The sequence below is a fragment of the Symphalangus syndactylus genome, chromosome 20 (assembly GCF_028878055.3).
Source record: "Symphalangus syndactylus isolate Jambi chromosome 20, NHGRI_mSymSyn1-v2.1_pri, whole genome shotgun sequence".
NCBI lineage: Eukaryota > Metazoa > Chordata > Mammalia > Primates > Hylobatidae > Symphalangus > Symphalangus syndactylus.
This window is the reverse complement of record NC_072442.2, coordinates 23,208,188-23,272,986: the sequence shown is the minus strand read 5'-3', so window position 1 is coordinate 23,272,986 and position 64,799 is coordinate 23,208,188. Positions and strand designations below refer to the sequence as shown.

The 64,799-nt window shown below is 46.0% G+C and overlaps 2 protein-coding genes and 1 pseudogene across 6 annotated transcripts; all 3 read left to right on the top strand.

The window, feature by feature from the left end:
* Positions 1–32,625: 32,625 nt before the first annotated feature.
* Positions 32,626–41,699, top strand: CCL5 (C-C motif chemokine ligand 5). Its single transcript, XM_055256038.2, has 3 exons — positions 32,626–32,789; positions 34,371–34,482; positions 40,890–41,699. Exons 1-3 carry the CDS (start codon positions 32,714–32,716, stop codon positions 40,975–40,977), a joined length of 276 nt encoding a protein of 91 aa, XP_055112013.1. The 5' UTR covers positions 32,626–32,713; the 3' UTR covers positions 40,978–41,699.
* A 2,905-nt stretch (positions 41,700–44,604) lies between these two features.
* On the top strand, positions 44,605–58,819 carry HEATR9 (HEAT repeat containing 9). 5 transcript variants are annotated; one of them, XM_055256027.2, is made up of 16 exons: positions 44,612–44,670; positions 44,795–44,929; positions 47,026–47,075; positions 48,398–48,579; positions 48,869–49,001; positions 49,206–49,262; positions 49,457–49,513; positions 50,200–50,257; positions 50,634–50,764; positions 54,705–54,887; positions 55,249–55,341; positions 55,455–55,574; positions 56,968–57,041; positions 57,556–57,607; positions 58,026–58,112; positions 58,366–58,806. In XM_055256027.2, the coding sequence occupies exons 3-16, from the start codon at positions 47,040–47,042 to the stop codon at positions 58,711–58,713; spliced, it is 1,611 nt and encodes a 536-aa protein (XP_055112002.2). In that variant the 5' UTR covers positions 44,612–44,670; positions 44,795–44,929; positions 47,026–47,039; the 3' UTR covers positions 58,714–58,806. The 5 variants fall into 5 exon arrangements, 4 of the variants coding, with proteins under 4 accessions (XP_055112004.2, XP_055112001.2, XP_055112002.2 ...); XM_055256029.2 differs by having other exon boundaries at positions 44,605–44,841; positions 48,869–48,881; positions 58,366–58,819; XM_055256026.2 differs by having other exon boundaries at positions 44,605–44,841; positions 58,366–58,819.
* Positions 52,073–52,729, top strand: LOC129470506 (probable ribosome biogenesis protein RLP24; annotated as a pseudogene).
* Positions 58,820–64,799: the final 5,980 nt, after the last annotated feature.

Genomic DNA, 64,799 nt, shown 5'->3' with positions numbered 1-64,799 from the left:
ATTTTTTCTTTTTTTTTATTAATTTTTTTTGCATACAAAAACAATAAACATTTTCTAAAAATACATACAAACAAAAAGATGCGTATCAAACATATTAGGAAGGTTGCACATGGGAAGTTGGGGAATAGAAATGGGGGGTGGGAGTTAAAATAAATGAGAGAGGGACTTTATATGGATCAGTGATAATAACTCAATCCTCTATTTGACAAAGAAGAGGGAGAAGGAAGAGGAAGAAAAAGAAAGTGGGATAAAGGATCAGAAAGGGAGGAAAATAGAAAAAATTAGAGTATGACTCCAGGGTAGACCTGTTTTGTTGTCACTGAGTTGGTTGGTTGGTTTGTCTGTTGTATTCTTCATGTTTCGCCAAGTTGGCCAGACTGGTCTTGAACTCCTAGCCCGAAGTGATCAACCCGCCTCGCCCCCCAGAGTGCCGGGACCACAGGCGTGAGCCACCACGTCCAGCCCCCACATTGCTTCTGGCCTCCGTGGTAGACCTCCCAGACGGAGCGGCCAGGCAGAGGAGCTCCTCACTTCTACCCAGACACGGGGCGGCCGGGCAGAGGAGCTCCTCACTTCCCAGACGGGGCGGCCAGGCAGAGACGCTCCTCATTTCTTCCCAGACGATAGGTGGCCGGGCAGAGGCGCTCCTCACTTCCCAGACGATGGGTGGCCGGGCAGAGGCGCTCCTCACTTCTTCCCGGACGGGGCGGCCGGGCAGAGGCGCTCCTCACTTTCCAGACGATGGGTGGCCGGGCAGAGGCGCTCCTCACCTCCCAGACGATGGGTGGCCGGGCAGAGGCGCTCCTCACCTCCCAGACGGGGCGGCCGGGCAGAGGCGCTCCTCACTTCTTCCCAATGGGGCGGCCGGGCAGAGGCGCTCCTCACTTCTTCCCGGACGGGGCGGCCGGGCAGAGGCGCTCCTCACTTCTTCCCGGACGGGGAGGCCGGGCAGAGGCGCTCCTCACTTCTTCCCGGACGGGGCGGCCAGGCAGAGGCGCTCCTCACTTCTTCCCGGACGGGGCGGCCGGGCAGAGGCGCTGCTCATTTCCCAGACGATGGGTGGCCGGGCAGAGGCGCTCCTCACTTCACTTCTTCCCGGACGGGGCGGCCGGGCAGAGGCGCTGCTCACTTCCCAGACGATGGGTGGCCGGGCAGAGGCGCTCCTCACTTCCCAGACGGGGCGGCCGGGCAGAGGCGCTCCTCACTTCCCAGACGGGGCGGCCGGGCAGAGGCGCTCCTCACCTCCCAGACGATGGGTGGCCGGGCAGAGGCGCTCCTCACCTCCCAGATGGGGCGGCCGGGCAGAGGCGCTCCTCACTTCTTCCCGGCCGGGGCGGCCGGGCAGAGGCGCTCCTCACTTCTTCCCGGACGGGGCGGCCGGGCAGAGGCGCTCCTCACTTCCCAGATGATGGGTGGCCGGGCAGAGGAGCTCCTCACTTCCCAGACGGTGGGTGGCCGGGCAGAGGCGCTCCTCACTTCCCAGACGGTGGGTGGCCGGGTAGAGGCGCTCCTCACTTCCCAGACGGTGGGTGGCCGGGCAGAGGCGCTCCTCACTTCCCAGACGGTGGGTGGCCGGGCAGAGGCGCTCCTCACTTCCCAGACGGGGCGGCCCGGCAGAGGCGCTCCCCACCTCCCAGATGGGGCGGCGGCCGGGCAGGGGCTGCAATCCCAGCACCCTGGCAGGCCAAGGCAGGCGGCTGGGGGGCAGAGGCTGCCGCGAGGCCAGACCACGCCACCACACTCCAGCCCGGGCAACACCGAGCACTGGGTGAGCGAGACTCCGTCTGTAGTCCCAGTACCTCGGGAGGCTGAGGCGGGCAGAGCACTCGGCGTCAGGAGCTGGCGACCAGCGTGGCCAAGATGGCGAACGTGTGCCTGCAGCGAAAGGAGAAAAGGCAGGGAGTGGTCGCGCGCGCCGGCAGTCCCAGGCAGTCCGCGGCGCGGGCAGCAGCAAGCCGAGTAGATTGTAGCCTGGGCGAAAGAGAAAGAAAGAAAGAAAGAAAGAAAGAAAGGAAGGAAGGAAGGAAGGAAGGAAGGAAGGAAGGAAGGAAGGAAGGAAGGAAGGAAGGAAGGAAGGAAGGAAGGAAGGAAGGAAGGAAGGATATTTTTTCTTTACATAAATGGTAACATCTTGCAAGTTGATTCTTTCACTTCATGATATGTCTTAAAATTTCTTTCCTTTCCAGTACTTAGAGGGTTACCCCATTCATTTAAACTCCTGTATAACATTCCATAGTATGGATATATTATAGTTTTTTTAATAATTCCCCCATTGATGGATGTTTAGATTATGTCTAGTTTTCTCGTTACATGCATTACTGCAATGAAAGCCTTATACATGCTTCTTTGTAAACATGGGCAAGTATTTCTGCAGAATAGATATCTAGGGCCCGGCATGGTGGTTCATGCCTATAATCCCAGCATTTTGGGAGGCCAAGGCAGGCAGATCACAAGGTCAAGAGATTGGGACCATCCTGGACAATATGGTGAAACCCCATCTCTACTAAAAATACCAAAAATACAGGTGCACACCTGTAGTCCCAGCTACTCGGGAGGCTGAGGCAGGAGGATCCCTTGAACCCAGGAAGTGGAGGTTGCAATGAGCCAATATTGCACCACTGCACTCCAGCCTGGCAACAGAGCGAGACGCCATCTAAAAGAGAAAAAAGAAAGGATCTGTAGAAATGGAATTGTTGGACTGGAGACTATGAAATTTTAATTGCACTCAAAAATGCTGTGCCATCTTACTCTGTCCTCAACAGAATATGACAGCATTCATTTCCCCACACCTTTTCACTGCTGGGTATTCTCCAACTTTGAGCTGATGTTATGGGTGAATAAAAGGGATCCCATCTAAATTTCCATTTTTCTGATTACTCATGAATTTAATTAAATATCTTTATATATTTATTGAACACTTATGTTTCTTCTCTGAGTTTTATTTCCTTTGTTCATATTCCTGTTGAATTGTTTCATTTTCTTATTGATTTACAATAGGAATTAGTTTAGACACATAAGTGATTTTGGGAAAAATGCTTACATTCAAAATAACTAGCATTTTTCACAACACTTTGTGTGTCCCATCATTAGTTCAACTTATGTAGACAGGCCCTACATGAGTTCTAAATTTAAAATAAAACACATGACAATCATAGTAATCTAAAAAGAGGAATTTTGACCACTTTAAAAGAGTTTTCTCCAATCCCAAATCTGATATCTTATTGATAAGAAAAAAAAAAAGCTAGAACCAGATGGTTCTGTTTTCCAGCTCTAGAGGAGGGGTAGGATTCTGGGGCTTGTGTTCCAGATCCATCTTCTGAGAATAAGGAAGTTGTGGGAGATGGCTAGTAAGGGAGTGTACACCCTTCATCCAGGGTTTCAGGACCCTGCCTCCTTTCTAACACCAATTGTTCCTTCCTGTAAGAAGACACATTTTGCTGTCTGGCCCAAGGAAGAAGGATATCGGATTGATGTGCCTTTGGCTTCTCCTAATGCCCTGTCCCAACCAAGAACTTGTAGGTAGTTCCAGGGCATTTCTGACTGGGGAGCATTTGTAGAGCTGCTTCCACATTTTGAGCTAAGGTTGTGGATTTTTAAATGATTTCTGTTCTATAATTTTTAGCGATTTGGTAGAGATCGGATGGGTAGAGACATGCCATGTTCTCAGTTGGCCAACTTGAAATAGCACAACCTCTTAGGAAAACAATTGTGTACCCTTATATCCTAGAGAAACTCAAGCAAAAGTGTTATCAGGATACAAGTATAAGAATGTTCAAAGCAGCATTGTTTGTAATAATTAAAAACTAGAAAAATCTCAGTGTCCAACCACAGTAGATGAATTAATACATTGCAGAATCATTGTACAATGGAATACTTTAAAGCAGCATTATTCATTAGAAACATAATGCAAGCCACATACATAATCTTAACTTTTCTGGTAGTCACTTAAAAAATAAAACTAAAAAAGAAACAGGTGAAGCATGTTAATATATTTTATTTCACCCATATATCCAACATATTATCATTTCAACATGTAATTATTATATGTGTTATTAATGAGATATTCTTTTTTCATACTAAGTCTTCAAAGTATCCAAGGTGGTATCATTTCTGCATGTAATTAGTATAAAAATTAATTGGGGAGTTTACATTCTTTTTTCCATACTAACTCTTTGAAGTCTAAATGTGGTTGCTAAATTTTTGTCAAAAATACTTAATCTGTTCTGCTAAGCAATCTAGGGAGAAAAATAAAATAAATAATAATAATACTTAATCTGGACTGAGGTAGCTCATGCCTGTAATCCCAGCATTTTGGGAGGCCTAGGCAGGAGGATTGCTTGAGCCCAAGAGTTCAAGACCACCCTGGCAACACAGTGAGACCTAATCTTTACAAAAAATTAAAAATATTAGCTAGACATGATGGTGTGTGCTTGTAGTTCCAGCTAATCAGGAGGCTTAGATGGGAGGATCACTTGAGCCTGGGAGGTCGAGGCTGCAGTGCACTGTGGTCGTGTTTCTGCTCTCCAGCCTGGGCAACAGAGCCAGACCTTGTCTCAAAAAAAAAAACAAAAAAAAAAACCACACAAAAAAGCTTAATCTATATTTACATTTCATAAAATTTGCAGTTGAAAAAGTAGCCATTGCATACCCAAGTTGTTGCAAATATACTTTTTTTTTTTTTTTGAGACCGAGTTTCCCTCTTGTTGCCCAGGCTGGAGTGCAATGGCACAATGTCAACTCACTGCATCCTCTGCCTCCCAGGTTTAAGCAGTTCTCCTGCCTCAGCCTCCCAAGTAGCTGGGATTACAGGTGCCCACCACCATGCCAGGCTAATTTTTGTATTTTTAATAGAGACAGAGTTTCACCATGTTGGCCAGGCTTGTCCACCCACCTCAGCCTCTCAAAGTGCTGGGATTACAGGCGTGAGCCACCGGGCCCTGCCACAAACATACATTTTCTAATAACTGCATCAAGTATCAGCTTTTAAATGTAAAAGTAATTAAAATGCATAAAATGAAAGATTCAGTTCCTCAGTCACATTAGCCATTATCAGTGGCCAAATGTAGATAGTGACTACCTTATTGGAAGCACAACACAGGCCTTGAAATGAACCAACTTCAGCAACATACAACATCTTAAATGTACAAACAGATTATTGAGTGAAAGAAATGATACAGAAAATAATATGTATAATATGATTTCATTTATATAATGTTCAAGGAGGCAAGACTAAACTATGTTGTTTATGACTGACATATAATAGGTAAAACTACATTTTATTTTATTTATTTTTGAGACAGGGTCTGGAGTGGTGCAAACATGGATCACTGCATTCTGGACCTCCCATGCTCAAGCGATCCTCCCATCTCAGCCTCTCCAGTAGCTGGGACTTCAAAGTGCAGGCTAACATGCCCAGTTAATTATTAAATTTTTGTAAAGAGGAGGTCCTGCTGCTTAGACTGGTCTCGAACTCCTGGGCTCAAGCAATCCTCCTGCTTCAGCCTCACAAATTGCTGGGATTACAAGTGTGAGCCACCCTGCTCAGCCAGAACTACAGTTTAAAAGCAAAAAAGTTATTACAAAAGTCAGGATATTGGTTACCTATAAGGGTTAGAGAGACGGTTGCGATTGGAAAGGGGCACACTGGGGGTTTCTGGGATGCTAGCAGTGATTTTTCGTAATGATATTACATGTGTATCTGCTTTATAATTATTAAACTGAATATTTGGCCAGGTGCAGTGGCTCATGCCTGTAATTGCAACACTTTGGGAGGCTGAGGCAAGAGGATCACTTGAGCCCAGGAGTTTGAGACCATTCTGGGCAACAGAGTGAGACCCTGTCTCAGAAAAATTAAATATAAACAACATTTATGTTATGTGTACTTTGTGAACATTGTAGTTCTTGAATTTTTTTTAACGGGGAAAAAAGTCAAATAGCTTCACATGCAGCCCTGACATAGTTCGTTGTGGGGCTTTCATGATGAGGTTTGGGAAAAGAGAGAAAGAAATGGCAGCTCTGCTGATCATGGTGCCACCTAGAGTTGGATTCTGACATGGACTTTGTGATCTAGAGAGGAGGCGTTAAATAGACAATTTGGTGGGATGTGTGGGTAGGGGTGTGTGTGTGTGTGTGTGTGTGTGTGTGTATGGTGGTGGAGAGAGATTGACACAAAAAGGAAAATGTGAGAAAAGGTTTTAATAAAAGCAGAGCAGATATCACCATCTTGAAATTACCATTACCCAGCTTTTGGCTGGGTGCCGTGATTCACAACTGTAATCCCAGCACTTTGGGAGGCCAAGGCGTGTGGACCCCTTGAGGCCAGGAGTTCAAGACTAGCATGGCCAAAATGGTGAAACCCCGGTGGAACATGCCTGTAATCCTAGCTACCTGGGAAGCTGCTGTGGGGAATCTCTTGAACCCGGGAGGCAGAGGTCACAGTGAGCTGACATGGCACAACTTCACTCCAGCCTGGGCGACAGAGCCAGACTCCATCTCAAAAAAAGGGAAGGAGCCTGAGGCAACAGTTATCACTCAAGAGGGAACAAGAAGCCCAGAAAGGAGAAAATCGGCAAGGGGGAGTCCCAAATTCTTTATATAAACTTAGTTCAAGTTTCTGGCTGACTCCTGAACCATACATACTTGAGGAAACATGAAAGCAGCTTGTAGCTAAAACTTCCACAACTGAACTAAGATTTGAGTTGTCATCTACTACAGGCATGAAAGTTTGCAGTTTGAATCTAAGTTAACAGCCTGCTAAAATAAAAATAGCAAAACTCTTCAGACCGGTATAACAGAATCTAGAGTCTCTACAACGTAATACTCACAATGTCTAGAATACAATCCAAAATTATTCAACAGGAAAATGTGACCTAATCTCAAGAGAAGAGACACCCAATAGATGCCAACCTTCAGATGAGCCAGATAACAGCATTACCAGACAAGGACTTTGGAGCAGTGTCATAACTCTATCTAGTGAGGTAATGGAAAATATGTTTATAATGAATGCAAAGATAGAAAATCTCAGCAGAAAAACAATTTTAGGGCTAAAGCTTCTCTTTAAAATGACACTAAAATTAAAAAAATATATTTAAATTTAAAAATTAAAGAAAATTTTTAGAATCTAAAATTTTAAAAAATCACTGCATGAAATTAATAGCAGAATGAAGATGACAGAGGAGTCAGTGAAATTGATATGTTGATAGAAATTTACAATCTGAATAAGAAAAAGAAAAAATGATTAGAAAAGAACGAACAGAGCCTCAGAGGCCTGTGGGATAATTTCAAAAGATCTAGCATAAGTAAGCCGGGCACGGTGTCTCACCCCTGTAATCCCAGCACTTTGGGAGGCCGAGACGGGCAGATCACGAGGTCAGGAGATCGAGACCATCCTGGCTAACATGGTGAAACCCCGTCTCTACTAAAAATACAAAAAAAAATTAGCTGGGCGTGGTGGTGGACGTCTGTAGTCCCAGATACTTGGGAGGCTGGGGCAGGAGAATGGCGTGAACCCAGGAGGCGGATCTTGCAGTGAGCCGAGATCACACCACTGCACTCCAGCCTGGGCAACAGAGGGAGACTCCATCTCAAAAAAAAAAAAAAAAAAAAGATCTAGCATAAGTATGGACTAATTTTTTTTGTCTTGCCTAAATTCCTATCTAAGGGGTCTGAGGAGTCATGCCCTACAAATCGTAAATTCTCATCAGATGGGTCTTATTTAACCCTCTATATCATGATTTACTTTCCAGCCTGACCGTGTCATAACATTACAAGACAAAGAAGAAAATCGAAATATTTTACCCCAAAACATGTTATTTTGCCACATTTTTAAATGGCCCTGCAAAGCTTTTCTTTGTGGGAGAAATTTTGTATCTGTAAAGCATCTCTATTAACATAGCTAGATCTTTTTCTTCTAGAACCTCCCAATCCTAAAGAGATTCACTAAGATCTGAATAGGAAACATTTGTCACCTGTTGTCTCTAAGGGCAGCCACTATAAGACTTCAAAAGAACTTTGGTCTCCACAATCTTTATCTTAACCTGAACATTCCCTTTCTATCTATCCCAGGTCTTTAGACAAACTTAACCTTAATTGTCAACCAGAAAATGTTTAAATTCACCTATAGCCAGAAAGCCCCCGATCCCACTTTGAGTTGTTTCGCCTTTCTGGACCAAACCAATGTATTTCATCAATGTATGTGATTGATGTCTCATGCCTCTCTAAAATGTATAAAACGAAGCTATGTCCTGACTACCCTGGACACATGTTCTCAGGACTTCCTGAGGGCTGTGTCATGGGCCATGGTCACTCATATTTGGCTCAGAATAACTCTCTTCAAATATTTTACAGAGTTCTACTCTTTTTGTCGACATATGGACACTTGAAGTGAAGAAGCAGATGAAAGAGAATGAAGTGGGAAAAATATAAAGAAATAATTACAGAAAACTTCCCAAATTTTCTGAAAGGCTTGAATTTACAAATTCAAGGTCAGCAAACCCCATATAGGACTGATCCAGAGAAACCTATACTTAGGCATATCAAAGTCAAACTGCTGAAAGCAAAAGATAAAGAGAAAATTTTGAAAGCAGGAGAGAAAAGTGACACAATACATAGAGGAAAACAACTATTCGAATAACTAAAGACTTATTTTTTTTTTGATGGCGGGCCAGATAGGTGGATTCAAAGATTTTCTGACTGGCAATTGGCTGAGTTATTACTTAAAAACCTGGAATCATTAGAAAGGAATGTCTAAGTTACCATAAGGGGTTGTGGAGACCAAGTTGTTATCATGCAGATGAAGCCTCCAGGTATCAGGCTTCAGAGAGAGTAGATTTTAAATGTTTCTTATCAGACTTAAAGAGTCTGTTCTATCAGTCTTAAGATCTTTTTGATGTTAATGGTAACAAGGCATGTCTGACTCCCCCCTTCTGATCATGACCTGAACTAGTTTTTCAGGTTAACTTTAGAATGCCCTTGGCCGAGAGGAGGTGCCCATTCAGATGGCTGAAGGGCTTCAAAGTTTAATTTTGGTTTACAGCCCATTCTTCATCAAACCTAAGCATAAAAAACAGCAGTTTTCCCCTGGGTATTTGTGTCATTTCTGAAGGTTCCAGTGTCATGCAAGACTTTGATTCCTAAAATTAAATAAATTTGTTATGCTTTATTCTTGTTAATCTGTCTTTTGTTATAAGGGTGTCATCCATGAAACAATGGGTGAGGAAAAGATAACTACTTCTTCTCCTCTACTATACCACACTGTCTTCAAAGCTCATGCTTTTTTGCTCCCCTCTATCGTTTCACAATGAAGTCACAGGCTGGGATGGCTGGGGTTTGGGTTGGAAAGTAGTCTGGGGCCAAATTGTCAACACTTGAATGCCATACAAAGGAGTCTGCATTTTATTTTTTATGAAATAACGAGTTATTGGCCAGGTGTGGTGGCTCACATTTGTAATCCCAGTACTTTGGGAGTCTGAGGTGGGCAGACGGCTTGAGCCCAGGAGTTTGAGACCAGTCTGGGCAATATGATGAAACCTTGTGTCTATAAAAATTACAAAAATTAGCTGGGTATGGTGTCGCATGCCTGTAGTCCCAATTACTCAGGAAGTTGAGGTGGGAAGACCACTCAGGCCCAGGAGGTTGAGGCTACAGTGAGCTGTGATTGCACCACTGTACTCCAGCCTGGGCTACAAGCGAGGCCCTGCCACAAAAAATAAAAATAATAAATAGATAAATAAATAAATACATAAATAAGGAGCTATTGAAGGAGATCTTTGCAGTCAGAAAAATCTGGGCACAAACTGTAGGGGAGGAAAAGTAATATCTTTTTCTCACCCATCGTGAGTTTCATGGCTGAGGCCCCTATAACAAGACAGATTAACAAGAGAAAGCATACAAATTTATTTATGGTTTTACATAAAACAAGAGACTTCAGAAATGAAAATCTAAATACCAAAGAAAAACTACTTTTATGTACAGTCATGCAGAAGTATGATTAGAAGACAAAAGGGTATATTCTAATGGTAATAAACTGAGGGAGGGGAAGACTTATCAAGGCCTGTTTGCTCAGATTCTTCTTGGCCTCCAGGGTTGGGGAGGACCTCTCTGGAATGAGGATCTTATGACCTATTTTCAGAGGAGGTAGGTCAGAATTCTTTTATGGCCTGCTTCAAGGGAGAAAGGTGGGAGAAGGTCAGAGAGTGACCTCCCTGTTTCTGTAATTTTCTCAGTTTCTTTCAGCTTAAAATACTCAGTAGGCCAAGGTGCCACATTTTGAGGTAGCATGCTCCATACCCCATCAAGATCATGTTCCAGTAATCAACTTCTGTACAGAAAAATCACCCCAGAACTTTAAGCTTAAAACAATAACCATTTCTTATCTCTTATAATTTTTGTGGATAAGGAATTCAGGAAAGGGTTGGCCGGGAGGTTCTGGTGTGGGCTCTCTCAGGTAGTTACAGTCAGACATTAATTCTCTCTCTCTCTGTCTCTCTCCACATGGTCTCTCCAGCATGGCAATCTTAGGGTAGCTACATTTCAAAGGCTTCCTGAGCCAGTATTTCAAAAAGAATAGCAAGCATCTGGGAAACATTTTCTAATCTAGCGTTGGGAGTCATTCTGATCCATCTATTGAGAATGTTGCAAAGATCCAAGAACAGAGGACATACTTTCCACCACGTGATGGCACAAATATCATAAAATTGTGGACATGTTTAAAACCACCACTTAATTCGTCTATAGAATATAAAGAAGAATAACAATATCCTGAGAGGGTTGATCTGAGGCTAAAATAAGGTATACCTCATTTCCCCATTTCCCTTCTGGAGCTTCCTGAGATCACCTCTCAGTAAACTACTCGCACTCAGCCGGGCACAGTGGCTCACGCCTGTAATCCCAGCATTTGGGAGGCTGAGGCGGGTGGATAACCTGAGGCTGGGAGTTCGAGACCAGCCTGACCAACATGGTAAAACCCCGTCTCTACTAAAAATACAAAAATTAGCCGGGCATGGTTGTGCATGCCTATAATCCCAGCTACTCAGAAGGCTGAGGCACAAGAATTGCTTGAACCCAGGAGACAGAGGTTACGGTGAGCTGAGATCACACCACTGCACTCTAGCCTAGGTAACAGTGAGACTCTGTCTCAAAAAAAAAAAAGAAAAGAAAGAAAAAAGAAAAAAAATACTTGCACTCAAATCCTCATCTCAGGTTCGGCTTCTGGAGGAGCCCAACCTAAGAAAGGTGGGAAAGAAAGAAAAGTCAACTCCTAGGTTGTTGGCCTGACCTGTTGAGCTTCATCATTTTAGCTTAAACAGCCACATTTATGGAGTATCTGCAAAGTACCATGTTACATATTTTAGGCCAATTCCTAATCATAGCCACATTGTGTAGTGTATAGCGTCATCCTCATATCTCCAATAAGGAATACAGCCTTGGAAATGTCAACCAGCTGCCCAGAATTAGACAGCTAGTAAGTGGTGAAGCTGATTTGTAAAGAACAGGAGATGAAGGAGGTAGAAAGTCCACACTGCTTTTTGGCGTGGCTGCCCAAAATGTGGGGTTATGACAACTCCTATTTCCATGTGCCTGGCCTCCCAACTGGAAAGTTCCTATTTCCTCACAGGGGGACTTTTTTTTTTTGAGACAAAGTCTCGCTTTGTCTCCCAGGCTGGAGTGCAGTGGCGCGACCTTGGCTCACTGCAACCTCTGCCTCTCAGGTTCAAGTGATTCTCCTGCCTCAGCCTCCCAAGTAGCTGGGATTACAGGTGCCCGCCACCACGCCCAGCTAACTTTTATATTTTTAGTGGAGAAGTGATCTCACCATGTTGGCCAGGCTGGTCTCGAACTCCTGACCTCAGGTGATCCACCCACCTCAGCCTCCCAAAGTGCTGGGATTACAGGCGTGAGCCACCGCACCTGGCCACAGCGGGGATTTTTATTGGTACTATCATTCAACTTATCACTGATGGAGAAAGTGGAAGAGATGGAGAAAGAAAAAGAAAGAGCAAAAGTATAGAGGATGAGAGAGAAAGTTTACAATATGCCAAATACCATTCAATTCTTTAATCTTCCCAACAAGGCTCGAGGGACTCATTAGCTAATATTATCTTTTACCTTTCAGAATGGGAAAAGCGGTGTTCTACGGAACAGTAAAGAGAAAATCCAGCCACCCTGATACCCAGTCTGTCTAGGTCACACCCTGCCTCACTGTGACTCAGACTGTCTGTATGTTTTCCATTTCTTTTCTTTTTTTCTACTTTTTTTTTTTTTTTAACAAAACAATTCCATGTCCTACTTTCTGAGCATATCCTAGCTGGTCCCTGAAGGGAAATTAAGCCTTCTTAAGGGGTTGGAGCAATCAAAAAGCAGCTGCAGGACAGAAAAGTGAGGGTGTGAGCTGTCAGTGTTTCTCTCCTGTTTTCAGAAGCACTGACAGGATTTTGACGAGACAAACGGGTGGTTAGAGCATCTGCAGCTATGGGGCTAGAAAGCAGCCTGTGTGTCTGCAACATGAGAGGGAAGTTGTATGGCTGGAGGACTGTGTGTTTATGTGACCCTGGGAGTAGTTCTTCATCATTAATCATGTAGCAGTGTCAAAAATGTACATGTTACAACTTGGACGTGCAGAAAAGAGTTGCTGTCTATTTTTCAGTAACTGAGCTCACACTGGAGCACCACTCTCACCAATGGTGGAAGAAACATTTAAACAAGGGTAATTAAGGAAAATGGACTCCTCTGAAATGAAGCAGTTTCACTTCAGATAAATATTCATGGCCAGTGTGAAGTTCAAACTCCTTGTCAGGACTGTTTCTTACCTCCCAAGGTGGCTTCAGGATGCAGGACCTCATCATGGTCCTTGTTGGGGGTGGGGCATGGTTCTCATTCTGCTGACTGCAGCTGACTTGTTGACATATGGCTCATCTCATCTTGCCCTGGGACCCTCTTGATGCTCCAGTGCTACAGCTGGCAGACCCTGTGGTCTGTTCTCTTGCTGAGGCCAGAACCCACAGCCACCTGCTGCCTGGGCCCCACCCGGTTCTCACTGATCTGAGCTGCTCAGCATGTCCTCTATCCTTTTTAAACTGCCCATTTGGCAGCCTCTGCTAAATATCAGAACCTCGCCAGAATATCCAAAAAGTCATTTCCATTCTCCATCTCAGATACTGCAAGTAGTCAAGACTCACCCCATCTACATCCCCAAGAACTGAAGGCTCCTGTTATATCATGGCACCTCTTCCTCTGATTCCCAGCTTCCACGGAATTCTCCATTTCTTCACATACTGCTTCACTCCATGAGGGTCAGGGCCCTCATTTCTTCATTCCCCCGAAATAACCATGATGTAAGGCTATTGGATGTAACATGTTTACTGGAGATTTGCACGCAAGATAGGTATTGAATGTAGAACAGAATAATTCAGGTGAGTACTTGAATTTGGATACCAGCCATAAAAATCCCTGCCTTAAAAAACCACTGGCCATTCCCTGACAGAATAAATTAATCTCTCCCTGGCCTGATTTTATTCCCAGGATCTGGCCCACTGTGTTCTAGAGCCCTGCACATCTCCCCTCTTCTCCCTCGCCACCCCATATCCTTACCCCATCTCTCACACTGACCATGAATGACTTCCAATCCTGTTTCTTACACAGAAAGAGTTAGCCCTCTCTAGGCAATATGAGGTAGGGGTGGGATGGAATGGAGGGATTTCCTTTTTTATAATCACACATGCCCATTAAGGTATTTTTCCCCCAATCCTAAGAGTAATTCCCTCCCTAAGAAAAATTTTGCCCTCATTTTAGATCAGCCAACTCAATGTTAGGCAGCTTTACTAAAACGGTTGTGGAATGCCTCCAAACATTTTTGTAATGGGGTATTCTTTGGAATCCTCACATGAAGCAGTAGGTAATATTATTATACCCATTTCACAAAGAAACTGAGTCTTAGCAAAGTTAGGGAGCATGGCCACTGAGTGAATCAACAGCCAAGCAAGAACCCAGACCCAAGTCTGCTTACTCTAAATGCCCATGCTCTCCGCCACTGCCCATCAGGTGAGAAAGAGATACGTGTCTGCAGCTGACAGGCAAACCCCATCTTCAGAACCAATTCTCACGTGGCAGGAAAGGCCAGTGTACTGCAGGGGCCTCTGTGGAAGGGACAAGCCAGGAAACAGGAGCCCTCGATGCTGGGGAAGCTTGTTCCCAAGGTCCCTACTGGTCCAACACACCATCTTCATGAAGCAACCTCCAGGATTCTCACTCCCAACTCAGCCTGTTCCCTGACAAGAGAGTCCCCACTGCAAACACCAATGCTGAGTCTGCCCTGGAAACAGCCTCCTTTGGGCTGACCACACTGTCTCTAGACCTCAGAGCTACAGAGAGGCAGCTGCAAACTTGAGGCTGTCCTGGACTGTTCTGATCAACGTGCATCACTGGCAAGGAGGCACTGTGCCTTTCTACCTCTATTGGGCAAGGGGCCAAGCCCAGAGAGGGCATCAGTGTTTGCTGAACTGAGTCCAATTCCAACCACTACTGTTTCCTCCTTCCTTTGTGATAAAGGGCTCCAGTAGGCTGAGCTGATCTCAGTGACTGTGGGCACAACTACTTCCATTTACTGAGCACCTAGTATGTGCCAGGCATCATATGCAATGACGTTATCTGGTCTTTACCAGTCACGTGGGCTCAGTAGAAAGTCAGCCTATTTGATAGATGAGCAAACAGCCCAGCAAGAACACAGCAGTTTCTTGAGCTTTTACAGCATAAGCAGGAGAGGCTGGAATTTGAACCAAAGTTTGTACAACTCCAAAGACTGCTGTTTCCACTACGAAATACCCTCCGTCAGAGGAGATAATGTCTACCACTCCTTCCCCGGAGATGATGAAATAACACTCTTCTTCTTTTGGGGGAGGGCACGTATGGTTGTTTTTGGTGTCAAAATATGATTCTAAAAGCCCACTTCCCTGATGCGGTAAAGGGTGGGGTGAGGGGTTGGGTGAGGGGGCTGGGGCAGGAATGAGCCACTGGGTGAGTCATGCACCTCAACCTCTGCTGAGAGAGCCTGAATCTCTTACTGGCCTGAGGGGGTAAAAGAAGTTCTAAGATGGGCTGAAGCTCCATGGGAATTCTCCCTCCAATACCTGGGTAACCCCTACCACATGACTTATTAGAAATAGATCAAATATGCACATGATACAAAATTCTAAAGATACAAAGTGGTATACAAGGAAAAGGAGGTCTCCCTGCTACCGCTGTCCTCCAGGCCTGGCTCCCATTAACCTTCCAAACAAGAAGGGAATTGTTGCCAATTTCTTATGCAGCCTCCAAAAGCATTTACAAACATAGATAAGTCTCTCTCTTCTTAAACACACATACATTGTAGCATACTATGTAAGCCATTCTATCCTCCTTGTTTCTTTCACCTAGTGTGTCTTAGGGATTATTCATTTCTGCAAGTATGAAGACTGCCCTTTTTTTTTTTCTTTTTTTTGAGACTGAGTCTCACTCTGTCACCCAGGCTGGAGTGCAGTGGCACGATATCGCCTCACTGCAACCTCCACCTCCTGGGTTCAAGCGATTCTCCTGCCTCAGCCTCCCAAGTAGCTGGGATTACAGGCACGCGCCACCACGCCCAACTAATTTTTGTATTTTCAGTAGAGACAGGGTTTCACCATGTTGGCCAGAATGGATCTCTTGACCTCGTGATCTGCCCACCTTGGCCTCCCAAAGTGCTGGGATTGCAGGCATGAGCCACCGCGCCCGGCCTCCTCATTCTTTTTAGTAGTAGCCTGGCATTCTGTTATATGGAAGTGCCAGAATTATTTCATTAGTCCTTTATTGATGAACTTCAATCTTCACTATTACAAACCATGAATATTTTGTACTGATCAAGTTGTACATAGGTGACTACATCTGTAAGATAAATTCCTAGAAGTAGGAATACTAGTGCTTATTAAATACAGTATGTACTTTTAAATTTTTTCAAATTTTATAGAGGATGTAGCAATGTATAGCCCATCAATAATAAAAGGCACAGCCGGGCACAGTAGCTCATGCCTGTACTCTCAGCACTTTGGGAGGCGGAGGTGGGCGAATCACCTGAGGTCAAGAGTTCAAGACCAGCCTGGCCAACATGGCGAAACCCCATCTCTACTAAAAATAGAAAAAATTAGCTGGGTGTGGTGGCACATGCCTGTAATCCCAGCTAGTTGGGAGGCTGAGGCAGGAGAATCGCTTGAACCCAGGAGGAGGAGGTTGCAGTGAGCCGAGATCGAGCCATTGCACTCCAGACTGGGAAACAAGAGTGAAACTCTGTCTCAAAATAATAATAATAATAATATAAAATAATAGTGATAATAATAAAAGGCAGTCAAGGGAGTGCTTTTTTTTTGAGATGAAGTCTTGCTCTGTCGCCCAAGCTGGAGTGCAGTGGCACCATCTTGGCTCACTGCAACCTCCACTTCCTGGGCTCAAGTGATTCTCCTGCTTCAGCCTCCCAAGTAGTTGGCATTACAGGCACGCACCACGATGCACAGCTAATTTTTTGTATTTTTAGTAGAGACGGGGTTTCACCATGCTGGCCAGGCTGGTCTGGAGCTCCTGGCCTCAAGTGATCCACCCTCCTTGGCCTCCCAAAGTGCTGGGATTACAGGGAGAAATTCATCCTAGGACAAGTGAAGAAGATGAGCCAGCACCACCAACAGCCTGTTCCCTACAGGCAAGCCACCCGTTTCACAGATGAGAAAACTGGGGCTCAGAGAGCCGACTTGCCTCACTCAGGGTTGTGGCCTGGAACGCTGTAGGTTCAGGGCTAATTCCTGTAGACAGTATATGCTTCACCCTCTGACCTCAAGCTGTGGTCTCCTGTGTTGACTTGGCTACAAGTTGGAGCTCCTTCCTATTGTGAGCTGGAAGTAGTTGAGCCTACCACATGGTTCAGAACTTCCCCTGGTTATTTCATTCCCTCATACAAGAAACCAGCCCCAGTCCCACACATACACACTCACACAACTACTATTTCCAGCCTCCTTGGGGCCCACAGGACCTTAAGCGTCCACTTCTCTGAGGCGGGTAGCAGTGATGACCCTGGACATTCATCGACCAGCCTAAGGAACTGAAACACAACAGTCCCCTGCACAGTTACCACCGGATAGTGGGCAGCGAGGGTGTGAAAGAAGTCAAAGCACATTAGCCACAGAGCTACCAGCCACTCAAGAAACAGAAGTCACCGTGGTGAAATAATTATCTTTCTTTGTATCGGAAAATGCCTTCACATCCATTAACTCATTTCACCTCCACAGTTCTCTGAATTAGACAAAACACGGATTCTTATATTCATTCTTCTTGTTAAGCAGATAAGGAAAAGGAAATATGCCTTTTCTAGAGAAGCAGAGACCAGAGGCCGACCCAGGTTTTCTGGTGCTTAATCCTGGTCCCATGTTCTGCCCCATGTTAAGCAATACCCTGGCAGTATGAGATGTTCATAAAAACCAGCTCTTATCTGCCCACATCCAAAATTAGTCACCATGTCCCTAGCAATGTTGTCTTGAACCCTCCAGTACATGGACGTATATGCATTCCTTTCTCTGTATCTTTCAGCTTCATAGCCGCGTCCTTTGTGAGGATACTCTTGGGATGTTTCTGAGTGGTGTCCTTTTACTGTATCTAAGTGCCTGGCATGGCCTCTGGAACATGATGGGTACTCAATAAAGGTGTGTTGCTTGATTGGCTGAGAGAATGGATGATATCTGGATGAGAGGATGAATGAATAGGTGAACAGATGAATGGACTGGGTGGGTGGGTGGGTGACTGGTGAGTTGAGTATTGGTTCACTTGTTTACTTGTTTTGTTTTTATTTTTCTACTAGCATCCATTCCCCCTTCAAAATCACCTTGACATCTTTTTATGCAATTACTTCTTCCTTCCAGGGTATACAGTCTCAGCGGTACGACACATCAGGGATGCTAACTTCTCCCAACCAAGAAGCAAGCACATGACACAAGATTAGCTGGTCATACTCCCTCTCCTAGGACTGCGAATCCTTAGTAGAGTGAGATGAGGATAGGAAAATTAGCTGGAATACATCTATATCAACAGTGGCACCCTGATGGCACTGCCAAGTAGTTCCTGCTGCCCACACACCCAGAGTGTTTCTGGTTTCTCACTTGTCATTTTTCCAAGCCAAGTTCTCCAATATCCTACCCATTCTATGAGCTACTCAACATTACCCCCAATACATTACTTTCCTGATTAAGTTAGTGTGATATAATTATGTGTGTGTGTGTGTGTGTATATATATATATATATACAAAATTACATGTATATAAGTTTTCATCCACAGTTCCTGGCTTATAACTCCCATAGCCCTTTTACAGTCATCTGTTATAATGTTGGGACACTTCAGGCCTTAGAAGCCAGGCCTCAGGAAGCAGAATTTCTCTCTCTCTGACCTCTCCTGCCCTCCTTTCGTCTGCCCAAGGCAAGGTTCTAATCTAATTGTGGGTCATAAGACCCTCATTCCAGAGAGGGCCCTGCCCCATACCCTGGAGGAAGGAATGCTGCACAGAAAGGCCAAAAAGAATCTGAGCAGACAGGCCGTGCTGGATCCCACCCTCGGTCTGTTAGTATTAAATCATACCCTTTTGGCCCACTCAAATTTCGACATGGTTGTCCATGCTTTAGTCATGCTTATCCAATGAGTGTATAAAAGGCCCAAGAAGACAAGGTTCAGAGAGCTTCCGGATAGCTGAACGCATGGAGGTTGACGGGACAGTGAAGGAGAACTCATCCACATGCTGGGGGAGTGGTGCACCCCAACTCTGCAGGAACAGAAGCTCCTCCAGATCTTGCCTTGTGTATCTTTCCATCTGGCTATTTATTTGCATCCTTTTTTTTTTTTTTTGAGACAGAGTCTTGCTCTGTCACCCAGGCTGGAGTGCAGTGGCGCAATCTCGGCTCACTGCAAGCTCCGCCTCCTGGGTTCACGCCATTCTCCTGCCTCAGCCTCTCCGAGGAGCTGGGACTACAGGCGCCCGCCACCACGCCCGGCTAATTTTTTTTTGTATTTTTAGTAGAGACGGGGTTTCACCGTGGTCTCGATCTCCTGACCTCGTGATCCGCCCGCCTCGGCCTCCCAAAGTGCTGGGATTACAAGCGTGAGCCACCGCGCCCGGCCATATTTGCATCCTTTTTAAATGTAAGTAAGTGCTTCCATGAGTTCCGTGAGCTCCTCCAGCAAATTAATCAACCCCGAAGAGGGTGGGTCATGGTAACCCCAACTTGAAGCCAGCTGGTCAGACATTCTGGAAGCCCAGACTCGTGACTGGTGGGAAGGAGGGAGCAGTTCTGTGGAACTGATTCCTCAACCTGTGGTTTCTGAGGCTATTTCCAGGTAGATGGTGTCACAGTTGAATTAACTGGCGGACACCCGGCTGTGTCCACTGCAGAACTAATTGCTTACTTGGTGTGTGGGAAGAAACCCCTACATATTTTGTCACAGAAGTCTTCTGTATTATTATGGTGTAAGAGAACAGGAAAAATGCATGTTGACTGTTTTTTCCACACTCCCAGTCCACAAGTTTTCTCCACTTAAGAACAAATAATGTGTTTTTTGTTTTTTGTTTTTTTTTCCTGAGACAGGGTCTCGCTCTGTCATCCAGGCTGGGGTGCAGTGGTGTGATCATTGCTCACTGCAGCTTCAACCTCCCAGGTCCAAGTAATCCTTCTACCTCAGCCTCCCGAGTAGCTGGGACCACAGGTGTATGCCACCATGCCCAGTTAATTTTTAAATTTTTTGTAGAGACAGGACAGGGTCTCCCTATGTTGCCCAGGCTGGTTTTGAACTTCTGGGCTGAAGCGATCCTCTCACCTCAACCTCCAAAAGTCCTGGGATAACAGGCATGAGCCACTGTGCCTGGCCATGAATACAAAGAATTTTAACAGACACAAGATGCAGATGTGAAGGAATAGATGAATGAATAGACGCGTGCTGGACAGGATGGAGTGAAGGGATGAGTGGAAAGGTAGGAATGAGTGGGTAAGTGGAGGAGGACAGTGCTGCTCACAGAAGTTCATGAGCTAAATGGTAAAGTGAGTCCTAGGCCTTTGATGGATAAGAGGGAAAGAAGGTATGTTACTCCCTCAGACTTACCCATAGGAGAAGTAATGTGAACTGATTTGGGGAGCAAACAGGACACTTGCCCCCAAATCTCACTCTAGTATACTAGAAATCCTTTACTTTTGTATCTTTTAACTAAGAAGGAAATAAATAACATTGTCAGACCCTCATTTCACAGATGAGGAAACTTAGGCCTACAAAGGGCAAGTGGTTTGCCAAATGTAACAAGTGGGTTTGGAGCTGCAATGGGACTAGAGCTTAGGTTTCTTAATTCCCATTCCTTGCTCTTTTCACCACCCAAAGCTAACATTAGAAGGAATGACTATGGTGCAGAATTTCCAAACCCTAATTTGAGGAAATTCCCCAAGGGGACTTTTTCATGCAAGCTGGAGAGCCTCAAAAATGCAATGAATGCCTAGGAAGGTTCTAAGGGCCCTAATATTCTAACCTGAACACTAGAAAGCAGGGGAAGCAGCATAGTGGGGAAGCAGGGGACTGGGACCCCCATCCCTGAGAATGGAAGTAATAGGCAAGAAGCCAAGGGGCTTCCCAGGACAAGCTAAAAAAGAGCAGCATCCAGACTACAACTACAGAATCCTGTAAGATTCTGAAACTTTGTCACTTCTTTTCTAAGGCTTCCTTCCTAAGCCTCTCTGTGAAACTCTTTGAAAAGGGGTATGTGGGCTAGCTTGCAAAGACAGCCAGGAAGGGAGAAGGATCACGTCCCCCTCTGTGGCCAGGCTCTGAGAGACAGAAATCCAGTGAAGGACAGAGCATGGGGCTGAGTGTCTGTAGCCCACTGCATTGAGGGCAGGAGAGCTCAGGGCAAGTCTGAGTCATCACCATTTTCTGTGTGTTTCTTCCTAATAAGTGAAATAATGTGTAGTGTCTAGCATGGTGCCTGACAGCTCACAGAAAATCCCCAACTTCCCCTCCCCCACTGCCATGCCTCCTAACTCTCGGTGAGATGAACATCTCTACTGGGAGTGGAAGCCATTGAGGGAAGAAATGCTGGCACCTTGACATTTGGGGAAAGAAAGGGAAGGAATTGTTTTCCAAGTATCTACTTTGTGCCAGAAATGGTGTTGGGCAGTTTACTGATTGCCTCATTTAATCCTTTGAAGTATCCTAGGAGTTAGGTATTCTCAGCCCCATTTCCAGAAAGCAAACCAAGGTGAAAAATAGATAATAATTTGTTCAAAGACATACGGAAAAGTGCCAGGCGTGGTGGCTCAAGCCTGTAATCCTAGCACTTTGGGAGGCCAAGGCGGGTGGATCACTTGAGGTCAGGAGTTCAAGACCAGCCTGGCCAACAAGGTGAAATGCCATCTCGATTAAAAATACAAAAATTAGCCGGAAATTACTTGAACCTGGGAGGCAGAGGTTGCAGTGAGCCAAGATCGTGCCACTGCACTCCAGCCTGGGCAACAGAGTGAGACTCCATCTCAAAAAAAAAAAAAAAGACATACAGAAAGGGTTGGATGCAGTGGCTCACACCTGTAATCCCGGCACTTTGGGAGGCCAAGGTGAGAGGACCACTTGAGGCTAGGAGTTTGAGACCAGCCTAGGCAACATAGTGAGATCCCCTCTTTAGGGGAAAAAAAAAAAATTATGCCACAAAAGCCACATTCAATAGAAAACATTTTTTAAAAAAAAAAAGCTAGGCATGGTGGCATGCACCTGTAGTCCCAGCTACACAGGAGGCCGAGGCAGGAGGATTGCTTGAGCACAAGAGTTTGAGGTTACAGTAAGCAATGATCAGCTACTGCATTCCCACCTGGGCAACATCTCTAAAGAAAAATCAAACAAAAAACGACATACAGAAAGTATGTGCTGTCTGATTTCAACCCCAAGTTTGTCCTGTTTTACCAGGCTTTCTCTCGGGGCCTGGAGGCAGTGGGGCCGAGGGCAGGGGTGGGGTGTGCAGGGGACAGCAGTGCTCCAGCAATAAGAATTCTTGAAGAGTACTTCATGAGGGGAAGCCACCAGCCACCAACATGCAGAGGAAAACAACAACAACAACAAAAACAGACCCCAAGGTATCAAGAGAAGGACAGTCTGAAGTCATCTGGCACCCAGCCATTTTGGAAGAACTGATGCTTCTCCGGGGGCCTTGTTCCCATGGTCACCCCACCCCCAAGATATCTTGTAACAGGCTCCTCCAGTAACCAGAGGCAGGTGAGCGCTGCTGTGATCAACAAACACTCCGAATGTGGTCTCCAGCTGCAATAAACAAGTGGCTGTGCACAGCCAATGTCTTGTGTGGTGAAGGTGAGAAGAGTGAGGGGGAGCCAAGCTGCAACCCTCAGCCTGAATGTGGTTGGAGTTATGAGAGCAGTTGTCAAAGTTAGTACCCTGACATAGTGCAATGTGCATTAAAGTGCACAGTGTAAGGTGACAGAAGAGGGGAGGGGGAGGGGGTGGGGGAAGGGGTGGGGAGGGGAGGGGGAGGGTGGGGGAAGGGAGAGGAATTGAGGAGCAGAACAGAATAACACAGAAAGAACAAACCAGAGCTGGACGAAAAATCAAGGCCAGGATGTTGTAGAGTCTCAGGTTCAAATTCTGCCTCCTCCTGGGAAGTCCCCTGAGCCTGCTACGAGGTCTTGGCTTGCACCCTATTGCCTCTGGCAGATCCTCCAGCCAGCACCAATGGAGCACCTACCCCATGCAGGGTCCTTCAGAAACAAAGAGTGAGATAGCTTTCAGTCTCAGGTGGGGAATATTTAGACTTGTGAACAGGGGCAAAGAAGGAGAGAAACAACCAGGAAGTAACCTCCAATTTGCAGATGGGGAAAATTAAGGTCCATCAGGAGGAAATGACTTTGCCTCAGGCTTCTCTCGGGGTCCCAGATTTCTAGAGGATGGGGGGAATTTCCCTGCTTTGGGCATGTTTTTAAGAGCAGTGGAACAGCCAGAGCTGCTGCCCACAGTCTGAAGTCAGGAGGGGAACTCCATGTGAGATAAAAGCTTTGGAATCCAGATGGAGTAAGGTTTCATTTTCTCTGCCTGCATTTGGGTTCCTAACATCACAATGTGAGCCTTGGCTAGCAGCCAGCTTAGCTTTGGAAAAGAGTGAATGACGGGGGGAAAAAAAAAAAAGACTGTGCCAGAAAGGGAGGGGAGGAGAGGGGCTACACTAGGCTGAGGGGATATGGGCCTGGCTTTAGAGGAGTATGCTAGGAAAAGGGGTGCCAGAGGCATGAAAGCTGATAGGAACAAGCCCTGTGGATCAAGAGGCCCATCAGTGAGCCTGCAGTGTCTATGAACTCCTTACATGCAAAATTACATGTGTCTGTCTGTGTAGGTCTCTACAGATTGGTGGAAGTGTTCACAGCTTTCATGAGATTATCATTATTATTATTATTATTTTTAAGAAAGGCACATTGCCACATGCGACACCTCATTTGGATGTGTCTGGAGTCTTGGAAGTTTGACTACCCTACATTCTCCTACAAATGGACCTTGAGAGCTTGTTTGGAGGTTCTAGCAGGGGAGCGCAGCTACTCGTATACCCTTAACCAAAGAACAGTCCTCCTCTATTGGGGAAGGTTGTCCTCTTCTGAAACTGCCTTTGCAAAAACTATAGCAGTGAGAAAATTATGACAGTGAAAGAAATCTGACCTAATTGGCTCCATCTTGCTTCTAACCTCCCAGCTGCCCTTGTTCATTCCTGGGCATAGGGAGCACTAACTTTGGGAGGAATTTAGTTTATAGTTTAACTTTGAAACAAAGATGATAACAGTCCCTCCCTGAGACCAACCCACTCCTTGCCTGAGGATCAGAAAGCCTTTGTTTTTTTTTTTTCTTGAGACGGAGTCTCGCTCTGTCGCCCAGGCTGGAGTGCAGTGGCGCAATCTCGGCTCACTGCAAGCTCCGCCTCCCGGGTTCACGCCATTCTCCTTCCTCAGCCTCTCCGAGTAGCTGGGACTACAGGCACCCGCCACCACGCCTGGCTAATTTTTTTGTATTTTTAGTAGAGACGGGGTTTCACCGTGGTCTCGATCTCCTGATCTCGTGATTCGCCCGCCTCGGCCTCCCAAAGTGCTGGGATTACAAGCGTGAGCCACCGTGCCCGGCCGCCTTTGTAAAACTAACACATTGGCCACAAGATTAGAAATGACGGCTCAGGAGTCATGCAGCCAGAGGCCTTGAGATCACGAACCTCCCCAATTGCTCCTGGAGATAATATTATTGTTGTCTAAGATTGGTGTTTGAGGTATTTTTCAGACCCTGCCTTCTGATGGATCAGCTGGCACCACCCAGACCAGTAAACTGGCTCATCTCGTCTTCTGGCTCCCACCCAGGAACCGACTCAGTGCAAGAGGATAGCTTCAACTCCTTATGATTTCATCCCCGACCCAACCAATCAGCATTCGCGCTTCCTTAGCCCCCTGCCCGCCAAACTACCTTTAAAAAACCCTAGCCTCCAAATTTTCAGGGAGGCTGATTTGAGTAATAATAAAACTCCTGTCTCCTGTTTAGCTGGCTCTATTTGTATCAAACTCTTTCTCTATTGCAATTCCTGTGTCTTGATAAACTTGCTCTATCTGGGCAGCGGGCAAGAAGAACCCGCTGGGTGGTTAAACCAAGTGCGCAGCTTTAGGAAGGATGCATATGGAACGGTAAAGAGAAAAGGCGACACGGGCATAGCCAGCTAGATCAGCTAAATTGAGACAGACTGGGAGTGGGACTTGGCTGCAGCTCACCAGCACTGAGCTTTCTTTCATGCATTCCCACTGATCACAAACCCCACACCACCATCTCACTGACACCATGTTCAACCATGTCGTTTACTTAACAAATTCCAGGAACTGGCCTTAGGAAATCCAAGTATCAAACCAAGGTTGTGGAGTATTCCATCTCAGGAAGGAATGCTGAACAACTGATTTACAGACTTGTTGCCCCAGCCAGACCACCAGGTAGCCCATTACTCAAGGTAACCATTACAACCAGATAATGCTAACCTGCATACCCTACCCCTCACATGCTTTGCCCAGCCCAGCCTGCATACCCTACCCCTGATGTCAGTTCTCATGCTCTGCCTAATTAAAAAGCCCTACCGGCTCTTTGCGCAGAGTCAGTCAGGGAATTCTCTCTTGTGCTGCCTCCCTTATGTCCAGGCAAAAGCTCCAATGAAGTGTTGTCTGGGAAAAGTCTTTTGGCCTCATGTCAATTTCTATTGCATTGAGAACCCAAGAAACTATGGTTGGTAACAGAACCAACCCTGGTGATCAATAGGGTGACAGATGTTGCAGCCAGATCACCCTCACATCCTCATCAGGTTTTTTTTTTTTTTTTTGAGACAGAGTGTCACTCTGTGGCCCAGGCTGGAGTGCAATGGCGTGACCTCTGCTCACCACAACCTCCACCTCCCAGGTTCAAGCCATTCACCTGACTCAGCCTCCCAAGTAGCTGGGACTACAGGCATGTGCCACCACACCTGGCTAAATTTTTGTACGTTCAGTAGAGACGGGGTTTCACCATGTTGGCCAGGCTAGTCTCAAACTCCTAACCTCAAGTGATCCTCCTGCCTCGGCCTCCCACAGTGCTGGGATTACAGGTGTGAGCCAAGGCACTGGCCTTTTTTTTTTTTTTTTGAGACAGAGTCTTGCTCTGTCGCTCAGGCTGGAGTGCAGTGGCGTGATCTCGGCTCACTGCAACCTCCATCTCCTGGGTTCAAGCAGTTATCCTACCTCAGCCTCCCGAGTAGCTGGGATTACAGGCGCCCGCCACCAAGCCCAGCTAATTTTTGCATTTTTAGGAGAGACGGGCTTTCACCACATTGGCCAGACTGGTCTCCAACTCCTGATCCGCCCGCCTCGGCTTCCCAAAGTGCTGGGATTACAGGCATGAGCCACCGCACCTGGCCCTTTCTTTTCTTTTCTTTTTTGAGACAGGGTCTCACTCTGTCACCCAGGCTGGAGTGCAGTGGCTCGATCTTGGCTCACTGCAACCTTTGCCTCCTGGGCTCAAGCGATCCTCCTGCCTCCCCACCGAGTAGCTGAGACTACAGGCATGCCACCATGCCCAGCTAATTTTTGTATTTTTAGTAAAGATGGGGTTCACCATGTTGCCCAGGCTGGGCTTGAACTCTTGGACTCAAGCAATCCACCCGCCTCCACCTCCCAAAGTGCTGGGATTACAGGCATAAGCCACAGTGCCCAGCCCTCATCGGATTCTTTAATGGCTCAATTGCCTCCCAAACAGGTTAGGTCCAATATCTTACTTTACAGATGAAGAAATTTAGGCCCAGAGAAAGTAAGCAACTTGTTGAAAGTCATCATTAATAACAGCAAGGCAGACATAGAAAGGAAAATACTACATGATCTCACTTACATGTGGAATCTAAAAAAGTCAAATACATGGAAGCAAAGAGTAGAACTTTGGCTACCAGTGGCGGGGCTGTAAGAGAAATTGGGAGATTCTGGTCAAAGGGCACAAAGTTGCAGTTATGTAGAATCGAAATGTGTAGCATGAGGACTACAACAGTTCCCATTTATCTGTGGTGGATGTTCCAAGACCCCCAGTGGATGCCTGAAACCATGGATAGTACCTGTTATATACTATTTTATTATGTGTTTTTTCCTATACTACCTATGATAAACTTTAGTTTATAAATTAGGCACAGTAAGAGATTAACAACAATAATAACAAAACAGAACAATTATAACAATATACTGTAATAAAAGTTATGTAAATGTTTATGTCTGGAATTTTCCATTTAATATTTTCCGACCATAGTTGACCAAGCGTAACTGAAACCTCAGTAAGCAAACCCAGAATAACCAAAATACAGATAAGGGAGGACTACTGTAGAGTTATTAATATTGTATTGGATACTGGAAATTTTCTTTTTTTTTTTTTGGAGACAGAGTCTTTCTCTGTCGGCCAGGCTGGAGTACAGTGGCACAATCTCGGCTCACTGCAACCTCCGTCTCCCTGGCTCAAGCATTCTGCCTCAGCCTCTCGAGTAGCTGGGATTACAGGCGTGTGCCACCATGCCCGGCTAATTTTTGTATTTTTTGTAGAGACCAGGTTTCACCATGTTGGCCAGGCTGGTCTTGAACTCCTGACCTCAGGTGATCCACCCGCCTCGGCCTCCCAAAGTGCTGGGATTACAGGTGTGAGCCACCGCGCCCAGCCGAATACTGGAAATTTTCTAAAAGAAGAGATTTCAAGTGCTCTCACCACACACAAATAGCGGTAACTGTATGAGGAGACGAATATATTAATTTGTTTAACTGCAATAATCATTTCACTATGTATATGTATATCAAAACGTCATGTTGTAAATATGATGTTTATTAAAAATAGTTTTTATTAAAAATAAATAAATAATAAGTCATGAAGCTGGATTTTGAACCTAGAAGTCTGACTCCAGAGAGCCCATTTAATCAGGATGCTACAAGAAGTTAGTATGACTTAATCAGCATTGATTTAGCAGCATATCTAAGACATTTATCGGAAAGCAGGTGGAGAATACAAATAAACAGAAAACACATAGGACGCTGTCACTGTGTTCATGGAGTTAAGACAAGACCAGTGAAAAGATGATTCACAATAAAAGAGTGTAAATTTACTTGTTTACTGTTTATCTCCCTTCTCCCCGTCCCCCTACCCTATATCCAAACAAGCTCCAGATGGCAGGTCTTTGCCTGTCTTACTAGCCATGGTGTCTGCAGAGTGTAGAAGGATTGCCCAGCTCACAGCAATTCTCAGTAAAATCTGTAGAGTGGGTAAGGAATGGCTGAGTGATATGGACCATGCACACTGAAGGGACAGGGAGAGCAGAGCAGCTCCATGGTGGTGTACCTCACCTTACGTCTCCTAAGCACATCCATGATCATTATTTCCCTTGATCCTCTCCACCACTGCAGTGGGTCAGACAGGAAGCAGTTCCTGGTTTTCAGGAACATAATGTGCTGGGTGAATAACAATGATAGTTGCCATTCACTGAACACCCGCCCTGTACCAGGCACTATACTGTTTACATGGGTTCTCTAATTTGCTTATGGAATCAGTACATTAGCACCAGAGAAAAAATTGAAGATAGCTCATCAAGCCCAAACCTTGATTTTGCACAGGAGAAAATGAATGGTAGAAATGAAATAAAAATTAGATTCTCCTCCCTCCTGTGCTCCTCACAATCCACTGGAATCACTGAAAGGGAACAAAAATACTCCCATGGCTGGGTGTGGTGGTTCATGCCTACAACCCCAGCACTTTGGGAGGCCAAGGTGGGAGGATCACTTGAAGCCAGGAGTTCGAGACCAGCCTGGGCAACATAGCAAGATTCCATCTATACAAAAAATTTAAAAATTAGCCCAGCATGGTGCAGTGGCTCACGCCTGTAATCCCAGCACTTTGGGAGGCTGAGGCAGGCAGATTACGAGGTCAGGAGATCGAGACCATCCTGGCTAACACAGTGAAACCCCATCTCTACTACAAATACAAAAAATTAGCCGGGCATGGTGGCGGGAGCCTGTAGTCCCAGCTACTTGGGAAACTGAGACAGGAGAATGGCATGAACCTGGGAGGCGGAGCTTGCAGTGAGCCGAGATCATGCCACTGCACTCCAGCCTGGGCGACAGAGCCAGACTCCGTCTCAAAAAAAAAAAAAAAAAAAAAATTAGCCCAGCATGGTGGTGCACACCTGTAGTCCTAGCTGCTTAGGAGGTTGAAGTAGGAGGATCGCTTGAACCTTGGAGTTCAAGCCTGCAGGTGATCAGCAACTACATTCCAGCCTGGAGAACAGAGTGAGATCCTGTTTCAAACAACAACAGCAACAAAAATACTCTTGACATTCCCACTGCCTATTCCTACTCAGCAATCCCAACATCCCACCATCCTACCCACCCACTCCCTGTCCCACCACCACTTATACACAGATACACATACACACACACAGTGGAAAGGTTCACTGGGATTCAAAGATGAGGAGCATGTCACTGTTGTCTGCGGGTTTCCTCACCTCTGTCCTTAGCTCCTGTCCCAACTTAGCATATCTGGTATCCAGGAAAACACTTTCCTTTCTTCCTTAAAGAGGGAAACTGAAATCAAGGAAAGGAAACAGAAATTGAGCTCACAGGAGAAAACTGAGCCTTGGCAATCATTTTATGATTTTCTCTAGAAACAGTGAAGTGTGGTAGAAAGCCCATGAACCCAGACATGGGTTTAATGTTGAACTCTACTATTGTAGGCTGTGACTATAAGCTAGTCACTTAACCTCTCTAAGCCTCAACTACCCATCTGTTTTAAAAAAGACTTTTTGTGGCTGGGCGCGGTGGCTCACGCCTGTAATCCCAGCACTTTGGGAGGCCGAGGCGGGCAGATTACGAGGGCAGGAGATTGAGACCATACTGGCTAACACGGTGAAACCCCGTCTCTACTAAAAATAGAAAAATTTAGCTGGCCGTGGTGGTGGGCGCCTGTAGTTCCAGCTACGCAGGAGGCTGAGGCAGGAGAATGGCGTGAACCCAGGAGGCGGAGCTTGCAGTGAGCTGAGATTGTGCCACTGCACTCCAGCATGGGCAAAAGTGAGAGACTCCGTCTTAAAAAAAAAAAAAAAAGAAAGACTTTTTGTAATAAATATTTTTTTGTAACAAATTTCACGAATACATGTTGACTGGGGGTTTAGACTGCTGAAAAGCATAAATTACAGAATATCCTTAAAGGCACTGATATCTTACTCTTAATGATAACATGATAATAACATGCAATGTTATTAAGTACTTAACATGCATCAGACGTTGCACTAAGAGCTTTGCAAGCATGAGAACATTTATAGGGACTTAATTGTCTCCATAGTTGTGTGAGGGACTATTATTATTATCACTGATTTACAGGTAAGGAAACTGAGACCAGAGAGATTAATAATTTACCTGAGGCCACCTGGCCAATAAACAGGAGAAACTGCCAAGTCCCTGCTCTTAACCCACCGCCTTTTCCAGAACCTCTCACATGTTTGGTAACTTACCTTAGACCTAACGGGGCTTTGTGAAGGAAACAATTGGTAGAACATTTTTATGTGGCTGGATGAATGTTTCTAAAGTGCTTGCAATTTGCTTCTTTAAATGAGATAGCCATACTTTCCAAAATTATGTTTCCATTGTTAATTGATTGAGCTGTAAGGAGGGTATGAGACAATTGTTGTAAAGAGCTTGGAACAAGGCCAGGTGTAGTGGCTCACATCTGTAATCCCAGCACTTTGGGAGGCCAAGTTGGGCTGATCACCTGAGGTCAGAAGGTCGAGACCAGCCTGGCCAACATGGCAAAACCCTGTCTCTACTAAAAATACAAAAATTAGCCAGGCATGGTGGCGGACGCCTGTAATCCCAGCTACTCAGGAGGCAGGAGAATTGCTTGAACCTGGGAGGTGGAGGGTGCAGTGAGCCGAGATCACGCCACTGCACTTCAGCCCGATCAAAAAACTGAGACTCTGTCTCAAAAAAAAAAAAAAAAAAAAAAAAAAGTTTGGAATGGCACCTGTAACCTAGAAAGGTCTTGATAACTGTTAACTGCCTTACTGATGTGATTCACTGGACAGAGCTTGAGCATGGTCATCAGAAACACCTGCCTTCAAATCCCACTTATCAGCTGCGTGACCTTGAAGATGTTAATTATCTGTTCTGAGGCTTACTTTCCTCTTTGGTCAAATGAGAAGAACAACCACTCTGCCTCAAAGTCATCGTGAGGAAGAAATGTGACAAAGTCTTCCCATTCTGGGTGATTTAGTCACCCTCAACCACCATGTTACAAGTGTGAGAGTAGCTAACAGAAAATGATCTCAGTAGAGGGTTACATTTTGTTTATTTTGCTTTTGTCACTCTCAATAAACACTTTTCTCTTAAATAATTCAGATGCTGGCCAGGTGCGGCCTGTAATCCCAGCACTTTAGGAGGCCGAGGCGGGCGGATCACGAGGGCAGGAGATAGAGACCATCCTGGCTAACATGGTGAAACTCTGTTTCTACTAAAAATACAAAAAAATTAGCTGGGCATGGTGGCAGGCACCTGTAGTCCCAGCTACTCGGGAGGCTGAGGCAGGAGAATGGCGTGAACCCGGGAGGCAGAGCTTGCAGTGAGCCGAGATTATGCCACTGCACTCTGGCCTGGGTGACACAGCAAGACTGTCTCAAAAATAATAATAATAATAATAAATAATTATTATTACTAATAATTATATAATAATATAATAATTATATATTTTATTATATATTATATATATAATATATATTATTATTCAGATGCCATTTCAGCCTAGCCCATACCAAATTGTTGCTAATTCTGAACTACTAAAATAGGAATTGATGAAGACTTACTGTATCCAGTTCTTTGGAATGCAGTAAGGACCCTAGCTCTAATCCCCAAGTTCCACATGGGTTCAGTTTTGAGGATACTCCTAACCACGAACGCTTTAATGTTGGGCAGTACTTAATGGACCGAGCACTGAAGTGGAAGCGAGGGCAACTGGATTCTGATCCCAACTCTGTCATTCATTTGCTGTGTGTTCTTAGCAAGTCACTCCTGCTCACTGGGCCTTGGTTTCCTCTTGTGCAACTGAAAAACATGGAAAAAATGATCCCTAAAGTCCTTTGAAGCTTTCATATTCTGTAACTTTTGTGCCCAACAAGGCCTTACAGTGAGATGGGATCCCAGTATTTATTGAGTTTCCTCATTCATAAAATGGGGATAATAATAGTAAATGAGATGACACGCGCTAAGACAGTGGAACAGTGGCTGGCACAGATAAGCCCTCAGTAAATGGTAGCCAATAATGGTAGAGTATGCTGTAAGAGATCTTTCTCTCTCTCTGCTTCTCAACAAGCCTCTAATCAATTATTCCACTTTATAAACAAGGAAATAGAACTCAAAGACATTAAGCACTTTTCCCAAAGGTCGCTTAGCAAGTAAATGGAAGAGACCCTATGACCAGGATGAAAGCAAGAAATTCCCACAAGAGGACTCATTCCAACTCATATCTGGTGAAAAGGTTCCCAATGCCCAGCTCAGATCAACTGTCTCAATTTACAGTGTGAGTGTGCTCACCTCCTTTGGCGACTGTATATCCAGAGGACCCTCCTCAATAAAACACCTTATAAATAACATCCTTCTATGAATGAGGGAAAGGAGATAAGATCTATAATGAATAAGCAGGAACTTTGAAGACTCAGTGACTCAGTGAGTAATAAAGACTCAGTGACTTCTGATCCTGTCCTAACTGCCCCTCCCTGTTGTCCCCAAGAAAGCAGCTTCCTGCTCTCTGAGGAGGACCCCTTCCCTGGAAGGTAAAACTAAGGATGTCAGCAGACAAATTTTTCCACCACTGGTGCTTGGTCAAAGGGGAAACTGACGAGCTCACTCTAGATGAGAGAGCAGTGAGGCGGAGACAGAGACTTGGATTTCCGGAGGCTATTTCAGTTTTCTTTTCCGTTTTGTGCAATTTCACTTATGATACAGGCCAATGCTTGGTTGCTATTTTGGAAACTCCCCTTAGGGGGTGCCCCTCAACTAGCCCTATAAAGGGCCAGCCTGAGCTGCAGAGGATTCCTGCAGAGGATCCCTGCAGAGGATCAAGACAGCATGTAGACCTCGCACAGCCTCTCCCACAGGTACCATGAAGGTCTCCGCGGCGGCCCTCGCTGTCATCCTCATTGCTACCGCCCTCTGCGCTCCTGCATCTGCCTCCCCATGTAAGTCCTGGTCTTGACCACCACAGCCCCTGGAGTCGGCCTCTGCCTAGAATGCCTACCCCATCCCAATGACTGTCCCACCCCTTGCCCTCTTTTCAACTGTAGCATGAATACTGTCTGAACCCCATTATTTACATTCTTATGGATTGTCTTACCCAGATGTCCTGTTGTCCTTGAGAGATCTCTATGCTGCTTCATGGCAGGGATCTCCTGATCAGTTTTCCTGTCTTCAAGGTCTATACCCCCAAGGCCTACAGGTGTTCACTGAGTGTGGACTCATGTTGGGGAGATTAGTAGTCATGAGTAGCTCACACTGACTTTGAAACACGTCTGACTCATGCCTGTCAGCAGCAGGGTTTCTAAGAAATTTAACTAAACTAAAACTTCCTGAGACCCTGAGACAGCCATAGTCTCTCTCATTTCATAAATGTAAAAAAATTGGCTTATGAGAGGGTACGTGGCTTTATTAGAGTGAATACATTTAAAAAACAAATTAAAACAAGGAGAGGATAATAAAAGCTAATTAAATGGTTACTATGGATCCGGCATTGTGCTGATTTTTGTACATCTTTTTTTTTTTTTTTGAGATGGAGCCTTCGCTCTGTCGCCCAGGCTGGAGTGCAATGGCATGATCTTGGCTCACTGCAAGCTCTGCCTCCCGGGTTCACGCCATTCTCCTGCCTCAGCCTCCGGAGTAGCGGGAACTACAGGCGCCCGCCACCACGCCCTGCTAATGTTTTGTATTTTTTAGTAGAGACGGGGTTTCACCATGTTAGCCAGGATGGTCTTGATCTCTTGACCTCGTGATCCGCCCGCCTCGGCCTCCCAAAGTGCTGGGATTATAGGCGTAAGCCACCGCGCCCGGCCGATTTTTGTACATCTTATTTAATACCCATAACTCTTCTTTAAGTAGCTGTCCTTGGCGTACAGATGGGAAAACAGAGAGGTATAGTAACTTGTCCATGGAGGCACACAGCTAGGAAATGGGGAGACTGGTATTCAAACCTGGTTCCATCTTGCTGGGAAAATAAAAACTCCTCCTCTGCTGGGAAGTGGCAACTGATGCTTCTCAGCGTCATCTTGAATTAACTGACCAACAGAGAAGTTCTCTGTTGAGAGCCCTTCTCACTGCAGCTCAACCAGAGCTCCCAAGATACAACATGCATCTCCAGGCCCCTCTTAGGATCCTGGCTGAGTCATGGAGCCTGAGCTTTGGAAGCCTCCCCACAACCTGCCGTAGGTCTCAAAGAAACCAAGTTCTGAATCCATTGAGGATCCTGGAAGGACAAGAATGAGGCCAGAGGACCCAGGACAAGCCAGGAGGAGGCCCTGAGAGCCCAGGGCAGAGGGTTATGGTGTAGAGGGATGGATACAAGCTTGGCTCAAGGATTAGATGAGGGGTTGGAATCCCCGCTCTGCCACTGTTTATCCATGGCCAAGTGACTTTACCTCTCTGAGCCTCAGTTTCTGTCAAGGAAGATAACAGTTCTTTGTAAATAAATCATACAAAGTGTCCAGGACAATGTCAAGTGTGCAGTAGCAATGAATAAAAGGGTCTCCCTCCTTCCTTTCCTCTTCCAGATGCCTCAGACACCACACCCTGCTGCTTTGCCTATATTGCCCGCCCACTGCCCCGTGCCCACATCAAGGAGTATTTCTACACCAGTGGCAAGTGCTCCAACCCAGCAGTCGTGTGAGTCTCAGCCCCATGGAGCCCTCCCAGAGCCTGTTCCCCCAGGAGCCCTCCCAGAGCCTGTTCCCCCAGGGCATCTGGGAGGATGCCCTACCCACTCCCACCCATCCTCCAGCTGCAAGCAGCCACAGCTCCTCCATCTCTAGCCTCAGAGTTCCCTGCTATCATGTAAAAAGACTAGACAAGCTGTCCTTAGAGAATCATGCCCATTCCGATGGACTATGTTCCTGGGACTCCAATCTTTTTTTTTTTTTTTTTTTTTTTTTTTGAGACAGAGTCTCACTCTGTCGCCCAGGCTGGAGTGCAGTGGCGCGATCTCGGCTCACTGCAACCTCCGCCTCCTGGGTTCACGCCATTCTCCTGCCTCAGCCTCCCGAGTAGCTGGGATTACAGGCACGCACCACCAAGCCTGGCTAACTTTTTGTATTTTTAGTAGAGACGGGGTTTCACCGTGTTAGCCAGGATGGTCTTGATCTCCTGCCCTCGTGATCTACCTGCTTCAGCCTCCCAAAGTGCTGGGATTACAGGCATGAGCCACCGCGCCTGGCCTAGGACTCCAATCTTTACTAGTGTGGCCTTTACTTGAAACATGGTCTGGAATACTCCTATGTGGGGAAGATCAAGTCAGTCATCCCCTTCAGTGAAGAATCCCATATTTCACACACTCCCCCATATTTCACACCCAATCAAATCCACCTAAATCTCAGAGGAACTAGGGAGAACAGGTCAGAGGTCAGGGATCTATAATTGTAGTCAAATAAAAAAACAAAAAGCCATCCATCAGAGAAGAAATAAGGAAATGAGATTCACCTTTAAATACGCAAGCTGGTATATTTGGAAAAATATAATAAACCCTACTATATAGGAAATGCCTACTATGTGTCAAATGTCTTATGTGCATGGTCTTTAAATTACACTTAGCTCTGACAAGTATGCATAATTCCCTCCATGTTTCAGGTATTGAAACTAAGATTCATAGAGGTTTATTGATTTAGTCAAGGCTGCACAGTAAATGTGGGATGAAGCCCATCTCTAGAGCCTCCTCTTTCTACTATAGAAAAGTCATTAGTGACAATTGCTTAAGAAATTTATGATAGAGACTTAAAAAATGAAGTGCAATTCTGAAGTTTCCTATATAAGAGTGAAGTTTTTGTTTTTTGTTTTTGTTTTAAGACAGAGTCTCACTCATTCTGTTGCCCAGGCTGGAGTACAATGGCACGATCTCAGCTCACTGCATCTTCTGCCTCCTGGGTTCAAGCAATTCTCTTGCCTCAGCCTCCCAAAGTGCTGGGATTACAGGTGTGAGCTACTGCACCCAGCCAGGGTGAAGTTTTTTAATCCAAAAATTTATGACACTGGCAAAGTTAGAGGTATTCAAAGACAGACTTTGGGTCTGATGAATGCTTTTAAGTATAGCAGTAATATTTAACAACTACTAATTTTATTTCTGAACACAAATATTTTTCAAAAGAAGAAAGTCCTTCCCTGAGCACATACTATTGGCAGACACAGATTACTAAAGCCACTGTCCCAGCCCAACCTTATGGGGCTCATAGTCTAATAAGAGGGGCAAGACAGACACAGCAATGACTAGAGTACCCAGCAAAAAAAAAAACAAAAAAACATGACAAGGGAAAGAGAGAGGAAACACATTCAGCTTCAGGGATTTACAGGTTTGCTGCAAATGGTGCTGTCTGAGGAGAGATTTGGCCTGGCAGAGAAAAGCCTAGGGAATGGGATATATCAGGAAAAGAGTCTGTCCCCCAGGATTCTACTTTGGTTTATGTACAGTCTCCATGTAGGAAAGCACAGTGTCAGGAAAATGCAGCAAAAGTGCTAAATGCAGCTGTCAAGTGTAAAATGAGCTAGAACAGGGAAAGCTGAGAAAACAGGAGTCCAGTTTAGTGGCTACTGTTGTTATCCATGTGAGTAGTATTGGAGGCTGAACAGTGCCTGAAGGAAAGGAGAGGCAGGAGGTTTCAAAGACAGACACTTTTGAAACCTTCAAAGGTGGAATTTGCAAGCCCTAGCGGTGATTTGAGGTCAAGAGCAAGGGAGAAAGATGGGGGTTCAGGATGACACTGAGGTTTCCACCTCTGGCTGGCGAAGTACAGAACCATCTTAAGCCTTGTGGAAGAGCTGTTTAAAGCGGAAAGAGCTAAGGTGCCAGCAAGACAACCCTGTGGATATGTCCGGTGGTGGCGGTGAAATGAAGGGTTGGTAGCTGAGGAAAGGGTGTTAGGGCTGAAAATATGACATTCTTTTGTAGGAAAAAGGGGTATCCCAATTTTAAAAAGGCAACGCAGCCTGCCTTTGTGAGTACTGGCTCTAGAACTAGTTTGCTTTGTTAGGACTCCAGCTATGACACTTGGTGAGTGTAGGCCCTTCAATTAACCTCTCGTAACCCCAATTAGCTCCTCTACAAAATAGGGTAATAGAAGTACTTCCCCCACTGGGTCACAGTAAGATGAAAATGCTTAGAATATGCTCTGGTACACAGTAGGTGCATAAATGTTAGCTTATTATTATCATCATCATCTAAATGCATTATTGCATACACAAAAGTAGCAGGTGAAACTTAAGGAATGAATGCAATTCATTCATTCACTTACTCATTCAATAAACATCCATTAAGCATCAACTGTGTGCCAGGCCCAGGGCCAGAGACTTAGGAAAAAACACAAAGAAGAGAAAAGGGCAGCAGCTTTGAGAACATCCGCTCTTAAGGGGTAGGCAGAAGGAGGAAGTCAGGCAAGCAGAGGGTGCCAAAAATGGAGGTAACGAGGGAAGACTTGGCAAGGAGGGGCTGTTCTTTGGTATCACAGTCTGCCAGGACGTTGGGGGCAGGAAATGGAGGCCTGAGCTACCCTCACCTCAGGTATTGTTTTCCTGGCCTCTTGACTTCCTAGCCACAGGTCAAGGATGCCAAAGAGAGAGGGATAGCAAGTCTGGCAGGATTTCCTGTATGACTCCTGGCTTAACAAGGGCAAGGTCTGTGTCTGAAACTCTCACACCACCCTAAATAAGAACACAAACTCTAGAAAGTATGAGAGGCCAGAATACTGCTTCCATTCCCTTTTCATCTCTGCACACCGGAGTGGGAGAAAAAGAGATGGTCAAGTGGCTCTGACTGAGGCTGGGAAAGGGAAACCCAAAGAGAAACCAAGAAATCATCATTCTCACCAGACAATCTATGGCTTCACTTTGTCGGAAAACATTTAGGCTCAAGAATGTGCAGGATACATCCAAAAATGGTTAAGATGGTAAATTTTATGTTATGAATATTTTACCACAATTTAAAAAAAAATTTTAATGCTGTTAGGCACAGAATCAGGAGAACCACAAGAGCTTAATGACTTTGACAGACACACCAATACATGCATAGAGAAAGAATGAAAATATTAAACCAAAGAATGAATGAGTGATGAAATATTTAAATGAGGTGGGTACATAGCACATCAGAACATATTTGGGAATAATACTTCCATCTAGGGAATACATTTCTATTTTTTTTAATGTGATAGTAATCACAAAAGCAAAGGCGGAATTTCTGTGTTGTTTGAGACACATAATTCCTTTGTTATGCTATGTAATCATGTGGCATACTGCATGGGTCAATAAGATTTAAAAAATAAACTTCTAGCTGGGCGCAGTGGCTCACGTCTGTGATCCCTGTACTTTGGGAGGCTGAGGCGGGTGGTCATCTGAGGTCAGGAGTTCAAGAACAGCCTGGCCAACATGATGAAACCCTGTCTCTACCAAAAATACAAAAACATTAGCTAGGCGTGGTGGTGCACACCTGTAATCCCAGCTACTCAGGAGGCTGAGGCAGGAGAATCGCTTGAACCTGGGAGGCGAAGGTTGCAGTGAGCCGAGATTGTGCCACTGCACTCCAGCCTGGGCAATAAGAGCAAAACTTCATCTCAAAAATAAAAAATAAAATAAACTTCTGGCCAGGCATGGTGGCCCACCCCTGTAATACCAGCATTTTAGGGAGATTGAGGTAGGAGGATGGCTTGAGCCCAGGAATTTGAGACTAGCCTGGGCAACATGGTAAGACCTTGTCTCTACAAAAATAAATTTTAAAAGATTAGCGAAGTGTGGTGGTGTACACCTGTGGTCCCAGCTACTCAGGAGGCTAAGGTGGGAGGATCACTCGAGCCCAGGAGGTTGAGGCTGCAGTGAGTTGTGTTCATGTCACTACACTCCAGCCTGGGTGACAGTGAGACCCTGTCTCAAAAATAAAAATAAATAAATAAACTTCTGGATGGCTGCACAATAAATAGTTGATTTTCTTCCTATGAGAATCTCTAAAATAACATATCCAGGGCCGGGCGCGGTGGCTCACGCTTGTAATTCCAGCACTTTGGTAGGCCGAGGCGGGCGGATCACGAGGTCAGGAGATCGAGACCACAGTGAAACCCCATCTCTACTAAAAATACAAAAAATTAGCCGGGCGTGGTGGCGGGCGCCTGTAGTCCCAGCTACTCGGAGAGGCTGAGGCAGGAGAATGGCGTGAATCCGGGAGGCGGAGCTTGCAGTGAGCTGAGACTGTGCCACTGCACTCCAGCCTGGGCGACAGAGCGAGACTCCGTCTCAAAAAAAAAAAAAAAAAAAAAAAAAACATATCCAGTATTTGAACTTAAGTAAAATCAGTGTTCAAATTTCAAATAATAATAATAATAATAATGTGCAGGAAAAAACCCTAAAGGAAAAGCCAAAATGGGAAAGGGTAAGTAGGCAGGACTGACCCTGAAGTAATGTGTTAATTGGCAGCACTGCTAGCAAGGCCCAAGGTCTCCCACAGGTAGAATCAGTTTCCCAGCAGACAGGTGAGGCAGGCAGCTGGACTGACCCTCATGACCCCCAACTTTTACATTTCCAGCTTTATCATCAATGACTATAGAGATAAGGCCTCTGATTCTCATAGGCCTCCACATTCTGGCTGGTTACTTGGTGGAAGTGCTTTGACATTGCCATTCTCTCACGGCCCTCAGCTCCCCTGAGCCACAGTGTCTAGTACCAGGACTTTTAGTCTCATGTTGCTCTCATCCACCCTAAAGCAGAAGTTTCAGAGCATTCTAGTAACAACACATGAATGGTATTTTTCCAAACTTATTCACACATATTATCCTTTGAGCTTCACAGTAATTGTGCAAAGCATTATTTCTATCTACATTTCTATTATTTCTATCTACATGAGCTTAGCAAATAGACTCAGAGGCTTTAAGTGATTTGCACAAAATGATCAAACTAATAAATGGTGAAATGAAGACTCAAGGTCATGCCCGTCTTTCGTTCACCCACCCATGCACAGATGTATTCATTTGTTGAGTGTGCCAGGCATTGCGTTGTCTAAAACCAAATCAGATGTTCTTTTAAGAACTTCTCGGCCAGGTGCGGTGGCTCATGCCTGTAATCCCAGCACTTTGGGAGGCCAAGGCGGGTGAATCACGAGGTCAGGAGATCGAGACCATCCTGGCTAACACGGTGAAACTCCGTCTCTACTAAAAATACAAAAAATTAGCCAGGTGTGGTGGGGGGCGCCTATAGTCCCAACTACTCAGGAGGCTGAGGCAGGAGAATGGCGTGAACCCGGGAGGCGGAACTTGCAGTGAGCCGAGATCGTGCCACTGCACTCCAGCCGGGGTGACAGTGAGACTCTGTCTCAAAGAAAAGAAAAAAAAAAAGGCCAGGCGCCGTGGCTCACGCCTGTAATCCCAACATTTTGGGAGGCCGAAGTGGGTGGATCACCTGAGGTTAGGAGTTTGAGACCATCCTGGCCAACATGGTAAAACCCCATCTCTACTAAAAATACAAAAATTAGCTGGGCATGATGGTGGGCGCCAGTAGTCTCTACTTGGGAGACTGAGGCAGGAGAATCGCTTGAACCCGGGAGGCGAAGGTTGCAGTGAGCTGAGATCGTGCCACTGCACTCCAGCCTGGGTGACAGAGCAAGACTCCATCTCAAAAAAAAAAAAAAGAACTTCTCGTCTCCCACTTATTCAGCCATGACTCAGTTCTTGAGGGACACCTTATTCTCTCTGCATCTTAAGCACCCAGCACAAGGCCTGGAACAGAGGAAGTGCGGAGAAAAGTCTAGTGATTGGCAGGCTCAGCCCTGGGCTTCAAGGCTCCATATCCTCTTAGCTTTTCAGGCTACATGTATTTGTGTGAAGGTGATTAAAATGCACACAAATTTGTTTCTGGCTTGGAGCCCTTTGATCCAACAGAAGAGGAAATGTTCTCTCCTTAAAAGCCACAAATAAAATCTTATGGAGCTCCAAATATGCTGTACCCCAATACCATTATCATTTCCCTTTATACCTTAATCCACTTCATCCCCCTAACTGGCTGTCCCAGTACTGACAAGGTCTCATCCTCCCTCTTCTTCTCCTCTCCCACAGCTTTGTCACCCGAAAGAACCGCCAAGTGTGTGCCAATCCAGAGAAGAAATGGGTTCGGGAGTACATTAACTCTTTGGAGATGAGCTAGGATGGAGAGTCCTTGAACCTGAACTTACACAAATTTGCCTGTTTCTGCTTGCTCTTGTCCTAGCTTGGGAGGCTTCCCCTCACTATCCTACCCCACCCGCTCCTTGAAGGGCCCAGATTCTACCACACAGCAGCAGTTATAAAAACCTTCCCTAGGCTGGACGTGGTGGCTCATGCCTGTAATCCCAGCACTTTGGGAGGCCAAGGTGGGTGGATCACTTGAGGTCAGGAGTTGGAGACCAGCCTGGCCAACATGATGAAACCCCATCTCTACTAAAAATACAAAAATTAGCCAGGTGTGGTGGCCCATGCCTGTAATCCCAGCTACTCGGGAGGCTAAGGCAGGAAAATTGTTTGAACCCAGGAGGTGGAGGCTGCAGTGAGCTGAGATTGTGCCACTTCACTCCAGCCTGGGTGACAGAGTGAGCCTCTGTCACAACAACAACAACAACAACAACAACAACAACACCAAAAAGCCTCCCCAGCTAAAGCCTAGAAGAGCCTCTGAGGCGCTGCTTTGTCAAAAGGAAGTCTCTAGGTTCTGAGCTCTGAAGCCCCTTGGCTTTGCCAGGGCTCTGTGATGAGGAAGGAAGTCAGCATGCCTCTAGAGGCAAAGAGGGGAGGAACACTGCACTCCTAAGCTTCCATCTCAACCCCTCACAGGAGCTTACTGGCAAACATGAAAAATCGGCTTTCCATTAAAGTTCTCAATGCAACTATAAAGCTGACTCTTGGTTTGATTTCCTCCTGGGGAACTGTCCTTCTCCATGAGCATTAAGCACACAGGGGTCCAGGGCTTGCAAACACCTCATGTCCATCCTAGATTTGGATGACACGGCTGAAAACAAAAGCTCTCCGAGAAGGGGGCATGGGTAGGCAGAGCAATTAAACTAATCAGTGACTTACCCACTCTGGAGGGGGAGGGGGAGACAATAGTCACTACGTCCCCACCCTTGAGTCCCCAAGTTTATCTTACTGCCTGCCACAGCGTCTTTCTGTTTCCTCAGACCTTGGTTGACCCTTCCTCCCTGGCCTACCCTCTACCTTATCCCCAGTGGATTTCTTTAACACCACCCTTGCCCCTGGAATGAGATTCAATGGCAATTCCAAATGCCTCAGGTCTTTCAAATAAGGACAATGAGGTATTTTGTGTTTTTCCACTAGTACACCAGCTCTTTTAAGGTGGGGTATTTCAACTTTCCCAAGCTTGTCCCTTTATGTAAACATATATTGACAATATATATGGCCATAACAATAGTTAACATTGATTGAGCACTCACTATGTGGCAGGCATTGGCTTAGCCCCTTACATTCATCATTCTTTTTCATCTTTATAACCCTATAGGGTTAGGTACAGTTATTAGCCCTGCTTATAGTCAGGAAAACCCTTAGCAAGAGAGGGAAATGATTTGCCAAAAGCCCCACAGCTCAAAGAAAAATAAAGCAGGTGGGCTGGGCACAGTGGCTCACGCCTGTAATCCCAGCACTTTGGGAGGCCGAGGCAGGCGGATCACGAGGTCAGGAGATCGAGACCATCCTGGCTAACATGGTGAAACCCCATCTCTACTAAAAATAAAAAAAAAAAAATTAGCCAGGCATGGTGGCAGGCGCCTGTAGTCCCAGCTACTCAGGAGGCTGAGGCAGGAGAATGGCATGAACCTGGGAGGCAGAGCTTGCAGTGAGCTGAGATCACGCCATTGCACTCCAGCCTGGGCGACAGAGTGAGACTCAAGTCTCAAAAAAAAAAAAAAAAAAAAAGAAGAAGAAAGAAAAATAAAGCAGGTGATAAAGCTTTACAATTAAGTTTAAACCCATCAGGTCTAATGCCGAAATCCATGCTTTTTTTTTCCACCCTTAATTTGCAAAATTCCAAACTTATGGAAATTTGCAAGAATACACTACATACCCTTCATCTAGAGTCAAATATTGACATTTTACCACATTTGCTTTATCTGTGGGTAGGGGCAGGGTGTGGTCAGTATACACATTTTTTTTCTGAACCACTTGAAAGTTGCAAATGTGATATCATGTCACCCTTAAAAGTGTCAGGATGTATCTACTAATAACAAGGACATTATATATAATCACAACATGCGTACCATACTCAGGAAACTTAACAATGACACAATACACAGTCCATAATCAAATCCCTCATAGTCCAGTAAAGAAGACAGACCTGTGAGCAGATTATACATATGAAAAAGACCTAAAGTAAAGCAAAGTGTACAAAAAACTGTGGTCACATTGTGGAGGGAGGGAATTCTATCACTGACTGGGTGGGTGGGCAGGGGGCAGGAACCCTGAGGGGGAATAAAGACTTCGGAGATGAGAAAACATTTGAGTGGACTTTTTGAAAGATCTGAGTGACAGTTTAACAGGTTTAAAAGGAAAAGACTGACAGGTAGAGGGAACAGCATATGCAAAAGTAAGAGGTAAAAAGGCAGCTCCTTCATCAGGTCAAATAGCGAATGCATGCTGGGCTTAATACCTAGGTGAAGGGTTGAGAGGTGCAGGAAACCACCATGACACATATTTACCATTTATCTATGTAACAAACCTGCATGTTCTGCACATGTATCCTGGAACATAAAGTAAAATAAAATAAAATAAAAAGTTGAAAGAAAAGAAAAAGGCAGCTCCTTATCACACAGATAAGAGTTCAGTCTTTTGCTGCCAAAGACGGGGAGAGGGTGTGTATAAAAGGGACTTTCCGGGGCCAGGTGCAGTGGCTCACACCTGTAATCCCAGCATTTTGGGAGACCAAGGCCGGCAGATTACCTGAGGTCAGAAGTTTGAGAACAGCCTGGCCAACATGGTGAAACCCTGTCTCTTCTAAAAATACAAAAATTAGCCCGGCATGGTGGCATGCACCTGTTGTCCCAGCTACTTGGGAGACTGAGGCAGGAGAATCGCTTGAACCTGGGAGGCGGAGACTGCAGTGAGCCAAGATCATGCCACTGCACTCCAGCCTGGGCGACAGAATGAGACTCCCTCTCAAAAAAACAAACAAACAAATAAATAAATAAAGGGACTTTCCCATCCCTGCCATTTTCCCAATGACTAATCCTAAGAACAATCCTTGATCCTAACATGGGCTTACTTGAGCTTGACAGTTCACCAAATGGTTTGACTTTCTTCTCCAGTTTATGCCTCACCATAGGCCCTCTAGTTAAGCCAGACAGACATGACTTTCCTTTTTTTTTTTTTTTGAGACGGAGTCTTGCTCTGTCACCCAGGCTGGAGTGCAGTGGCGCGATCTCGGCTCACTGCAAGCTCCGCCTCCCGGGTTCATGCCATTCTCCTGCCTCAGCCTCTCCGAGTAAATGGGACTACAGGCGCCCGCCACCATGCCCGGCTAATTTTTTTGTATTTTTAGTAGAGACGGGGTTTCACCGTGGTCTTGATCTCCTGACCTCGTGATCCGCCCGCCTCGGCCTCCCAAAGTGCTGGGATTACAAGCGTGAGCCACCGCGCCCGGCCCAGGCATGACTTTCCTACTTGTACAGTGAGGAAACTGAAGCTCAGAAAATAAAGTGACTAGCTCAAGTCCAGGCCAGTAGATGCCACAGCTGGGGCTCGGAAATGAAACCTGAGTGTTCTATTTACCAAAGTAACCTGGTTGCTTAGCACTTGGAAGCTTCTACCTCCAGAAATCCAGACACCTCACCTGTATTTCTTGTACCACAGAGGACAGGTCTCCTCCAGCTGTGCCCCCACTCCCCTAAAAGCCTTGTATTCCCCGCTGCAGGTTCCCTCTGGCCCCACCAGGAGAAGAAGATGGCCTGTGAAAAATCAACTGATATCTTTGATGTCTCCAGGTCAATGTTCCTGTATCCATGGCTGGAATATCCAGACAGGACCAAAGGTGAGGCTGGGATGGACAGAAATGGAGCCAAGAGCAGGGGTCTGAAAAAGAAATGCTACCTGGCTCTCACTCCCAGGCAAGGGTCTAGGTGAGTTCAGCAAACCCTTGGGAAACATCAGGGCACATCAGGGCAGGCCCTTGGACACTTTGATGGCTCTGCACAGTCCTCAAGGTAAGTCTCAGGCTTCTCAGCAGGGCCTACAGGGCCCTCTAAGATGGGACACGTGTGTGTCTCCCCAGCTTCTGCTCCTACACCTGCACCCTGTTCTTTATCCTCAATTTTTGCACCTCCAAATCTTTGCATAGGGTGTTCCCTGTGTCTAATGCTCTTCTCCCTTATCTACCTGGCTAGCTCCTGTTTGTGTTGAAGACTCAGTTTGTGGAGTTTACTCTAGAAAACCTTCCCTTATCCTCCCAGCCAGGTTAGGTACCCCTCACGTGTATCACCTGTGTCTACATCTATCTTCACATTTGTTTCCCTCTGTTAATCACTAAGAAACACTTCTGTCTCTCCAGCTAGAACAGTGGTCCTCAAAGCGTGATCCCATGACCAGCAGCATCAGCATCTTGTTAGAAATACAAATTCTCAACTGTGCACGGTGGCTCACGCCTGTAATCCCAGCACTTTGGGAGGCCAAAGCAGGCAGATCACTTGAGACCAGGAAATCGAGACCAGCCTGGCCAAGATGGTGAAACCCCATCTCTACTAAAAATACAAAAAATTAGCGGGGCGTGGTGGCGGGCGCCTATAATCCCAGCTACTCGGGAGGCTGAGGTACAAAAACCACTTGAACCTGGGAGGCAGAGGTTGACCTGAGCCAAGATCGTGACACTACACTCCAGCAGCCCAGGCAAGAGAGCAAGACTCTGTCTCAATAAAAACAAAACAAAAAACAGGAAATGCAAATTATAAGACCCCACCCTTAATCTAGTGAATCAGATACTGTGGGTATGAGTCCCAGAAATCTGTGTTTTAACAAACTCTCCAGGTGATTTTTTTTTTTTTCTAATTGAGGGTTAGGGGGCAGTCTCACTTTGTTGCCCAGATTGGTCTCGAACTCCTTGGCTCAAGCAATCTGCCTGCTTCGGTCTCCCAAAGGGCTAGGATTAGATGTGACCCACCATGCCCCGCCTCTCCTGGTGATGCTAATGCACACTCAAGTTTGAGACACTGAATGACCCCAGTGATTTTCACCCTCAGCTGCATATTAGAATCTTCTGGGGAGCTTTCCAAAATGCCTAGGCCCCATCCCCACAGAATTTGATTTGATTAGTTTGATGAAGGACCTAGACATGTTCAAAATTCCCACAAATATTCTAATATGCACAGCAATGCTGTTGCTCTGCAAATCACATATTGAGTTAGGAAGGCAGTAGAAGGCTATGTGCCACTTAAAGGTAGGAATTATGCCTTACTTATCTCCCCGGTGCCTGGTGAAATATCTGGTACTAGTAGTCACTAAATACTGAATAAATTAATGCCTGAATGTATTAATTCTTTAACCTACCTTTGCAACTGCTATCTCTTTTTTTTTTTTTTTTGAGTCTTGCTATGTTGCCCAGGCTGGAGTACAGTGGCATGATCTCAGCTCCCTGCAACCTTCACCTCCCAGGTTCAAGAGATTCTCCTGCCTCAGCCTCTCAAGTAGCTGGGACTATAGGCGTGCACCACCACCCCTGGCAAATTTTTTCTTTTTTTTTTTGAGACGGAGTCTCACTCTGTTGCTCTGTCACCCAGGCTGGAGTGCAGTGACGCGATCTTAGCAAGCTCCACCTCCCGGGTTCACACCATTCTCCTGCCTCAGCCTCCCAAGTAGCTGGGAATACAGGCGCCCGTCACCAAACCCGGCTAATTTTTTTATGTGTTTTTAGTGGAGACGGGGTTTCACCATGTTAGCCAGGATGGTCCCAATCTCCCGACCTTGAGATCCGCCCGTCTCGGCCTCCCAAAGTGCTGGGATTACAGGCGTGAGCCACCGTGCCCGACCGGCTAATGTTTTTTTTGTATTTTTAGTAGAGATGGGGTTTCACCATGTTGGCTAGGCTGGTCTCAAACTCCTGACCTCAGGCGATCTGCCTGCCTTGCCTTCCCAAAGTGCTGGGATTACAGGCAGGAGCTACCACGCCTGGCCTGCAACTGCTATCTCATTTGAACCACACACATACTCTTATCCCTCTTGCCAGAACTCAGAAAAGCCATGGCTCCTGTTCATCTGCCCTTGTCCTGCTACCAGGTAAGACCCCTTACTTTTGCTACCCTGGGAGCTGTATCAAAGTTAAGAGGGGCAGCAAACTATCCCTTCCCGTTAAAGCCAGCTCACAGAACCCTGACATTTACCCCTGGGGCTGCCATTAACTGTGATCTTGAACAAGTCACTTTCCCCCTCAGAGCCTCAGGAGCTTCCTGTGTCACAGGCTAACCCCTGTCCACCTCTCTTTGTAGAGTTGTTATGAAACAAAGTCTATGAGGCCTTGGCTATGCAGAAAGTGCTTACTAATGGAAGTCATTTTTATTAGTTAACACAGGGACAGTTAGCAACCCTCACAGTTTGGGTTGCCAGATGAAATACAGAATGCCCAATTAAATTTGAATTTTGGATAAACAACAAATGGTGTTTTAGTACAAATGTGTCTTGAATATTTCATTCATTACCTAAAATCCAAATTTAACTTGACCTCCTAGTATTTTTTTGTTTGGGAGTAGGGAGCTTTTTTTTTTTCTTCCTAAATCTGCAACCCTACTCACTGTGAGTCATGCTCCACTTTTTGAACTTATGCCAATCACTTGAGAACCCTTATTATGATCTCCTCAGTACAAAGTTGGGAACCACAGCTGAAGCCCCTCTTCCCTGTTGCCCAGATCTGTTGCAAAGAGTGAAAGAAAGGCTTAAGAAGAGACAGGGATGAATCCTAGCCAAATCTTCAGAGAAAGCCCCTGACCCACTCAAAATCCTCCATTACAGTGACAGCGGTAGTTACACAATTGTTTAAGTGATAGATTATTTTAAGAAAGTCTGTTTCCCTGCTAAACTGTTAAGTTCCATGAGGGCAGGGATAACTGCAACCCTATCACCCAGCACAGTACCTGGCACATAGTTGGTACTCAAATATCTGAAGGAGCAATAGTCCGTCTTTTCCCCACCTTTATTCCACATCCTCCCCACACCCTGCCTTTTCATTTCCCTACCCAAGTGTCATTTTCAAAGTGCTTGAGATCCTCAACTAACCAAACCATGTATTCAAATCGATTTACAGATCACCAGTGGCTTCACAATCTGGATCTCTCTTTTGATCTTTACAACAACCTTGGTAGGGACACAGAACAAGGATTATTAGCTTTGTTTTACAGATAAGAAGACTGAGACCTTGCTAGGATGAAGTCACTTGCCCAAGTTATGCAAGGGGTTAGATGGTAGCTGTGACTCCAGCTCAGATGAGAGGCTAGAGGGCATCTGTCTCACCCTGCCCTTCCCTCCCTTTACCCCCTCCTCCCCACACCCCCACAAGTAAGGGCCTAGGGGACCCCTCTGACTGTTCTGCCACTTGCAACCCCCAGATGCCAAAGGAAGAGTTTCCCCCAAGTCCAGAGTGCTGGAGGCAGCATCCAAGCAAGCCAAACTCAGTCCCGTACTGCTACTTCAAGAAACCTGAGATCTCTACGCACTGGCACGACCTGTATGATCAGCGAGAGGAACGGGAGGCTGAGAAGATGTTGAGGAAAATGAGAGATGACTGTAGGTGTGTTTTGCTGGCCTCCATATTCTGCTCACCCTCCACATCTTCTAGGAAAGTGAAGAAGGGCAAGGAAGGGGTGGGCCAGGGAGTAAGGCAAGTCAGCCAGACTTGCCAGAGAGGAGCTTAGGGCGGCTCGGCTCGGCTCAGCTCTGGTGGATATCACTGAGTCCTCATCTGTCTTCCTCTGGTCCCATGTCTGAGCTGGGCTGCAGCCCTGTGGCAGAAGTGAGGTTGCAACCTGCGGAGGGAAGGTACAAAGGGACCAAAGCTGCCTATGCAATTTCTCACACAGGTACATCAAAGAGGTACATCAAACCCACATCAAAATGTTCCATCTCCCAATGAGCAAGCTCACTATAAAATCTGAGATGCGATCCAGGCCCTTAGAGTCTACCCAGGACCCCCTGAAGTGGCAAAGATTAAGGGTCAGGACCATGTGGGAGAGGACGTGGGGGACTCCCTCCCTGTGGGTTCCCTTCCCTTGGGCTCACACCATCCTTCAGCCCTTAGTCCTTGCCTGAAAAACAGAGGTAGGGTAGGAAAAGGGATTGGATTGGATGAGCTCCCTTTAGTTTGAAATTCTTTATTTTTCTCTGTCTTCCTTTCCACTGGCTGCCTTGGATGGGCAGGAACTCACAAAAAGCCTGGAATCTCCCAGAGAGGATGAGCAGTTCTATGCAGCACAGGTGAGAAGAGGCAAGGATAGAGGAGGGTGGTTACAGCCAGGAGTTGGCCGAGCTGGAAAGTAAACAGCTGCTTGACGTGATGGTGGTTGTGGGGGTGGTATGCCAAGCACAAACTCCAGCTGTGTCCAGAGAACGGTAACTCCTGGGGATGATGTCCAAGATTCCTTCTCTTTCCTCCATCCCTCTTCCTGCAGGCTCTGGGATGCTTACGCATCAGTGACAAGTTTGTCATGGAGGCACTACAGCAGGTGGTAAGTCTGAGAACTGCTGGAGTTCAGGAAAGAAGGAAACAGGGTCTGAGATGTGTGGCATGTGGGCACAGACAAGGCTCCCCAGGGTGCTAGGATGGCGGGTCAGATCCAGTAAGGACACAGCCACCACTGTGCAGCATGCCCCATCTCATGTCCTTGGCCTCTTCGAAGAGCAGCTGGATCTAAAAGATGGGGAAGGAAGAATCTGAAGATCCCCCTGGTCTAACCGAAAAGACATTGGGCTGAAAAGCCAGGAAAGTCTGAAAGCCAGAACAGAGTACATTCTCTGCCTTTACTGGAAACACCGCATACGTATACATCAGCTTACCACTGGGAACATGCATTCTTTATATCCATAATCTCATTTAACTCTTACAACAACACCAGGAATTAGTATCTGTATTTTTCTAAATGAGAAAATGAAAGCTCTGAGAGACCAAGGGACTTGCCCAAGGCCAAGTGGCTACTAGATACCAGATAGAGATTTGAACAAACATCTAACTCCCAACTGTATTGTTCCTTCCATTGAACCATTTTGCCTGTATTCTGTATTTGAGAATAGATAGGTCACTTTCTAGGCTTCAGTTTCCTCTTTTGTAAAATGAGAAGTTAAGCTGAGACAATCCCTAAAGCTCTGACACTCCATCACCTTATTATATGTTCCTACCACCCGCCTCTTAAATTAGGCCCAAACTGGTCCAGAGAAAGTGAAGTACGAGGCCTACCGAACCCTGGCCATCCTGGGTAAGTATGTCCTCTCCCTTGGTGGGGAGTTGAGAAAGTGCAACCACTTTCTCCTTTGGGTAAGGACAAATGGGTGAGGAGCATACACTTACTCCAACCTAGCATTTGGCAAGGCCTGAGAACTGTCCCAGTTATGTTGAACCAAGAGAGGAAGGTGGGGTGAAAAGGGAAAAGAGATTAGAGAGATGGAGAGGGAGGGCTCTTGGAATAGTGTCTGTGTTCAGCCAGCTGCCCTGGTATCCTGGGAAGATGGGCAACACCGTGGTACCTAGGACTTGGAACTTAGGTCTCGATGGCACAGTGGAGTTCAATGGGTCCTTGCAGAGAGAGGCAGTACCAGAAGCTCTGCCCTGACTTGAGGCCCCTACCTGTCCAGGTTGCCTGAATAAGCATGTGATCCAGGCTCTCATCAAACAGCTGAAGGAGAAAAATGAGGGTAAAAGGATGGAGACTTTGATGGGGCTACGAATGGCTCTTAACTCCTGGGCTGCTGTCTCTAAAGACAAGGTGATTGGGAGGACAGTCTGTTACTGGGGGCAAAGCTGGACAAGGTAACTGATAGGTTTAGCTGGGAGTTGGGTGAGGAAGAAGGTAACCTAGCACAGCTTTGATAGAGGAAGACACTGTCCTTGAGGAGTTCCCTCAGGAGTTGAATAGAAGCATATGGCTTGGCCACTTACTAGTCCATTTCTGAAAAGCCAAATTTCAGAGCTGCAGTTTGTATTTAAAATGGAGAATGGAGACAGTACAGATGGTTCCTGATTTAGATGGTTTGACTTAACGATTTTTCGACTTTACAATGGTGCAAAAACAACACACAGTCAGTACACTCCTTAACTTACTATGGGCATGGCATTACAACCTGATAAACCCATCCATGGGACGTCATTGTAAATAGAGGAGCATCTGTAATTGCCTGATAGTACTGTTGAGAGGACTAAATGAGATAATGTATGTAAAACACCTAGTACAATGCCTATGCCCTTTAAATGGTAACCATCATTATTATTGTCATCTCTAAAATAACTTATTAAGGTAAAACCTGTCAAGAAGGGATGGGGCCCAACAGAGTCCTCAGACCCTACTGTTTTTTTCTCCTTTAGTGTTCTCTTACTTTGACCCCATCATTGCTCTATGTAAAAGAAAATCCATCATTCATCCATTTTTTCAGCAAATATATAATAAACAGCTATCATGTGCCAGGCACTGTCCTAGGCCCTTGGGATATAGCAGTGAACCAGACAGGCAAAGATCTCTGCCCTTATGGAGGAGGTTACATTCTAGTGGGGGAGATACATAATAACCAATAAATTTATTTTTAGAAAATTAGGCCGGGCGTGGTGGCTCACAAATCCCAGCACGTTGAGAGGCTGAGGCAGATGATCACTTGAGGTCAGGAGTTCAAGACCAGCCTGACCAACATGGTGAAACCCTGTCTCTACTAAAAATAAAAATAAAAAAAAAAAAAAAACTTAGCCAGGCATGGTGACACACACCTGTAATCCCAGCTACTTGGGAGGCTGAGGCAGAATTGCTTGAACCCAGGAGGCAGAGGTTGCAGTGAGCCGAGATCGCGCCATTGCACTCCAGCCTGGGCAACGAGAGCAAAACTCCATTTCAAAAGAAAAGAAACAAGAAAAAGAAAATTATGTAGTATGTTAGAGGTGACAGGTACAATAGAAACAATTACGTAGCAGGGTAAGAGTGATCAGGAGTGACAAGTAGGAGTAGGGATGGGTTGCAATGTTAAATGCAGTAGACAGGGAAGGCCTAATTTAGAAGGTACATTTGAGCAAAGACATAAAGAAAGTGAGTGGGTTAGCCTTACAGATATCTGAGAGAAGACATTCCAGGCAGAAGGACCAATGCAAAGGGAGGAGTATGTTTGGCATGGTTAAGAAAGCAAGAGGGCTCTCAAGCATAGCGTTTGGTCGGTGGGGACCGACACAGGTTCAACATGCGTATCAAGAAGTGTTATTTCTCTTCGAGGCCTATCTACCCCAGCCACGACATGATGTTTGTCCGCAACGATTGCAAGCTGTCCAGATTTTGTAAATCTAAATGTCACAAAAACTTTAAAAAGAAGCGCAATCCTCGCAAAGTTAGGTGGACCAAAGCATTCCGGAAAGCAGCTGGTAAAGAGCTTACAGTGGATAATTCATTTGAATTTTAAAAACATAGAAATGAACCTATCAAATACTAGCAAGAGCTATGGAATAAAACTATTGATGCAATGAAGAGAGTTGAAGAGATCAAACAGAAACGCCAAGCTAAATTTATAATGAACAGATTGTAGAAAAATAGCGAGCTACAGAAAGTTCAGGATATCAAAGAAGTCAAGCAAAACATCCATCTTATCTGAGCCCCTCTTGCAGGCAAAGGGAAGCGGTTGGAAGAGAAAATGGTACAGCAGTTACAAGAGGATGTGGACAAGAGGATGCTTCTTTAAAATCTCTATAACCATTTCTTTTTTTTTTTTTTTTGAGACCGAATCTCGCTCTGTCACCCAGGCTGGAGTGCAGTGGCATGATCTCGGCTCACTGCAACCTCTGCCTCCCGGATTCAAGCAATTCTCCTGCCTCAGCCTCCCAAGTAGCTGGGATTACAGTTATGTGCCACCACGCCCGGCTAATTTTTTTGTGTTTTTAATAGAGATGAGGTTTCACCATATTGGCCAGGCTGGTCTCAAACTCCTGATCTTGTGATTCACCCACCTCGACCTCCCAAAAATAAATAAATAAATAGGCCTGGCATGGTGGCTCACGCCTGTAATCCCAGCACTTTGGGAGGCTGAGGCAAGTGGATCACAAGGTCAGGAGATCAAGACCATCCTGGCTAACACGGTGAAACCCCATCTCTACTAAAAATACAAAAAATTAGCTAGACGTGCTGGCGGGCGCCTGTAGTCCCAGCTACTTGGCAGGCTGAGGCAGGAGAATGGTGTGAAACTGGGAGACGGAGCTTGCAGTGAGCCGAGATCGTGCCACCGCACTCCAGCCTGGGCGACAGAGTGAGACTCCATCTCTAAATAAATAAATAAATAAATAAATAAATAAATAAATAAGGACTTTGAAGAAAGTGTGAAAAATACCAATGTTCTTGGTTTTTTTTTTTTTTTTTTTTTTTGAGACGGAGTCTCGCTCTGTTACCCAGGCTGGAGTGCAGTGGCGCAATCTTGGCTCACTGCAAGCTCCGCCTCCTGGGTTCATGCCATTCTCCTGCTTCAGCCTCCCCAGTAGCTGGGATTACAGGCGCCCGCCACCGCGCCCAGCTAATTTTTTTTTTTTGTATTTTTAGTAGAGATGGGGTTTCACTGTGGTCTCGATCTCCTGACCTCGTGATCCGCCCACCTCGGCCTCCCAAAGTGCTGGGATTACAGGCGTGGGCCACTGCGCCCGGGTGAAAAATAGCAATGTTCTTAAATGATGTCCATAAATAGGTGAGAAGAGATAAGGTCTAAGACACAAGTGGAGACTGGCCTTAGATAGATGGTTACAGTCTATAGTTAACAAGTAGAAAGGAAGGGCGTATGGGTGCAAGTGTTGGAAGTTGGACAGAAGTAGTCGTAGGAGTCTATGGAACTTCCTTTCTAGTTGCTTTTATTTTCTCAGTGAAGTAGAAAGCAAGGTCACCAGCCAAGAGTAAAAATAGAGGAAGAAGTGTTCCAGAAAGGGTGAGAATTGGAAGAGTGAGAAAGAGAGCTGCCCAGGGAAAAACAGTATGATTACCAGACAGCATTAAGGGTCTGTGAGGTCTGTGTTCACACATTTTAACAAGATCATTCACTGCGACAGTGTTTTTCTCCAGGAAGTGCTGGCACAAAGTGGAGAGTTGGACTGTAGTTCTGTCCAGGGAGTAGAATGAAGCAAGAGTGGGTAAGGGAGCTGAGGGTAAGGAAGGGGAATGATTACAGCAGGATCATGGAATTTAAGCTGGGTCAAGAGGGACGGAAGTGTGGAGGAGTGCAAAGGTGGCAGGCTCAATGGATTATTTAGTCTCTTGTGGAGTCAAACAGTTGTTGGCCTCAGGAGCTGGAAAAAGAGGTGATGGTCAGAGAGTGGCATCCATGAAATGGAGATTATGGAGAAGCTGCATTTGTGGGTAATGATCAGGTCTCTCAGTGGGATTAGTGGCTGAGGCAGAGAAGAGGACAAGGATGTTGAAGGAGAGGTATGGGATCACTCACATGTATTTTTTTTAAATGACAGGAGTTAACACAGTAGAAGTGTTGAAGACAGTAACAGTGATCCATCCATGAGATAGTTATAGAGAAATGAGATCTGACCTAGAAGCAAGTAGGTGACAGCAAGAATAAGTTAATTGGGTGAAATAATCTGATGCACAAGATTCATTTTAGGGAGGAAGGTGAATATAGTCTGGAAGCATAAAGCACAAAGCCTGGCTAAATACATAGCCCCTCCCCCTACCCATTTTGTCTCCCTCACAGAGGACTCAAGTCGGGGATGAGGGCAAGCTGGTGCCTGTACTACAGACACTGATCAAGAAGTCGTCCAGTGAAGCATCTCTGGAGGCAGCCCTGTGCCTGGGTTTCCTGAGGCCTTGCAGCAACATGGTCCAAGAGTTCTTGTTGCAGTGCCTGTGCCAAGGACTCAAGACCCAGCGGATGAAGGTGTGAGGGGCAGAAGGCTGGGATCCCTGGGGAAACAGAAGCCACTGCTGAATTGTGTGTGGTCTGGATCCCGCCATTCTGGTGGTGGAGCACTGCAGGATCCTCTGTGTGCTTATGACTGTGTCCATGTATGAGTATGGGGTCATACGGACATATAAGTGTACATGTGTCTGTGTATATTTGATAGGTATGGGTGTTCGATTATGTATATGCACACATGAACTTCTGTTCTCAAGAGGCCAAGAGGCAGAAAAAAGGACCTTAGCTGTTCCTCACCAGTTCTAGGCTCAGACCTCAAGTCCACCTGGCCACGCAGATGCCTCTAGGCCCTGTATACCCTGCCCTACCCTGCCCCTCATAGGCCCTTAGGATGCTGGTCAAGGTGATGCACGTGCACTCAGCCCCAGTCATCAGGGCCATCCTAGACCAGCTGTGTTCTTCCAGTGTCCTTGAGGTAAGCTCTGGACTGCCTGCACCCTTCCTTTCCCGGCACTAGGATAGGGTTAGGGGATGAAGAAGGGAATCCATCTTTCACACCTCCCCACTAACCCTCACCCCCGACCTCAGGACCGCTTTGAAGCCACCCAAATGCTCAAGACCATTGGGCTGGAACAGATCCAGGCACAGGGGCTAGAGGAACTCACATTTAACCTGCTGAGAAGGAAGACGCATAATGAACCCTTCCTTGTAAGTGAGACCAAAGCTCCCAAGCCCAGAGACACCCAAACCTTTCTCTTTTCCCTATTCTGGAGACCTCCCCTGGCCTCCCCCAAAGTATCACATTCATCCTGACCTACTCCTGTTCAACTAATGCAGCCTAGGTTTTTATATCACCTTGCCTTTGCTCAGGCAGTTCTCTCAGGTTAAAATGATGAGTCATCCTTCCTTCTATAAGGTAAAAAACTGTCTCATACTATTCACTCGTGCCAGTGAGTAATCCCTCTCCCCTTCTGCCTACTAAAAATACTGTATTGCTCCTTCAAGACCGATCCCAACGATACCTCCTATGGGAAGCTTTCCTAAATCACCAATCAGCATTAACCCTACCTTCCTCTATGTTCCCTTGCTTTTATATTTACTATAGCTTGTTATAAAACTAGGTGTTATATTTCTTTTTTTTTTTTTTTTTGAGACGGAGTCTTGCTCTGTTGCCCAGGCTGGAGTGCAGTGGCATGATCTCGGCTCACTGCAAGCTCTGCCTCCCGGGTTCACGCCATTCTCCTGCCTCAGCCTCCCGAGTAGCTGGGACTATAGGCGCCTGCAACCACGCCTGGCTAATTTTTTGCATTTTTAGTAAAGACGGGGTTTCATCGTGTTAGCCAGGATGGTCTTGATCTCCTGACCTCGTGATCCGTCCACCTCAGCCTCCCAAAGTACTGGTTTTACAGGCGTGAGCCACTGCGCCCGGCACTAGGTGTTATATTTCTAAAGACATTTTAAAAAATATAAATCAGATTGTGCCTTCTCTGCATAAAACTTTCTACTGGCTTCCAATGCCCTGTGGATGGCTTATGTTGCTTCCACAGCTCAAGCCTGCTTGCCTCTCTAGCTTCATCTCTCACCATTCTCCCCGCCAGAATCACACACCATTTATGTTTAGGACGACCATGTCCTGATTTATACCTGTTGTCCCAGGGTAATTAGAGCACTCAGAGTGCTTGGAAGAGTCCATTTGGTCACCTCTCTGAGCTGAACTATTTTCAGCTCCCCATCCTCTCTGCACCTTCTCCTGCCTCCAGATTTTTGAATATGCTCTACCCTCTGCTCCTAAAATCTGACCAACCCCAACCCGCTGCCTGGTTAACTCCCACTCACCTTCCAAGTTTCATTCAGCTCGGGCATCACCTCTTCCAGGAAGTCTTCCTGGCACCCAAGATTGAGTTAGGAGACCCTCCTATGTGTACCCTACACAGTATTTTAATTGCCTATTTACTTGTCTGCTTCCTCCACCAGACTATGAGCTCCTTAAGGCAGGGACTCTACGTAGCACAAAGGAAATGTTCAGTAAAGATTTGAGAGGCTCTTAAGTGTACACCCTTGCATTCCCTCTCTCTGTTGACTCATTTTGATCCCTCTGCAGGCTGTGAGGCAGGCTGTGGCTCAAACTGTGGAAGAGCTCAAGTTGAAGCCTATGATGATGAACTTGGTGGAGGCGTGAGTGGCCTGGGAGCTGCCAGGACCAAATCCTAGGCTGTGGGAAGGGGGCAGAGGGTCAGTGAGAGGGTCAGTGGGAAGGGGACAGAGGGTCAGTGAGAGCTGAGAACCTACAGTGCAGCAGGTCCTCAGCTCTCCCTTGCCCGTGCCCCTAACCAAGTAACTCTTTGACCCCTGAGCTTTTGTTCATCTGTAAAGAAAGAGTAATAATACCTACCAAGGTTAGGTATAGGTTGCTATAAAGCTCAAATTATGACATGAAAAGAACTTTTTTAAAAAAGATAAAAAGTTCTGGACAGTCCTGATCATCATTCAGTGCCTCCTGGCAAACTGTGGTGCCTCTTTTTCCTCTCCCTCTCCCAGCCCCTTTTCTGATCCAAGAAACAAGAGAAGGAAATGAATGAAATTAGCATCACTTTGCCTAATTCACTCTGGACCTAAAAAGCAACCAGCCTCCCTTCCACTTCCCCTACTCCTTAATTCAACTATAACATACTCACTCCCTTCTACACAGACAACTGATGAACCCAGATGCCACTGCACGCCAGGAAGCAGTCATCTCTTTGGTAAGGCAGGCTCTGCTTCTCTGACCCAATTCCTGTGTTGATGGCAGGGGGAGTAGGCGATTGAGCAGAGTCACTGAGGGGAGTAAAGGCCTGTAAACTATGGGGAAGTTATTTTAGAATTCCAGCCCTACCGAACCTTTTCTTCAGGGTTGGGGGTGGGTGGGCTAAGGGAGAGAAGATTGATGTGAGGGGTGTTGCTTAGATGCTGCAGAAATTGTCTTGACTCTTCCTAGCAAATAATGGGCATTAAAGTCCCATGCAGTGGTCCCAAATGGCAAGGAAAGGAGTATCTCAGCTGGGAAACCCTATCTCCCCCGTCTCTATGCTGCAGAGTCTCACAAAGGGGCTAGAATGGGAAACAGTATAAGGCGTCTTCCTGGGGCTGGCTACGTAGGCACTCTCACTCTGCCTCTGCCAGGGTGTCCTGGGGATCCGCAGCCCACAAGTGTTCCACTTGCTCCTGGACTTACTAGATGCAGAAAACCACCAGGCTGTGAAGAAGAGTGTAAGTAAGGCATTCCTGCCCACCTCTTCCTCTTCTCTATCCCTCCTCCAAGCTTCTCCCACCTATCTCACCACCATTTGCTCCTTGTCAGGAGGAGAGGGTCATGAGCCCTTAGACACTGTCCCTTGACCTTGTTCCTTGGGGCCACAGTGCCCTGTGGCTAGAATTCCCCCCTACTTTGGGTGCCCCCTCTCTGGAGCCTCCCAGCCTGAACGCAAAGTGAGCCAGCACTAGGACCTTTGTTTCAATGCAGCTACAAGAAACATTAATCCTTTGCGCCTCAATTGATCCCTGGATCCAAAACAAGCTGAAAAACAAGGTTCTCTTTGTATATGAGGCACCTAAGACCAATGTGAAGGCAGAGCCCACAAGGTTCCAGAAAGAGCCTGAGAACCCAGAAGAGTTAACTATTCAAGACTTTCAACTTGCAAAGCTGAACCCCTTGTTTATTGCAAAGTCCATCACCAAAGTAGGCCAAAAGAAAACGCCTGTTTTCCCACCATGCTGCTCGAAACCACGAAAACATAGGCCACAGGCCATAGGGCCCTGGCAGCCAAGGATCAAGAAACAGCTCCGGGTCCTTGCTGAAATTGCCAAATAAGTCAGTTCTTTCGGCCTACTCCCCGACTCCCTCCCTGAAGATGCTTCTCAGGCTCCCCTGAGAAAACAATCTATACTTATCTTCTGTGAATAAACAAGTGTCACTCAACTTACTACATTGCTCTTGAATCACTACTGCCACTTCTATTCATCAGAAGCTCCACTGGAACACAGGTCTCCTCATTCCTGCCTGGGTATACTTTCCACTCAGCCACATGCCCTTCTACCAGAGGAAAGAGGGAAGGACAGAGCCAAAGCTTCTCTGGACGGCCAGCCTGCCTCCCTAAATCAAGTGCTTATCTGTGTCCAGAATTTGATGGCAAAGCTAGAGAGGAGTCTCTGCCTAGAGAGAGAAAACTACGAGAAAATGCTGGAAAGCTTGGATCATGTCCTCTTACTAACTTGCCCTCACCCCCCACCTCCCTACCAGTGGTCAGGAGATAATTAAGCTTTAATCAGAACCAACCATCCTCTCTGCTGCCTCTTTAACCTAGGTACCTGCTTTCTACCCTTTCCTTTGAAAGACCCTATTTACTCTCTAGGTCATTCCCTTTGAAAGACACTATTTACTCTCTAGGTCATTCCCTTTGAAAGACCCTTTTTATTCTCTAAAACTGCCTTAATTTCTTCCCTATTTCTACTGAAGCTTTAGTTTCCCTTTGCCAACAGGACCTACCACACCAATCCCAACAAGCTACAACCCCTATCAAGAAGGAAAGGCCCAGACTTTGGAGTCAGACAAATCTGGTATCTAATCCTAAGGTTCATCACTTTTTTTTTTTTTGAGACGGAGTCTCGCTCTGTCGCCCAGGCTGGAGTGCAGCGGCGCGATCTCGGCTCACTGCAAGCTCCGCCTCCTGGGTTCACACCATTTTCCTGCCTCAGCCTCCAGAATAGCTGGGACTACAGGCGCCCACCACCACGCCCGGCTAATTATTTTGTATTTTTAGTAGAGATGGGGTTTCACTGTGTTAGCCAGGATGGTCTCGATCTCCTGACCTCGTGATCAGCCTGCCTCGGCCTCCCAAAGTGCTGGGATTACAGGCGAGAGCCACTGCGCCTGGCCAGTTAATCACTTTTAACTTTAAACAAGTTATTATTAAAGGTTAATACTTAACCTTTGTGATTTTGTTTCCTCACCTATAAAATGAAAAGAATAATGCCTATTACCTCAGAAAGCTCCTATGAGGATTACCACAAAGGTTAACAGTGCCTGTCATTACATAGTAAACAATCAAATATGAACTTTTCTCTCCTCTTTAATGTTGTCATGTGAGCCTGTGACCATCAGAGGTTAAAAACGGCTGTCTCCTACCACCTCCTCTTCTTCCCCCAATCCTAGTGATTTACTGGGAGGTCAAGTTCTTCCCTTCAAGCATAGAAAAGTCAAAATAAAACAGACGCTCCCTTCTACTTCTCCATACCCCAGGTTCTACAGTAGTCCCAACAGTTATTCTGAATTCAGTGCAGGCTGAGTGTTCCTAATCCCCAAATCCAAAATGCTCCAACTAGAAACTTTCTGAATACCAACATGACACTCAAAGAAAATGCTCATTGCAGCATTTTGGACTTGGGGATTAGAGATATTCAACCTATAAGTATAATGTAAATACTCCAAACTCTGAAAAAAAAAATCTGAAATCCGAAACATTTTTGGTTCCAAGCATTTTGGATAAGGGATACTAAACCTGTATAGTGTGTCACTCAGAATTATCTCCCAACCTACCCCATCACTTCTAGATTCATGTTTTGCCTGTGAGCAAGCTGTAAGTAAAAACCAAGGGTGGTTTCACTATTTTGAGTGTATGCAGCACTGCCTGGGGAACGCTCTAATATTGTGACACCAAAGTCCAATGATAGGAAAGATGTTCCTCTTTTGCCCACTCCGCTGCTTTGGGTCCATGAGCAACATAACCCAAATTTCCCCGTGCCTCAAAAGCCTGTGAGTACAAAACACGGCCTTACTAACTACATAATTCAAACTCAACTTCTGCAAAATCCTGCCCACAGATCCCCAACCACTCCACCTCCATATTTTTAGTAATCTCCAGAGGACGTCTTATTATTCAACCAGATACAAATATCTGCCTAGTAGCACCTCAATCCTAATTTCACCAGTCCCCACGAGAAGACCAGATGGCAGTGAGGGGCATAAAGGTTTTCACAGAGCAGTCACCATCTGGTACACCACCAGTGTACCAGAGTCCTCCCAGTACCAAAGCTACCTAGATCAAACACTCTTAGAAGTCTATTTTATCCAAGCAGTAGCTGGCTTCTCTCATAGTCCAAAGACACCCACTGGTCTCAGTTACTGGGACTGATCCTTAGACACTATTCAAAATGTAAGTCCCTCTCTTTTCTCTCCTCTAACCCAAACCTTTCTAATGGGATCTCTGGATGCTTCTTCTGATGGCAAACAAAAAGCACTGACACCCTCCACTCTCCCTCAAACCTTCTCATCTATCTTTCAGGCTGTAACTGAAATCTGGCTATTGACTGGGCCCCTTTCTGAAATCGCTCAGGTGTTGCTGATTCTCCTAAATCCCTCCCAATATCACCACTATTTTGCACATTTATATAAAAATCAGTATTTCAGCCAGGCGCAGTGGCTCATGCCTGTAATCCCAGCACTTTAAGAGGCCGAGGCAGAAGGATCACTTGAGGTGAGGAGTTCAAAACCAGCCTGGCCAACATGGTGAAACCCCGTCTCTACTAAAAATACAAAAATTAGCTGGTTGTGGTGGAACACATTTGTAATCCCAGCTACTTGGGAGGCTGAGGCAGGAGGATCATTTGAACCTGGGAGGGGGAGGTTGCAGTGAGGCAAGATCATGCCACTGCACTTCAGCCTGGACGACAGTGAGACTCTGTCTCAAAAATAAAAAATAAATAAAAAGAAAAATCTGCTGGGCATGGTGGTGCACGCCTGTAATCCCAGCACTTTGGAAGGCCGAGGTGGGCGGATCACCTGAGGTCAGGAGTTTGAGACCAGCCTAGCTGGGTGCAGTGGCAGGCACCTGTAATCCCAGCTACTTGGGAGGCTGAAGCAGCAGAATCGCTTGAACCCAGGAGGTGGAAGTTGCAGTGAACCCAGAATGTGCCACTGCACTCCAGCCTGGAAAATAGAGACTCCATCTTAAAAAAAAAAAAAAAAAAGAAAATCAATGTTTCTCTGAGGATCCTGCTCTCCAACCAGCAATTACCCACTGGTCCATTTCTCCATTTCCTCTCATTCATTGCCTGAATCTTAGTCTTGTCACCTCGCTGATGGCATCCCTTTGGACAAACACTCAATACTCCAGCCCCTCAGTCCTTCATCTCAATTACAAAGACATTTCCCTTCCATTCACTTCAGCTACCCACTTCCACCGTTACACCTAACCTTTCTCATCCCTAGGAATTGCTCTATCTCCAAAATGTTCACATCTCACTTTCTGACCCAACCTTCAATCTGTGTAGCTCTTATCATCCACACAAGTTCTTTGAATCTCATCACCAACACTAAGCTCCTGACTTCCTTCCATCCTCCCTCTTTTTTTCTTACTCAACCTGGATCCCACCCATTAATCACTACCCTCACTTTTGTCATCTCTGATCATCTCTGATCAGTAAAACCTCTACTCTAAATCAAACTGCTTCTGCTCCTATAACCACATTGCTATCAAAGCTGTTGAAAATCACATATCCATACAGACTGGTACCCCCAAATACTTGCCTCCTACTTTTTTTTTTTTTGAGGAGTCTGGCTCTGTCACCCAGGCTGGAGTGCAGTGGCACGATCTCGGCTCACTGCAAGCTCCACCTCCTGGGTTCGCACCATTCTCTTGCCTCAGCCTCACGAGTAGCTGGGACCACAGGCGCCCGCCACCACGCCCGGCTAATTTTTTGTATTTTTAGTAGAGACGGGGTTTCACCGTATTAGCCAGGATGGTCTCAATCTCCTGACCTCGTGATCAGCCCACCTCAGCCTTCCAAAGTGCTGGGATTACAGGCATGAGGCACCGTGCCTGGACTGCTTGCCTCCTACTTTAACTAAGCCTTTATTGTCACCTGGCAGATTTACGGGTTCCTAGGCACACACTTCCCTGATCCCCACAGTGGTTATATGTCATGCCTTCTAACCTCACATATCCTACAATCTCTTAAAACTTTCGGCCGGGTGTGGTGGCTCATGCCTGTAATCCCAGCATTTTAGGAGGCCGAGGCGGGCAGCAGGAAATTGAGACCATCCTGGCTAACACGGTGAAACCCTGTCTCTACTAAAAATACAAAAAATTAGCCGGGCATGGTGGCGGGCGCCTATAGTCTCAGCTTCTCAGGGGTTGAGGCAGGAGAATGGCGTGAACCCGGGAGGCGGGGCTTGCAGTGAGCCAAGTTCGTGCCACTGCACTCCAGCCTGGGCGACAGAGCGAGACTCCGTCTCAAAAAAAATAAAACAAACAAAAAAAACCTTCTATTATATTACTTCCCCAAACTCTGCAGACTATTATACTTTCTCATCAGGAAAACAAAAAGACATCAGATGGAATTACCTCAACTTCCTCCTGCCACCTCGGCTATACCCATCCTTGTTTATAGCACGAGAGTAGATAAGAGTACAGGCTCTAAGGCGGATGCCTAGGTTAGAATCCTGGCTCTGCCACTTGCTAAAGATTTGATCTGGGCAAGTTGCTCAATTTCTCAGTGCCTCTGTTCCTTACTGTACCCCCTAAAAAGCCCCTTCCCAATGGCATTCAAAATCATTTACACCATCTACCTCTTCTGTGAAGTATTTCCAGTATCTCCTAGCTTCAAAGGATTGTTGTGAGTTAAATGAGATAACACACATAGACTGCTTGTAACAGTGCCTGGCACACAGTAAGCTCCCAATTAATGTTAGTCGTTTTTACTACTATCAGCATTCGCACCTATTCTTACCTCCAACTGCAATGCAAGAGGCATTCTCTTCTTCTAAGGCAAATCCTTCACCGACGTTCTAGACGCCATCCCTTCAAGGGACTTGAACATCAATTATTCAATTTCCTTCCATGCAGTGTATAAACATGCTCAATTCTCACCCATCTTAAAAATAACCTTCCACAAGCCAGTATCCCCATCTAGCTACCTCCTCCTCTCACATCATGCCTCCTCTACCCTTCATAATCAAAATTCTTTGTCCACATTCCCTGTATCCATTTCCCCAATTTTTATTAACTTTCTATTATGTGTTTCTATTATCCCACTGCAGTTTGAGTTCAGAATTCAATTCTCTACCCAAAGTGCTTTTGCTAAGGCAGTGGTTCTCAACAGGGAGCAATTTTGCCCCCTAGTGGCCATCTGAAGCCATTTTTTTAGTGGTCACAACATGGAGAGGTAAGGGCTGCTACTGGCATCCAGTAGGTAGAGGCCAGGGATGCTATTAAACGTCCTACAATGCACAGGGCAGCATCCCACAGGGCATTTTCCAACCCAAAATATCAACAGTATCAAGGTTGAGAAACCCTGCACTAAAATAATGTGTAACTATGTTGCTCAATGTAATGAATGCCTTCTATCCTTTACATGACGTAGCCTGGCTTAAGTACTTGATACTATTAGCTTCTCCTTTCCTAAAATTCATTCTTCCTTTGGGTTCCACTGACCACGCCTCACTGGCCATTCCCATTCTAATCTGTTTTAGGATCCTCTTCTGTTCATCTATTAAATGTCAGTATTTCTCCAAGTTTCCTCCTAGGCTCTTCTCTTTCCATATATTGTCTCCGAAAAGTAGAATCACCTGGGGCTCTTTTAAAATATGCCCAGGCCTCCGGGCACGGTGGCTCACGCCTGTAATCCCAGCACTTTGGGAGGCCGATGCAGGCGGAACACAAGGTCAGGAGTTCGAGACCAGCTTGGCCAACATAGCAAAACCCTGTCACTCCTAAAAATACAAAAAATTAGCTGGGCGTGGTGTTGGGTGCCTGTAATCCTAGTTACTCGGGAGGCTGAGGCAAGAGAATCGCTTTAACCCAGGAGGCGGAGGTTGCAGTGAGCCAAGATCGTGCCACTGCACTCCAGCCCAGGTGACAGTGCAAGACTGTGTTTCAAAAAAAAAAAAAAAAAAGCCCA

Excerpts from the sequence above, each read along its gene's own strand:
- CCL5 (XM_055256038.2), top strand. The coding sequence starts at position 32,714 with ATGAAGGTCTCCGCGGCGGCCCTCGCTGTCATCCTCATTGCTACCGCC. Across the intron at positions 32,790-34,370 it reads TCCTGCATCTGCCTCCCCAT|ATGCCTCAGACACCACACCC; the intron begins GTAAGTCCTGGT and ends TTCCTCTTCCAG. Across the intron at positions 34,483-40,889 it reads TGCTCCAACCCAGCAGTCGT|CTTTGTCACCCGAAAGAACC; the intron begins GTGAGTCTCAGC and ends CCTCTCCCACAG.
- HEATR9 (XM_055256026.2), top strand. The coding sequence starts at position 44,754 with ATGGCCTGTGAAAAATCAACTGATATCTTTGATGTCTCCAGGTCAATG. Across the intron at positions 47,076-48,397 it reads TGCCCTTGTCCTGCTACCAG|ATGCCAAAGGAAGAGTTTCC; the intron begins GTAAGACCCCTT and ends TGCAACCCCCAG. Across the intron at positions 49,263-49,456 it reads AGCAGTTCTATGCAGCACAG|GCTCTGGGATGCTTACGCAT; the intron begins GTGAGAAGAGGC and ends CTCTTCCTGCAG.